Below are 70795 nucleotides of genomic sequence, written 5' to 3'. Positions count from 1 at the left end.
GGGTGGTAAACATCAAACGGACCATTGTGATTCACCTGCATTCAAGAACAGAGTAGGAACTCTGTAAATGCTTGTTGAAAGAAAGGGTGGAAAGATGTGAATGAATGAGTGGAGGTCCTGGTTTCCAGGAGGGATCTCGCCAGGTTGACCTTAAAAGGAGTTAAGGTGAGGCTCCTGTGCTTAGACCTAGGGAAAGTCTCCCCAGGCTTGAGCCCTCCAACTGCAGAAGAAACCCAGGGGTCAGAAGCCCTGGAAGCCACAAGGACATTTTTGGCCATACCATGGTGGGAAAACAAAAACAAAAACAAAAACGCAACATGCTTCCAGCCAGCACTCCCCAAGTGGGCAAGCAAGTGTTAACATGAGCAGGAAGTGAGAAACGAACATATGGAATGCCAATAGAACGCAGAACATGGGAGCAAACGACTCCATGGCACAGGGGCAGCCACACTCCAGTTACAATGCTCCACTGGGCTGCTTCCTTCTCTCTCTGCTTGCACTGGGACTTACTGCAGGTTCCAGTTTTAGAAAACAAGCTTCCAGGTGGTGAGTATAGCTCAATGACCTAGTGTGTGCTTAGCCTGTGTGAGGCCCTGGGTTCACTCCCCAGCACCAAAACATAAAAATAAATAAATAAAAACAGCTTCTAACCAAGGTCCAAGGGTGAGGCCACCTGTTGGTGACCAGGACCAGGTAGATCCATGTTTGAATCCTGGCATATCACCTTCCCTCTGAAAGATCATGGCAAGACATGTCACCTCTCTGAACTTGGAGTCCTTCTTTGTCAAGTGGGGATGATTCCCTAATGGAGTTGTTATTATTCCCAGTCCCCAGCTGACGGACTGGGAAACCCAGGCCCAAAGTGACAACAGAACTTGCCCATTGCTGGGGAGGAGTTGAGCTCACATCTGACCTGTGTCCCTCTGACACCAGCACACATACTTTTTCCACTCTGCCGTTAGAAGATCCTTGGCTCCTACTGCCTCCACTTCAAATACCTCTAAATCTGGGAAGACATGGGGTGGGGGGAAGGGAAGAAACCCAATTTTAAAAACCAATTTGAATAATTAAATTTGGCAGCAAAAAGCTCAGTACCGGAAACACATTTCACCACCCCATTGCTGAATCTGTTTAATGTATTTTGAACCAGCTTAGCTCAGCTAGTTAGGGAATAGAGCAGGAGTTTAAATTTTAAAACTAGCAGCAAGGAGTCACATGTCTCTGTGTTGTTCAAGGAAGTCTGCGCTAAGCCTTTGCTTCCCACAAGAGTCGCCGGGAGGTCACCCTCACCTCTGAACTCATCCGGGGTCCTTGGAAGTCAAGAACAGCAGAGAGAAGGCAGGAAGGCAGAGAAGGTTTGAAGAAAGCTTTGCGTCTCTAGCCATTTATTTCCATAACAAGCACTTTTCATCTTCAAAGCCCTTTACAAGCCATAATTAATCTTCACAACACCTTAGCGAGCTGGGTGCACAGCATTACCCATGTTTTATAGGCTGAGGTGGCCCAGGGAAGGCTTTTGGACGATGAGTGACCCTGGACACCCACCTTAAAGGGAACAATTAGGCCTCCCCACCTCGGCCTTGTGGGCCAGTCTCATTTTTCCCAATCCCAAGCATTGCTTCAGAAAGCATTTCCTGAAACGAAGGAAGGCAGGTAGAGGGAGAAAGACTTGGTGCACATGCAGATTGCAAGCCCTGGAATTATTGTCATTTAAATACATTTGACTGTTGAAATTATAAATTGTTAAATTTTATTTAAATAATGGCAAATAAGGACAACTCACATTTGTATCTACATATTTAGCATTTCCAAGTCTCTCTTCTATGCAGAATCTCAAATGATCCTTAAAATAGTTGTTTTGTTCCTCACATATTTATTGAGCACCTACTTTGTGCCAGCCTGGGGACAGAATAGCAAAGAAAGCAGATATGGGTCTACTCTCGCTGGACTGCAATGTAGCAAGAAGTCCCTGCTGAGAAGAAAAAGTTGTTATTATTCCCCATACCCTATCTTTTTTTAAACAGATGTTGGAGCAGAGGTTTAAGACCACAGAGAGAACAGGTGGCAGAAATGGAACTCAATTCCACATTCCCTTGATGGTGCACCTTATGTTCCGGCCAAGTACAAGATGTTTGCTGCAGCATTGTTTAAAATGACAAGAACTGGAAGCAGACCTGTATGTTCATCGGTAGGGAAATGGATAAGTAAAATATGGGGAAATGCATGAGATGAAATAGTGCACCAATCAAAGGGAATGACTTCCTTCTACTTCTAACATCAAAGGTAAGAAGAATTAGATGTAGAACATGACATCACTTCCACAAATGTTTAAAAGCACACTCAAAGTGACGCTAATGCTGTATTTACATATTGCGAATTAAGATATAGACGATGGATTGGAAGGCCACGCGTTTGATAGACACAGTAGATACCTTGGGGGTAGGGTCGAGTTATGGATTATGTGGGAGACCAAAAGCCCTGGGGGAGCCACGCAGGCTGGAGACAGTGCGGTGCCACAAGCCATAAACCAAGGACCTGGTTGATAGACTCAATTCACGGATGTGCCTTCCCAGGGCCTCTCTAAAACGAACAACACCACAACACACACACATCCTCTGCTCTTTTACAGGCTGTGTTCTCTCCCTTCAATCTCAGTGTTGAAATTGCCTGTCGAACTTGAACCAGCCAAAAAATCTAAATGAAAAACAGGAATAAAAAGAGCAAAATTTGAAACCAACTCGAGAAGTGAACAGTGTCTGTTTGGGCTGCACATGGGTGCTGTCGAATGCGTGTGACAGCCGTCGTGGAGCGGAGACCAGGAGCAGCTGAGCCGTGAGCCCTTCCGCGGCCAGGCCCGACTCTTGGGCCAGCTCAGCCATGATGCCACAGGAGCCGAGGGACAGCAGCAGGAATTGTGGTTGGAGGTTGCCCACAGAACCTTGTTTACCGACTCCTCAAAGCCATACTTGCCTGCTTCCTTGTTGGTTTCCTGCCACGACATGATCGATTCTTACAGATACATTTTTCTAGAAGTTGAGTTGTGCCAGGCAAACCATGCCAAAGCAGCCTCATTTCCATGTGTGGTCTGGGTGGATTGGGGGGAGGCTGTAGGCAGAGCGATTCCGGATTTCAGCAAGGCACTTGGAAGAGTACCTAGCCCACCTGGGCCTCCCTAAAACACACCTGACCTTGTCTTTCCCCTGCTAGAACTTACGGCTCCGTATTGCCTGCAGGATGGACTGGCAACTCCTCAGCTGTACATGTAAGGCCTCAGTGATCCAGTCTCTGTAAAACCTCCCAGCCTTCTCGCTCCTCCAGCTATACAACTCTGAAATTCAGTCCTTGGTTTCCTCCTCCCCCTCCCCCCCTCCTTCTTCTTCCTCTTCTTCCTCTTCTCTTCCTTTCCTCCTTTTGTAGTGCTAGGGATTAAACCCACACCCTCAAGCACCCTAAGCAAGTACTCTGCCATTCCCTGTCCTTTTTCTTTTCGTTTTTCTTTATCTCCCCCCACCATTTTTATTCTCTTAAATTCTGCACAGTCTGTTGCAGCCAACCAAAATGCTCCTACCTGTCAGGTTCAAGACTCAGTCGGACTACCTCCTCCACCCAGAACTTTCCCTCCTCCTGCCCCCCAACCAGGAAGAAAAGACACACAGACTGAATGATTCCTATGGACAAGTGCTGAAGACAGTAGCTTAGGGCTAGATTTGCCCTGAAATTCAGAATTTTTCAGAGTTTATAAAAGATATAAATTTTATAGACCATATTTTATAAAAGAGCTTGAGCAGAACATGAAGCAGTTCCTCACAATTAAACTCACTAATGATTCTCCAGGAAAGGTATGATTAGTCACACACTGAATGAAGATTATAAATAGTTTCACATCAGGTCAGGTGAGGTTTTGCCTCTGAACAAAATGTTGGTGTTGTTTTTATAAGGAGTTTAGGTTTTTGATTTGTTTTTTCTTTTTGTGCACACGTGTGGTGCTGGGGATTAAACTCAGGGCCTTGTGCATGCTGGGCAAGTGCCACATCTCCAACCCTAGGGTTCTGAAATTGTAGACCTGTATTATTATTATTATTATTATTAAGTCCATCCTTTGTTCTACTGAGGTCATAATAGCAACAATCCTTAGGACTAATACTACTATCCAGTAGTATTATGCAAAGAATTAGCATAAATGATCCCATTCTTATGCTGCCATAAAGTACAAAGCAGTTCATCAACTTGCCCAGTAAGTGGGAGAGCTGGAACTTGAACATGTAGCTTTTCTGACGCCAAAGTCCACACTGGCAGCCACGAACCCTATTCTATAGTTCCACACTGCAATTTACATATCAAGGAACTTACTTACCTCCTTTGGCTGCAATTCACTCTTCTCTTTTTTGTGGGGGGGGATACTGGGTATTGAACTCAGGGGCACTGGAACACTGAGCCACATCCCCAGCCCTATTTTGTATTTTATTTAAAGACAGGGTCTCACTGAGTTACTTAGGGCCTCACTAAGTTGCTGAGACTGGCTTTGAACTCTCAATCTTCCTGCCTCAGCCTCCCGAGCTGCTGGGGATTACAGGTGTGCGCCACCATGCGGCCTGACTTGCAATTCGTTCTTTATGAATTGAGCTATGAGCTCCCCAACCATGGGGACTGAAGTTGATCCACCTCTGCCTGTGAATGAACAAATGAACTCACGTGCACAGGGTGGTGATAGGACAGTCATGGCTGAATGCATCCCATGTCAATGGGTGTACTGATACCACCACACGCCAGGCGCCAACACTGATTACCAACATGCCTGCCTGCTAAGGGTTCTGGAGTCAGGCAAAGAAATCAATCCAGGTCCCCTGCTCTCAGGGATTCACAGTCTAGGAGAAGAGAGATGATCGGTCTCCATGCCACGATAACACAACATTGAGATAAATGAGAGAATATCTGCATAGTGCTTGGGAACAGGAGGGAGGAGAGTTGATCACCTGGAGATCATAGAGTGTTTTATGGATAAATCCATCAGTCCTTACTGTGGAACACTATCCCAAAATTTAGCAGCTTAAAATAACAGGCAAGTATGTGCCAGTCGGGTGGTTCTGCTGATCCAGGCCTGGTTGGCTGACCTGTTCTAGGCTTGCTGATGTATCTGCAGTCAACTTGTGGATGGGAGGGGGCTGGCTCATTTAGGATGGTGTTGACTGGACAGGCCAGCAGTTCTCCATGTCGATGGCTCCTCCTTCAGCAATGACCAAGGCTATTCATGTGGCAAGGAGTAGGGGAAGAGGGGAATAGAGACTGTGGAAGTATGTAAGCGACTTGAGGCCTGAATTCCCACCTCACAGGTCAGTTGGGCAGACTAACTGAGCTTGTGTTGAAAAGGTCTGAGGCACACAATTGGACCACAGTGGACATAAGGGTCATGATGACCCTTGGCAAGAAGGTTATTTTTATCTTCTTTTTTGGAGAAATATAACAAGTTTATGGATTGGAAGATTCAATATTATAAACATATCAATTTTCTCCACATTAGCCTATTAATTAAATGAAATCACAATCAAAATATAATAGTTTAAGTTATTGATTCTCAAGTGTATATGGAATTGGAAAGGGCAAAGAAATATGAGATCCTTTTTGTTTTTTTAAAATCAGGGTAAAATATATACACATACAAAGTACTATCATCTTTTTTTTTCCACGCTGGAGATGAACGTGAAGCCTCAAATACAGCTTGACTCTACCACTTAGCTATGTCCCCAGCTGCTGGAACCATATATTTTTTTTTGTACTGAGGATTGACTCCAGGGGTGCTTAACCCTGAGCCACATCCCCAGCCCCATTTTGTATTTTATTTAGAGACAGAGTCTCACTGAATTGCTTAGGGCCTTGCTTTTGCTGAGGCTGGCTTTGAACTCGAGATCCTCCTGCCTCAGCCTCCCGGGTCTCTGGGATCTCAGGTGTGCACCACTGCACCCTGCTCCCTATAACCATTTCTAAGTGTATAGTTTGGTGACACTTAAATACGTTCACAATGCTGTGTAACCAATTTCCACAGTCTTTCCATCTTACAAAACTGCAACTCTATACTAATGAAGTAATAGCTCTGCATTTCTCTCCTCCTCCGAACCCTTACCAGCAAGCACAATTCTGCTTTCTGTGTCTCTAAATTTGAGCCCTCTGGAAAGCTTGTGTGAGTAGAATCATATGGTCTTTGTCTTTTTTGTGGCTAGTTATTGCACTGAGCTTGAGGCCCTCAGGTTTCACTCATGTTGAAGCATGTGCTAGAATTTCTTCTTTTTTTTTTTTTTTTTTTTTCCAGTTCTGGGGATTGAACCCAGGGCCTTGGGCTTGTGAGGCAAGTACTCTACCAGCTGAGCTATCTCCCCAGTCCCAAGAATTTCCTTCCTTTTAAGGCTGAATAATATTCTATTGTATGTGTACACCACATTCTGTTTATTCATTCATCTCTCCACCTTTTGATTCTTGTAAATAGTGATGCTGTGAACGTGGGTACACCAATATCTCTTCAGAAGCCTATTTTCAGTTCATTTGATTATGTACCCCAAAGTGGATCACATGGTAATTCTAAAGTTTTTGAGGAACTGCCATACTATTTTGCATACAGCTATACCACTGTGCATTCCTTTTATCAGGGCACCAGGGTTCCAATTTCTCCACATTCTCATTGACACTTTTTATTCTCTGTTTTTCGATAGCTGCCATTGTAATGGGTGGGAGGCGCTGTCTCATTATGGTTTTGATTTGCATTTCCCTAATGATTAGTGATGTTGAGCATCTTTTCATGTGTTTGTTGGCCACTTGTATATCTTCTTTGGAGAAATGTTTATTCAATTTCTTTGCTCAATTTTAAATCAGGTTGACTTTTTTTTTTCTAAACTATTGATATATAACATATAGATGGGGAAATGCGCAAATCACAAGAAATAAGACCAATAACAGAGTGAGTACATTTGTGTCACCAAGCCCACATCAAAAATAATCAAACATCCCAGCACATGGAAATCCCTCATTGTTCCCTACCTCTTCCCCCAAGGCAAACACTTTTCTGGCTTCTAGCATCATTGATTCATTTTGCTTGTTTTTGAATCTTTTATAAATGGGAGCATTGTGTCTGGCTTCTTTCACTCAGCATTGTACTTGTAAGGTTTACTATGTTGCTGCTTACAGTGATGATTTATTACTCCTCATTGCAATATAACAGTCCATTATATGAATTTAACATAGCTTATTGATCCATTCTAGCATTTTCATCACCTCAAACATTTACCATTTCTTTGTGTTGGGAACATTACAAAACTTCTCTTTAGCTACTTTGAAATACGCAGCGAACTTGTTGTCACTCTCCTGTGCTACAGAATGTGGGACTTCCTCTTCCAATCTGACTGTATTTTGGTACCCATCCTCCATCGTCTATCCCTCCCAACCTTCCAGCCTCCGGTGACTGATTCTACTCTACTACAAGATCAGTTATTTTAGCTTCCGCATATGAGCGAGAACAGGTCCTATTTGTCTTTCGGCACCTGGATTATTTTACTTAACATAATGTCCTCCAAGCTCATCCATGTTAACCATTTTTAGGTATACAGTTGGGTGACATTAAATCCCTTTGTACTGTGCTACCATCACCATGATCCACCTCTAGACAGATTCATCATCCCAAACCAAAATTCTGTACTCATTAAATAATAACTCTCCATTGCCACCTGCTTCTAACCCCTGGTAACCACCCTTCTACTTTCTAACTCTATGAACCTAGGGATGTTCTCGTGCATATCTTTTGGCACAATAATGCCAAGCATTTTTCTAACATGACTGTACTAATTTACTCATGCACAGCAAAATGTAAGTGATCCGTTGCTCCACAACCTCACCAAGACGCAGATCAGTAGATTTTTAAATCTGTGCCACCCAAGTGGGTGTGAGGTGCATCTCACTGTGGGTGTGACTTCCATCTTCATGTTCCCTATTGGTGTTGGGTACCTTTTCACTTGCTTATTTGCCATTTAGATTTTTGATTTTGTCAAGTGCTGGGTCCAGGTTTTGGCACGGTTTTTGATTGGATTGTCTGTCTTTTTCTTACTGATTTGTAGAATTCTTCGCATATTGGGTATAAGCCCTTTGTTGGATAAATGCATTCCCAAAACTCCCTTGGTGGCTTACTATTTTACTTTCTTCATGAGATCTTCTGATGAGTGAAAAGTTCTTAATTTAAATGAAGTTGAATTTGTCAAAACTTTTTTCATTGTGCTTAAAGTTTTTGTACTCTGTTTAAGAAATCTTTGCTTATCACAGGTCACTTTTTCTTCTAGCAGCTTCAATATTTTATCTTTCACATTTAGATCTGGTTAAGACCTCCTGCCCTGTGAATTTACTAACACCCCTGAGCCTAGCTCCCCTCCCTTTTCTCCCAGGTACAAAGCAAAATGGCGCCCCATCCCTTTTCTTCCTTATATTACCCAGCTGATGAGGAGCAAGATCCATCTTCCTCTCAGAATTTGGGTTGCTGGGCAAGGTGGTGAGGGAGACATTAGTGGGCTCACAGCCATTAAGGCTGCACCTACAGTCCACTTGTCCATGGAGAGGCCAAGTCTGTTTTACCTCAGAGACATCCCTTCCCCACTTCAGCCTGGTTTATCTGAAGCTGTGGTCAGGGCTCCCTGTGGACTATGCAGGGTCCTGGGTAGGTATTTTTGCAGGCTTCCTGTTCGTGTAAACAATTTGAGTCACCCAACATTAGCAATTCAGCAGCATTCTGGCAGGGCAATCTCACAAAATTCTGCAAAAGAAATGCCACTTTGGCCAACAAACCTTCTTGGAGCTGGAGTCCATCTGGTCCACATTAACACAAGTCTTCAAGTTCCTGAGTGCACCCGGTTACGGGAGAAATAAGGTTCTATGGAGGTCAATCTGAGCTCTCCACACAGCCAGCCTAGCCACCAGAAGGGGCCTTAGAAATGTGCAGAACCTCCAAATCATGGAAGTCATTGGCAATCAGGGTCTAAGGGCAGATCTGGGTTCAGTTACCAGAGTGTGATCAGAGTTCCCTGGGAAGCCCTCTCAGATCAAGCCTCATGCTCCAGTTTTCTAGCCAGTTCCTTTCCCTGCTCTCTCTTCTTTGGGTGCTGTGGCTCCTGGAAGTGCCATGGTCTTACTGAACTCGAGGTCTCTGGGCTTTCCAACTCATAGCTGTGCTGGAAATCACAGCCCCATTTCCACGTCTCCTCCAGTAATTGGCACATCCGGTCCTCTCTTCCTCTCTCCTCTCCCTTCAACTCAGTCCCTCCCTTTCTCTGCCTTCTTTTTCTTTCATTCTCCATCACACTCTCTCTCCTCCCTTCTTCCCCTTCTCCCTGATCTCTCTTGCTTTTCTTCTTCTCCTCCCCCGCTGCCCCACCAGACATGCACACACACATACACACACACACTCACACACACACCCTTTGAGCTCTGCAGCCCCCGAGTTCTCTCAGCTCAGCCCTTCTCCCAGCCAGGCAGGCGGGCGTGCAGACCATATGTGGTGCCAAGAACAAGCAGGAGCCTGGCGGATGTGGTGTGGCAGCCCGGGAACCATTTGTTTTCACCTGGTCCTCACGCTGCTAACATGTTGGAGCATCTCCATGATTTAACCCTCTTGCTGCCAGTTGCACAATTTTGAGGAGAGTAGAGAATGCTTGGGATTCCCTAGTTCATTCATCCATTATTCAGCAACCTGTGACTGGGCCCTGACCTGCCCTCATCCTCGAGGCCTGGCTGTTCCCAGGGGAGGCAGAGCTAAGGCAGGTGTGGTACAGCCTGAGGAACAAGCTCAAAGTCCGAGGAGGGAGACACAGAGCAAGACAGCTCCAATCCAGCCGGATGTCTGCAGTGATGGGGGTGGAAGCAGAGCCATAAGTAGGGCACCTAACCCAGTCTTGGGGTCAGATAAGCCTTGGCCAGGAGGTGTTGCCAGAGCTGGGTTGTGAAGGTCAGCATGAAGGTCAGGTAGGGGCAGGCTGGGCAAAGAAGGGGGATAGAACAGTCTAGGGAAAGGGAACGACAGGTGGAAAGATAAAGATGCTAAGAGAGTCTAGTGTAGCCAGGAAACTATTCAAAATGGCTGTGAAACTGTGTGTGTGTGTGTGTGTGTGTGTGTGTGTGTGTGTGTGTATTGGGGATGGAAGATACGGTAGGAAATGAGCCTAGAGAGAAGACAAGTGCCATATCACACTCAGGACCTCGAGTGCCAGGTAGACAGTCAGCGCTTTATCCTGCCTGTGTGAGGAGTCGTTAGCTAGAGTGGAGAGTCTGATTTGTGCTTTAGAAAGACTCCCGTGGCTTCAGGGTAGAAAAGGAATACAAAGGGGAGAAGTGGGTGGCAGGGGGACCACAAGGCATGACTGCTTCTGTCTCTAGTGCCCCTGCCTCTTCCAGTGGGAAAATGGCCCCCTTCCCATTAGCCTCTGCCTCCCATTCAGGGTCGGTGAGCAAAGGCTAGTCAGTCACTGGGTATTTACAATCCCTGCCCTGTGAAAGCTTTCAGGTCTGGGTGAGGAGGGCAGCACTAAGCTGGCTTTCCTGGCCCCTCCCTGCAGCCTCAGCTTCCAGGTGTCTGGCCCTGTCCTGACCAGGGTGGGGAGGTAGGGGTGGGCAAATGGGCCCCAGGAATAGTCTTTCCATCACCCATCTGGTACCCATGTGTCCAAGGGGTGGTTCTGAGGCCCCAGGCAGCCTCTGTGCTCAGGTTTTGAGCTGCTGAGAGTCACCTTGGTAGGAAGCTTCAACACCTGCATTCTGACTGACAGCAGGACCTGGGCTCCTGTCCTGCACCATCAACGTCTGGCTGTGTGCTTGGGCACACCACTCACCCCTGGGCCACTTTCCTCACCTGTAAGATGAGATTCTGACATGTACCCAGGATGCCTGGGAGTTTCACATGAAGATTTCAGCATTTAACAAAGTCAGACACTGGTGAGCACTGAGTGAACAGAGCTGTGATTGTCATCTTCATATTCTCTGATGGGCCTGACTGGAGTCCTTATTGGTTGTGTGACTTTGGGCAAGTTTCCTCACTTGTTAGATGGGAATCATGCCAGCACATGTCGTGGGGAATTGTAGGTTAATCCAGGTAAAGGGCTTGCAATTGTGCATTGGTGTGGGAATATAAACACATAGTAGTATCTTCCTACTTGAATATCTCACAAGAACTCTATTTTTACTCTGCTTTTGAGCTCATTACTAATAGTACCCTGGGGACCAGGTCCAAGCAGACCCCAGCCTCCATATAGTACACTAATCTTAGTAATAACGAATGCTGGCATCCATTGGTTGAAGACTTGTTATGTGCCAGATCCTGAGCTGTATAGACTGCTGGGCTTCTTCTATGGGTAAAATGACCACTTTGCTTCCTATCTCCATGGCTGGCTAGGCTTCCATTAATGTTGCTCCCTTCCCCTGTTCCAATTGATGCCAGTTAAAATCAAGTTGAAGCTCATGATACCATTTTGGGCATGGGGCATTGTGCCTCAGGACAGCCCTGGGATGTCGCAGTTCTCTTGCCTTTCCACTGTCCCTTTCCTGAGATACCAGCATGCTTTGACCCAAGCCCCAATGTGTCTTGGAAAGAGCCTGAGGACTGAGGACATCTATGCCCACTTAATGGTCCCATCTCTGCACCTCAAAGCCAGAGATTTCTCCAGCTTTCATTTTCTGCCCTGTTCCTCGAGTCCCAGCTCTGGACATCATCTCAACCAGTTTTAACTGGTCTGAGCTTGAGCCAACCTCCCTGCCTTTCCCCTTAGCACAAGGCCTTAGCTGAGGGAGTGTGCCGGCTGGCATTTCAGTCTGTTCCAACAAGTCTGTTGAGGAGTGAGATAAGGATTTTGTTCAGTGAATTACTCAGCTGAGCTTTACACCTGGTGACAGCCATAGGTCACTGTGGGTTGGAGTAGGCCATTAATTTATTCAGTCAACAAACGCAGAATACCTTCTTTGTGCCAGAGGGGGCTGCTAAGGGAAGTGTGCCGAAATCGCAGCTGCTTATCGACAAGCAGACGTGTTACTGAGTTTTCTTAGGTAGATGATGTCAGCAAACTCTTCTCTGCAAGAAGAGCCAAGAGTGAAATTATTTCTCCTCTTCCAGCAATTCCATATGATGCTTCCAGGTCTGGCAAAAGCATTCCCTCTGTTTAGAACCACCGAGCAGTAGCTTTCCAAGAGAATTCGAATGTAGCATTTCAGTTAATCTGCAAACAACCTCCTGAGGAAGAGAATATTATATCCTCTCTACAGGCAGGGAAATGGAGGCCTGTTGACCTGCTCAGATCACCGGCTGGATCAGCCCACCCTCCCCACCGATTCACACACTGTACCAAGCTGATTTCTCCAAAAGCCTTCATCCCCTAATTACTGTGATTCTTTCTCTCTTATGATTCTAGTCCCTGGTGGAAAGATCCCCTTGCTGAGTGGTGCACACCTGTAGTCCCAGCGACTTGGAGGTTGAAAAATTGCAAATTTGAGGACCGCCTAGGCAACTTGGCAAGACCCTGTCTCAGGATAAAATTTAAAATAATAAAAAAAAAAAGAAGATCCCACTCTTGACCACTCCTTATTCAGGTGGCTGGATAGCCTCCAGACTGATCCACCCAGGGCTGAGGAGGTGGCTCAGTGGTAGAGGACTTGCCTACCATGTGAGAGGCCCAGGGTTTGATCCTCAGCACCGCACATGCACACGCACACACAAGATTGGCATTCATTTTCCCCCCAAACCTTTTATTTTTTCTTTTTACCAAGGTAGTGCAGGTCTATTTTTAACAATTCAAACATTATTGGAATGTTTAAAAAATAAAAGTCACAGGTATTGCCCTCCCCCCCAAATAACAGCTGTTAACAATATGGGACATATTCTTCCAGTCTTTTCCTATGCAAATATTAATAACACACACACAAACCAGATACTTGTTAGTATTCAAGCATGCCATACACCTTTTTAAAAAATTTAACACTATATTGAGGATATCTTTTACTGCAGATTCATATGCCCTGCCTCGTTTTTTCTAGCAGGTACGTGGTTGTGGGTGTGCTACAGTCCACAGTCCTTCCTGTCACACCCCTTTGAATGGATATTTGAACTGCTGCTTTTTTCTCCTGGCAACAAACAAACAAACAATAAATAAAACATTGCTAGAAGGATTCCTAACCCTTGTCTTCCACACTGCCTGCTTCTCTCTTGAAATCCTCGACTGAGGATTTCCATAAATGGAATCAATATCTCTCTCCCCTACTAAGTTCTGTGGTTCTAAGGGAACCCAGGAGATACATCTGGGTGTTCATGAGACTATCTCAGAGCCTGATTCAGTGCCTGGCACTCACTAGATCTCAATAAGTCACTTTCCATGCACAACCAAAGGAACTGAATGGATCTATGCATACTCGGGATCTATGGATATTCATTTTCCTGTCTGCAGGGCATGTTCCTCAAAGGAGAAATGTCATGTCAAAGGATGTGTGTATTGGAGGTGTTTATAAGAGCCTGCAAAGTTGCCCTTTGAAAACAGTTAACCAATGTGAAGAGATAAAAGGACTGATTTCCTCACATTGCAAGAAAGACACTTTTGGAGGACATGAGAGCCCAGAGTTCTATTTCATTTTAGTCCCATCTAAGGTGCTGGGAACCCAGGACCCTGCCCTTGAGGACCTATTGCCAGCCACAGAGAGAAAAAGGGGAGATGAATCTGCTTTGCCCCAATTGGTGAAACAGCCCCTCCACAAATCCAGCACATGCAGCCTCTTGGCCTCCCAACTGCCTGGCAACCAGCAGATAAAGACAAAATCTTTGAAGTCTATATCTTCCCTGATAGCTCGATATGGCTGCTCGTACCCTCTTCAAAGGCAGGACAGGAGCAATGTCCAGACTAGTTTGTATGGCTGTGATAATACAGGGCTGGTGCTTGGGCTGTGAGCAGAGTCAGGTAAGCAAGGAGATGGCCCTGCAGGTCCTCTCTGCTTTCTTACTTAAAGGATGGCTCCATGGGATTTATTATGAATGTGTGCATTGAGGATGGGAATGTTCTAGATGCACAAGTATCTTGTAGCCTGCTTTGCAGGCATTCAACTGCAATGGATGGATGTGTGCTGGGCACTATTCAGAGTTCCAGCAAGAGAGCTGTGAACAGGCCAGCAAAGATCTGAATCTAAAGCTCTCCTGAACTTTATATTTTAGAAGGGATTGGCAGACTACAGGCATATAAGCAAATAAATAAGTTAAATAGCATCTTATGGAAAGTGTTTGAACATAACGAAACAGGCAATGGGCTAGTGAGGGCAATGGGAGTTCCTTGAGATGGAGTGGGCCATCCGCAGGAGATAGCTTTTGAACTGAGGCTGGAGTGAGAAGAGGGAGCCAGCCCAGCAGTGAGTGGTTCAGGAGGAGGCATAACAGCCACACAGGTCCTGACGCAAGAATGAGCTGGGTGCACTTGGTGAGCTAAAGGACCAACAGACCTGGAGAGGGGCCAGTGGGGGCAGGGATGCAGGCTGGGGAAGGGTCTGGACTTCCCCCCCTCATGTTGCCCACCTCGTGTGCAAGTCATTTTTGAGCTGTCACTCATTCATTCACTCGGTCACTCAGGTGGCCAGTCAGTTAATGCTTCTTTTCAACAGATGAAAGAGACACAGTCCCCACCTCACAAGGTTCATAGCCTAGTGGCCAAAATCAGTGTATATGGACTACAGTAAAACCAAAGTGATTAGCAGAGGGGTGTTCAAGGTGCTGGGGATCCAAAGCAGTGTGGTTTTTTATTTTTTCCTCTAAGTGGGAGGACCAGGAAAGATCTTCAAAATGTATGGTGTTTAAACTGATCTTGAAGCCAAGCATAGTGCTGGCACATGGAGATGCTTACTTTATGGTATTGAATAAAGAAAGAAGGGAAAGAGGAAGAGAAGGACAAAGGAAGGATGGGAATTTGCCAAATGCTAAAGGAAGAGGCCATTTGAAGCAGAAGGAGCAGTAAGTGCAGAGATCTATCCACCTGAAGCAGTGGGAAGAGCTGACTGGACCTGCCAGGAGTCACAGGAGGCTTCCCAGAGGTTACATGTAAGTGCAAGACATCCACCTCCCATCCATAGTAGATGCACAGTCAATGCTGAATTGATGGATGTGGTGGTACTGAATGACATTTGCTGATTACTTCAGTCTATGTGCTTTCCAGGCACAAGCTAGATTGCACTTCTCTGTCACCTTTTAAAGTAAGGTGTGGTCATGTGACGCCTTGGCCAGTGTCATATAAGCAAACATAATGTGAGTCACCTGTGAACAAAAGTTTTAAGAGCTAATGAGTGATTTTACCATTTCCCCTTTTCTCTGCCTCAGCATCATAGAAGTATAAAGAAGGAGCCTCCTTCAGCTGGGATTCCTGAGGGAGAATGACATAATGTTGGGATCTCCAGCCACCCATCACTGAGCACAAAGAAAGAGTCACTGGGTTCTGGGACGGTTGTTATTGCAGCAGCATATGTCCTATCCTGACTTATAGAAGAAGTGAGTGAATGTCCCCCAGGGAGGATTTCTGAGTTAAGGCGCCTTTACAAGTCGCAGGTATGGCGAGGCTGTCAAGGAATGAGTCATCCTGAAGCTCATTAAAAAATATTTCTTGAGAAAAGAATATTGGGGCATGTTCTTAATTCAGCTGGTCATGAGGAGCTGGTGTATTCCTCCAGCACACTGGGTTCTTCCACTGGCTCGTGCTCCACTTCTTTCGCAGGGACCGCACTTGGAGCTCCCTGTTACCACATCTCTAGCCTTTGTTCATGCCACTGGGTCATTCATTCATTTCCAAACATATCTTGTGATCTACTCTGTACTGGATCTTGAGCTCAAGGCAGGGGATATTAAGATGCGTGAGACTTAGTACCTGGTCTCAGAAATTTCAGAGCCTAAAGAATAACAGACATATGGCCGGGTGCGGTGGCACATAACTGTAATTGGGAGGCTGAGGCAGGAGAATCTCAAGTTCAAAGCCAGCCTCAGCAACTCAGTGAGGGTCTAAGCAACTCAACCAGACCCTGTCTCTAAATAAAATTTTAAAAAAGGGCTGGGGTTGTGGCTCAGTGGTCAAGGGCCCTGGGTTTAATCCCTGTACCAAAACAAAACAAAACAACAACAAAAACAAAAAACCCAGACATGAACGAAAACAAAAACAAAGAATAACAGACATGTAAATAAATGCAAACACACACACACACACACACACACACACACACACACACACGACACCAGAGTCCCAAGTAGGAGATATTGAGCTGGCATTACTGATGCTTGAGCTAGGAGCTGAAGAGTGCGCAAAAGTTCATCAAGTGGAAGAGGAAGGAAGAGTACTGCACGTGGCAGGATCAACCCGCCACAAGGTTATGGCAGAGAAGGGAAGCTCTCCCATGGGCAGAGTGGCAGGGGTGGGACTAGAGCATTAGGCATGGAGAGCTGGCAAAGGGCCTGCAGTGCCACACTGAAGGAGCTGGGCTTTGTTCTAATGTCCACAGAAAGTCATCAAAAGTGTTTGGGTAGAGGGATTGAGAGCTGAGTTTTGCCTGCATGAAGTACCAGGTCCCCAGTTTCCAGCTGGATGACTGTAGCAAGTGATGTAACCTCTATGAACCTCAGTTTCTTCATCTGTAAAATGGGACTGATAATTAAGTACACTTCATAATGTCCTAAAGAGAAATATTCTAAGGAAAGCCCTTAGCAAGGCTGGCACACAGTAAGTCTCAGCAAATGATGGATATGATCTTTAGTCACAAAATGTGACTATATAAGGAACGAGAATGATGTGTGTACTGCCCTGGAAAGGAGGGAGGAATGTTACATTTTCCTAGCCACATTGCAAACTCTTTGAATTCTCAGAGCTTGTGCCCAGTGGGTCTTGAATCTTCTCAAAGACCTTCATCTCCCTGGGTGCCAGAGGCTGGACCAGCCGGGTGGATGGCAGGTTTGCAGCAGGCATGCCTCCCTGAGCACAGGTCTCAGCTTTGCCTCACTCTGGTCATAAACCCCGGGACCAGGGATGGGCAGCTTTGATGTATAGCTACAAAGGTCTGGCTGCCCCTGTCTGGATAGGCCAGGTCTATGCAGGTGATGACACTCCAGCCATTTCCAAGGGTGTCTTTAATAAAGGATAATGGAGATGCCTGATTGAAAAGTCTCAAAAGTCACTTCTGGGATAAGCCTGGTTAACGTGGCCACAAAACAGACAAAACTCTGGTCACACCAAGTCAGGGAAGGCTTTTCAGAAGCAAGGACATTTAAGCTGAGACCTGAGGCATGCGTAGTGGTTACGTCAGCTGGTGGGGCTTGAGGAGGGGGCAGCAGAGGTGAAGGCTGAGTGAGAGCATGTGGGGAGGAGGAGCTAGAGGAGGTGGAGCACAGAGGATGGAGAGCCAGGAGGCTGGAGAGGAGTCGGGGGTCCGGTCTTAGAATTTTTTTATTGGAGCATTATAATTATTCATAATCTTTGGGCTCCTTTGGACAAGATTATACATAGAAGGAATTTGATTTTAGCCCCCTTTCCCCCTCTCCTTTGCTCCCCTCCTCCCTCCTGCTTTCCTCCCTCCTCCACTGACCTTCCTTTTATTTATTTATTTATTTATTTATTTATTTATTTATTTATTTATTTATTTTTGCAGTGCTGGGGATTGAACCCAGGGGCTTGTGCTTGCAAGACAAGCACTCTACCAACTGAGCTATCTCCCCAGCCCCCTTTATTTATTTTTGATCAGTACTTTCTACATATACATAATGGAGCTATTCCCTTTAGTACATTCCTACATGTAAAGAACATGATTCTGCTAGATTCCTTCTGTATTTCTTTTCCCCCCTCCCTCCCTCCCGTTCTCCTCTTCTACGCCACTGATCTCCCCTCTAGCTTGAGGATGTCTGATCCCCTCCACCACTGCCTTCTCCCTCTTATTTTGCTTTAGCTTCCTCATGTGAGAGAAAACGTACTACACTTGATTTTCTGAGTCTGGCATATTTCTCTTAGCATGATCCCAACTACATTTTTCAATGACTCATCGACCCAATGTCTTTCAGGGCAGGGAAGACAATTTCTGTAGATCTAATGTCATAGGGATTTCTGTGGCCCCAGCACTTCTGTGTAGTTTACCATTAGACGACCAGAAAAGGTGGACCCTGAGGCTGGGAAGGAGGTAGCCCCAGCTCTTAGAAAGTTCCAGAGTGAAGCCAGATATGGTTGCATGTGTCTGTAATCTCAGATACGTAGGTGACTGGGGCAGGAGGATTGCAAGTTTGAGCCTAACCTTAACAATTTAGTGAGACCCTGTCTCTAAATAAATACATAAAAAGGGCTGGGGGTGTAGCTCTGTGGTAGAGTGCCCCTAAGTTCAATCTCCAGTGTCATAGAAAAGAAAAAGAAAAAGAAAGCAAAGGAGAAAGTAAGCTCCAGAGTGAAGTGGAGTATCTGCTGGGTTCTGAGCTGGAAGCCAGGGCTGTTTGGGTCTGGACAACATTCTTTACCTCTCTGAGTCAAAGGTTGTTTTGTGTGAATAAAAAACTTCATGTGTAAGTGCCCTAGAAATTGTTACCCTTTTATTTTCTCCTGGAAAAAGGAGCTTATTTTGCCCAAAAGGGCCCACTCATGGTGGAATAAAACATTGATTGGACATGCTCAGATTCCACACAACTCCCAGCAGGCAGTTAAATGCAGGGCGGAGAAGCTGTCCCAGGGACTTTCCGAGATGAAAGGGCGTCCTCAGTGAGGATGGCTCCCTACTGGTGCACCCTCCCTGCCTGCCTCTGGCCCCCTCTCCACTCTGCCCAGAGGTCAAGCATGCCAAGGGCTTCAGCTTTCCCCCGTTCTCCACTCCATCTCTACACCAAGGGGAGTTTGAGAAGCCAGGTGCTGTCACCCTTGGGCTGAGTGTTCCTAGGCACATTCACTTCCCCATCTAAATATGGCAGTTCGGGGCCTGGGTTTGAGCTACTTCCTAGCTGGATAGCCTGGGGAAGGCTGAGTTTCCTTACCTGGAAATTGGAAGAAATGACTCCACTGTGACTGTTGCACAGGACCCCACGATGACAAGTGGACCTCGTTCTGCAAGTTGCCTGAGGCCCCGTGAAGATGGTGGACCATGGTTTTTCATTTTTGTTCTTCAGTCTAGGAAGAATTTTAATCAGAATTAGGCAAAAATGTCAGCTTGGTTTTTTTGTGATAAAATACATATAACTTAAAATTTACCTTTAACCCCTTTTAAATGCACAGTTCAGCGCTTCTTCCCACTCCCAGGGTACTCCTGTCGCTGCCATCCCACGCTGGTTTTTATCCTCCTAGATGGAAACTCTGCATCCATTGAACATGGCTCCTCATTCCTCCCTCCCTGGGGCCCTTGGCAACCTCCACTCTGCTTTCCCTATGACTTTGACTCCTCTCTGTACCCCACATAAGTGGAATCAGAGCGTTTGTATTCCATGACAAGTTTATTTCACTTAGCATAAGGTCAAGATTAGCCCATATTATAATGGGAATATGTCAGAATTTCCTTCCTATTTCAGGTTGAAAAATATTCCATTGTATGCATAAATCACGTTTTGTTTATCCATTCATCCATCAGTGGACACTGCGTTGCTTCCATCTCTGGCTCTTAAGAATAATCCTGCTTGGGACACAGATAAGCAAATACCTGTTTGAGTCTCTGCTTTCAATTATTTTGTATATATATCTAAGAACGGAATTGCCGAATCACATGGTAGGTCTATGTTTAACTTTTGTACAATAAATTTTAAAGTTTCCATTTCTTCAGCTTAAACAGGAGCACCTTGGGCAGATGATGGAGCTCTTCTTTTACCCTTCCTCCCTCACCCAGACTCCGCCCATTGCCTTCTTGGCCACCCAACCTAAGGCTCCTCTGAGGAGCACTGTCCTCCATTGTGGGAGTCCTCGTTGGTGTGCTCCTGGCCCTTCAAGGACACAGGCAACCATTTGTCCCTAGTAGGACAGCTCTTGCTTCTGGCTCTCACTTCAGAGAGGAATTTAGAGGCCACCTCCTGTTTCCTGGAGGTCCCTGGATGAAGTTGAAGCAATGGCACCTTGGAGTAGCACCATTAGGGAGGACACTGCTAGCCCTGAAGACTCCAGCCCAAGGGTATCTTCCCAGCTCCATCCCCAAGGGTCTGCATCCAGGCAGGCTGGTATCCTGGTTAAGAGCATGAGCTTTGAGGTCAGATAGATGTGGGCTTGAGTCCTGGTGGTGGCAGTTATCATCTGTGTGTGTTTCGGAAGGACATTCCTCTCCTCTGAGCCTCAGTTTCCTCATTTATGAAAGAAGATAGTAATAGACTCTGTTAATAGAGGAATTGAGCTACCACGTGAAATCCCTGAGCCCTCTGCTGGCACAGAGCCATGGTCACCCAATGAAGCTGTCATGACCATGGTCATCACCTGACTGGCACAGGACTGAGGGAAATGGTAATTCCACATCCGAGGGTGGAGGAGCAGTGAGGTACTTATGAGCAAAGTCCTCAGGGTCCCAGGTGAAGACACTTGGGAAGAGATCCCAGGCTGGCCAAACCAAAGTCTTCCCTTCCTCATGGGCCTATCATCATTTAAATTTCCTTTCTTTATTATGAGTCCCAGGTAGGAAAAATAGCACGTATTTATGGAATACCATTGCACTGGTCTTTTTGGTCTGGAGGTCATTTTCCTTGCAAGTTGTGGTGGATTGAATGGTGGTGACCACTCTAAAAGAATTATCCATGTCCTGGAACTTGTGAATGAGACCTCATTAGGAATAAGGATTGTTGCATACATAATTGAGGATCTTGAGATGGAATTTCACAGGTGGGTCCTAAATCCTTATAAGACACAGGTGAGGAGATGATGGAGACACAAAGGAGAACCTGGAAGCTGATATTGGAGTTGTGTGGCTACAAAGCAAGGAGCACCTGGACTCACCTGAAGAAGAAGGATTCTTTAAGAACTCTCCCTGGGGGCTGGAGAGGTAACTCAGTGGCAGAGCACTTATCTAGCATGTGCAAGACCCTGGATTCCATCCACAGCATGGGGAGGGGAAAGAATTTACCCTTAAATCTTTCAGAGGGAATGCAGCCCAGCTGACATCCTGATATTGGACTCTTGGCCTCCAGAACTGTGATAGAATTAACTTTTGTTGTTTTAAGCTCCTAACTTTATGGTGATATTTTATGGCAGCCTTAGGAATTCAATATTCAGGTAAAGACCAAGGCCCTCAGCTCTGGCTGATCTTCATCATCAACCCTCTTAAGGACGGCCATACTAGCCTGCCCACTGGCCTCACTGCCTTGGACTTCACTCCCTCCACCCCCTCTGCTATACCATGACTGCCAGAGTGATGTTACTAAAGTGTATCACAGTGTCACATTCCTGTTTGAAGCCTCTACCAGTTAGAACTCTTTCCAAGTAATAGAAAACCCAACTCAAACTGGCTTAAACAAAAAGGAATTTATTGGCTCATGAAATCGAAAAGGCCAGGGGCTAGGGCTGGCTCCATCTTGGCTGGATTTGGGGCTCAAATGATGTCATTGGAACTCATTTTGCTCCATTGGGCTGCCTTCTGCTACGTTGGCTTTGGTCTCCGAATCCCCACGGTAGGGAGATGGTGACAGAAGCCCCAGTTCCCACATCCTGTCAGATTAGAGACCAGCAGAAAGGAGGAGTAAAGACCTTTCCCTGGTCCTCAAGCGGAAGCCTTGGACTGGCTGCCATTGGGCAGGATTGTCCATCCCTCAACCAATCACTTGGCCACAGGAGTGAAAAGCATTGATTGGCTTAGGAATGGGTCATGTGCTCCAGCCCCTGGAGTCATCCGGGAGAAGCCCCTACCAGAATCACGTGATCAGTCAGAAAGGGAAGACTAAAGGAAAAGTGGTAAGACACAATCCAAAAAGAAAAGTCTCACCTCCCCAATTCCCCAAGCATAGCAAATGCATTGGGAGCAGCAAAGTAATAGTAATAATAATTTTAAAAACGTAATAATAATATATCATATTATTAAATATAATTTAAAAATCAATGTGCTTACTCAAATGTTCTCCAAAGGGCCTAAATGTAAGTGTGTGAACTTCAGCCTCACCTTGACCCCAACTCACTTGATATCCCCAGGTATATACTGCCAGTTTTTGCCAATGTACCTTTGCTTGTGGTGGTCTACTCTGCCCCGAGCATTCTTTTCTGCTCCCCTTCCCCCTTATGTCACTAATTTCCATTTCTCCTTCAGGGCTGGGGATGTAGCATAGTGGTAGAGCACTTGCTTAACAAGTGAGTACCCAGGTTCTAAGCTCCAGCACTACAAACTGAAAAAAAAAAAAAAAAAAATCAAAAACTTTGCTCAGTGGGAAGTTTTGGATTTGTCTCCACTCTGGGTCCCAAAGCATCCTCGAGTGCATTATCATGGCCCTTTAACCCCTTGGACTGAACTTGATTCATGCATGCTGGTGAACACTCTACCACTGAGCCACAACCCCAACCCCTGAACTTGATCGTTAATGAGTCTGTCTCCTCTACTGAACTCTGCACATCGTAAGAACGGGGATTTGGTTTTGTTTTACTTAACAAACACATATAGCCTTTTCCAAGGTCCGACCACCATTCTAAGCTCTTTATAAATATTAACTCATTAATCCTCACAATAAACATGTGGTTTGTTATATTATTAACCCTACTTTAAAGATGGATCTTTGTACTGGGGTACAAAGATGTCAGATCTAATTCAACCACATATTTGCCAGGCCACGCCCAGGCCTAAGCACAGGGTGGGTGTTCAAAATATGTGTGTCTTAGGGCTGGGGGTCAGTGGTAGAGTGTTTGCCTAGCATGTGCAAGGTCCTGGGTTCCATCCCCAGCACAACAAAAAACAAAACCAAAAATGTGTCTTGCAGTGTGTTTCTCCTAATCTCTGTTCCTAATCTCACCAAGATGGTCATATCCTCAGACTTTCCCATTTCCCAAAGTGGCCCACATTCTGGGTCTTCCAGGTTGAAAGTGGGTGTGCTGAGGCAGCTGCTGCCAGAGCAACCTGAGCTGACCTCTCTTTGGTTGTGCAGTTGTTGTCCAGGGTGCCACGAAGGGGTCCCAATCTGGACCCTTTAAGCCTATGAAATCCTCGTGGATGGAGGATGAGCCAGGGAGACTCCAGGTGGCCCTCCTTATCAGCCCTTTGTTCCCAGAGCCCAGTCTTCATGGTCATCTACCTGCCCAGCTCCTGAGGAGCCCAGAATAATCCTAACCTGAAACTTCCTGGTTTTTAAAATATGTGCAGTCGGTCCTCACAGGAGAGACTAGTTCACTAAGACTGACCAGGCTCCACTTCTGTGGCTCCGCCTGATTTTCCTGTCTGCCTCCCTCCTTCCTCCATGGCCTTGCCAGGGCTGCCTCACTTTCTCTTCCTCAGAGACTCTCACCCCATCTAACCCCATCTGACCATCCATCTCTGCCTCAGTTGGTTTCCTTTTTCTTGGTCTTTTTCTCTGTCTCTTTCTGCTTGACTCTTCTCTATTGTATCCCCTGGGGTGTGTCTACCTGTTCATGTCCCCTGGATAGCCGTCTGTCTTCCAGCTTATTCCACCCCATCCTTGGTTACCCGAGCTGTCCAGAAATAGGCCTGGGACCTCTTGTTTTCTAATCACCTTGAGAGAAGCCCTGTGTAGCGGGGCAGCCTCAGCATCCTGCCCCCATGACTCTTCCCATCCTCTGAGCCTCCCATTGGCTCTTCTTGCTCCTGAGGGCTCCTCTATCCAGCCCAGGGGGCAGGAACCCTCAGGGCCACACAGGCAGGGTGGCTGCCTGCTGCCCCAAGGATCAGGTCTCTGTAGCTTCTCTTAATGAGTGTGCCTTCAATGATACATTCATTATTCCTGTTTGGTCGCTTCTAGTCAAAACTGATTAGTTACACTTACCACTGCAAAGATGTAATGATTTTATTGTTTATCTTCAATTTATTTTGATTAACATCTCCGTTCTTTTCATTGCAAGTGCAATTAGGTGCAATCTAACAGCGACTACTTTAATTTTGTTGAAATTAAGATGAATAAGTGACGGCTTATGGTGCTTTGTTTAACAAATAAATCATAGTTAAGAGGAGTGTATTAGTAATAAATGAAAAAAGACAGCTTAATTAAAATGCATGGAGCCAGCCTCTTGGTGTACATCCAAAATCCAAATCTGAATTCCAAAAATCAGGGAGAGCTGAGGGTTAGAAAGACCCTTTCTGTCTCTCGAAATGGTGATCAGAGAATGATAGAAAGTGTGGTTTGGTTTCGAGGATGCTCTGTAGACAAGAACAAGGAGCATGTTATGATCCTTGTAAGATGGTCACACCTTGTCAGCAAAAGCCACCACCAGGGGAACCCAGGTAGAAACAGATGTAGGTGAATACAGGCAGAGAGGCCTCATTCCCTCAGGAGGATGCCTGTACCCTAAATTCACCTTGGGAACCACTGAGAGCAGGGGACAGGTTCCTCCACCCCTGAATCTGGAGAGGAGCAGATTGCCCTGCTGGGGAGCTCCTCACCAAGCCTGGGACCCCAGGGCAAGTGTCTCAGTGAGATCTCCTCCCCGCTGGGCTGAGAGGGACTTCCCCATCTCTTGATTTGGAAACAAAGTGCAAGAAGTCAGCCCTGGAAAGTTTCCCGTGTGAAGTTTAAAAGCGCCTGTGCTGGAGAGGCTGGCTTTGAAGCGGCTCGCTGGGCCCCTCGGCAGGCTCCTGCGAGTCAGAAGGCTGGCCTCTCCTCAGATCCACCGCGCCTGCCTCCGCAGGGCTGGGAAATGGGAATTGTTTTTAAGTTGAAAAACTACTCGTGGAGCTCACAGAGCTGGCTCCTTTGGCTCCTTTGCCACTGCACTCCTTTTGTTCTCAGCCATCTCCTTCCTCTGCCTTCACCTCCCCTTTCACTTCCTCCTTCTGCCTGGTGAAGAACAGGCAGACCAGAGTTCAAATCTGAGTTCAGGCTCTTACTGGCTGTGTGACCTCAGGCCAGTGACTTAACCTACTGGCCTTTCTCAGAAAAGGGCGGGTAATGGTGCTCACGAGGCTTGGTGCTGCGAAGGTTGACTGAGGCAACTGCACCAAAGTGCTGGGCACCATCCTGACTAGAGAAGGGGCTCAGGAAACATTTGGTCCACCCTCACTACAGACCTCTCCTGCCTCTTCCTGGTAGATCCTCTTAGAGCTCCTCCTTAGCTTACTGCTCTCCTACTTAGCTTTCAGCCTTCTGCACTTAAACTTCACTTTTCTTTTCCATCCTCTCAGTGTGTGTTACTGAGTATCCGCCTTGGGCCAGGCACTGTGTCACAACCAAGGGACTGCCACACTAGGTAAGTGAACTCAGGTGGGCCTGCCCTTCAAGTGTTCAGTCTCATGCCTCAAGTCCCCTGTGGGTGACTCCCTCATAATGGTCATCTTCATCCTATGTGTTCTACAGTGTCCTCCCCACAAACTGAGTGCTTTGTGACAGCAGGGGTGTGTAATGCCACTTCAGGGTGGACAGTTCTGGACCAGAGAAGGGGGAGAGGGACAAGAGATGGCACCCCCGAAGTTAGACCAAAAGGAAATGATAAGTCTAGGGGCTGGAACCTGGTTGCTTCTGTCCAGTTCAGAAAAGGAGAAATCAGGTCTCATGTGGTTGAGGGTTAATAAGAGCTGTTCCCATGACTGAGGCTCAGACTCCTCCACTTGGTCTAAAAGGCCCAACCCCTCCGTTTTTGGCCCCACCCACCTTTCCAGTCTCTCCCACTTCCCCAGTCACATTGGCCTTCCTACTGGCCAAGCTCCCCCTTTCCTCTGTCAGGAACACTCTATCCACCACCCTTTTTAGCAGTCCCTTCTACTTCCTGCAAACTGCAGCCCTGTCCCCACAGCTGGCTTCAGCTTTGATGATAATACACCTTGAGAAAAGACCTTCTTAGGGCAACTTCGCTGGATGTTTGATCTCATCGTGGTACTAATCCTTCATGGCACTTGTACACAACCGTCATGAAGTAATACTTCATTGTAGTTTAGTTTGCCACCCCAACTACAATGTACATTGCATGAAGGCAGAGAGCAGGCATGCCTGCCTCATGAATTGCTCTCCTCCTCAATGCCAAGCAAAGAACCTTAATAGAAGCTAGACAGAATGAACAGCCTTCTACAGGCTGGGCACATTATGCATACCAAAGATGATCCAAACCACAGTCCTTAAAAGGAAGGTGGTTATTGTTTCCATTTCACAGATGAGGAAACTAAAGCTTAGAATGGTGTGACTCACCCAAGTAAGTGGTCTTGAATTCACAGTTTTGACTCTGAAGCCACACTCCATCCAGGAGCTTAAAAGTCAATCCTAGTGTGGTGGGGGGAGGAGGAACAGGATTTCTCCTGCCTGGGTCTAAGGACAGAGAGAGCATTGCCCCTCTGCTTAGTATCAGCCAGGAAGGAAACAGCAAGCGACAGGGTCTGAGGTGTTAGATCCAGTTCTGGGGTGTGGCCAATCACAACCCGGAGAGAGGTCAACCACAGTCACTTCTCAGGAGGGGGTTTGGGGCCCCCAGAGGAAATCAAACTGATTTCCCTTGCAGAGCTGGCCTTTTTGGTCCTTGCTTTCTGGGCTGAAGACAGGGTCTTGTGGTGGACCCATGGCACTCAGTGTGCCCTGGTCGCCAGGCAGCTGCCACAGTTGACTGCTGCATTTGAGTAATGTGCAAGCTTCAAGAAGGGGGACCAGAGTCACTGAGCGCCTCCTGAGCCCCCCTCCTCCGCGCTCCTTACAACCATCCCACGAAGAGCTGCTTATTAGCTCTTCTTAAAGATAAGGAAACTGCAGCCGGGAGGGAAGATGTGACTCGTCCGAGGTCCCAGATCAAGGAAATGACTTAAGCTGAATTCTGGGGACCACTGTTCAGAATAGGGACGGAGGAAGCGATAGCGAGTCCTCCTGAGCAAAGAGAGAAAAAGGGTGGCAAGTGAGGAGAGATAGAAAGAAATGAGAGGAGGGAGAAAATGGTGAGAGCGAGGAGCCGGGGGTAAGAGAATCCGCCCCACAGAGAGAAAGAAGCGCAGTGAGAAGAGCTGGGATCCCGGGAGAGACCGAGGCGGGAGAGCAGACCGAGCGCCACAGAGACAGGGGATGAAGAGGCACCGAGGGAGGCGGGCAGAGCCGGACCGAGAGCCCCGTGGCCGGAGCCAGTGACAGTCACAGGCGGGGGCGGGGGGCGGCGAAGAGCGCAGAGCGGGCGCGGGACGGCGGCGGGCGGGCGGGGCGGGGAGGCCGAGGGACGCGGCGCCGCGCGGCCGCCTCCTCCCGGCTCCGCCGCCGCCGCCCCCGCCCCGGCCGCCCGCGCCCGCAGCCTAATGACCGCCGCGCAGCCTGCGCCCCGGCCCGCGCCCACTCTAGGCGGCCGTCAGCTGGCAGCGCCGGGCGAGCAGGGACTGCGCGCCGCAGCCGGGGTGGCAGCTCCCCCGGCTCGGCGGGCCCTGATTGATTTGTCAGCCGAGGCGAGAAAACAGCCCCTCTGATCGGCGCGCCTCTCCGGCTCCCGGGCCGGCCCTGCAGGCTGGAGCGCCCCGCCGGCCCCGGGAGGGAGCCCCCTGTCCCCCGGCCCGGGCCCCGGCGACTCTCCCCGGCCCCCCACAGCCCGCGCATCCGCCGGCTCGGCCCGGCCCGCCCGCAGGCCCTGGGGCTGCCAACTGCCCCGTCGCCCCCCCTGGGCACCGTGCCAGCGCCCCCGGCCCTCACCCTGCCGCTCCCCCCGAGCCCAGCGCCCCCGCCCCCCGCCCCCCGGCCCTGGCCCGGGGCCGCCCGCAGAGCCGGCCACACCCGCTTCAGAGGGCTCGGAAAGGTAAGCAGGCGCCTCGCGCGCCCCGGGGCCGCGAGGGCTGCGCGGGGGACGCGGGCAGGGCCACGGCGGGCACCCGCGGACCCGCACCGGGATCTGCCGCTGCCACAGAGCCGGGAACCCGCGAGGGCCCCGCCGGGGCCGGGAGGGCTTCGGGCGAGTTGGGATTGTGTAGCGAGTACTGGTGGGAATAGGGTGATAGTTACCAGTCTTCCTGCCCTGGGAGTGGGGGATTTCGCTCTTGGGTACAGAGATCTGTCCGTATCTTTTATCTTTTAAGGAAATCTCTTCCTCTCGCCATCCCCTGTCTCTGAAGGCATCATTTTCCTGTCTCTTTGCTTTTCTTTTCCCTCAAGCAGGGAGTCTCTTTGCATTGCTCTCCCCAGTTAACTATATTCTCTCTCTCCCCCATTTCGAAGGATTTTCTCCCTCTTTCTCATTCCCCAATATAGAAGGAAATTCTCTCCCCACGATTTACAACCATCTTCTTCTGGCTCCCTCTCCCACGCTGAAGGCTAGACCCACTTCTCTGTTGCCCTTTTACCCCACTTAATCCTAGGTGTGCAGGTTCAATTTGAGTCTTGCACTGGGGAGGGGGACCTAGTGTTTTTCTGGTGCAGGGGCCGGCTAGAGGGGAGGGGGGTCCTCAGCCAAAGCAAGGTACCAGCAATCCATCTCTGCCTCTGGGAAGAGAACACCTGCTCAGTCTCAGCCCAGGTGTGGGGGGCATCTGTTTTCAAGGGGCAAGAAAGGAAGACTTTACCCTGAAACAAAGAATTAAAGCCTACTGAGACTGCCCCAGCCTCTTCCAAGGGAGAAGAATCCCAGTTTCTGGGCTGAGGGGCCACATCTAGCCCCCCTTCCCGACCCCTTTAACTTTAAAATAGTTTAATGAACACATAGAGAGAAATCATTTTTTTTTTTTTTCCCTGTGTGGTGAGCAGTCTACAAAGAGAAATGGGAAAGGAGGGAGAGAGCTTTAACTCTGATCCCCGCAATTAGTTCCCTGGGATGGGGTGGGGGACCAGGAGCCTCAGTTCTTCAGATACAAAAGCATTTAGATCGCTTTAGACCGGTTAATCCTGAGTCTGGCTCGGGTCTCTTTTGTTTCCCAACTCCATTGTGGGTTTTGTGCAGTTTCTCTCTGTTCGCGTGATTGACTAGCCAATGGATGGTAATTATCCAAATGTCCCCTCTGTCCTTTGACTGACTTCTCTGTATTATGGGCAACTGTCATGCATTCTGTCATTCCATATCATATTACACATATTATCATATGAAGTCCCCCCTTAAAAGGAGGGAGCTTCAGCCCAGATGCTGCTGCTTTTAGAAGGAAGGGCCCCCGAATAATTTGTGTGGCCACAGTTGGGAATACAGAACAGGGGACGCCCAAGATGGGAGGTTCTGCAGGTAATTTGTTTTTCTGACTGGGGTGGGGGTGGTCTCTGAGGTTGGGGTTATAAGGATGTCTGTGAGGAGCTTGGTGTGGGTTTGTCATTTGTTTTCTGGCCAGACCTTTGGAGTGGTTCTGAATAGATCTGGGGTACCTTATGGAGAAAGTTGAATTGGCTTTTTGACCTCAGCATATCAGAAAAAAATTGCAGGACTGGTGTCTTTTTGGGGTACCAGGTCTTAGTGGCACATGCTCAGTATACCAGTTCTTGGGACCCCAAAATACACCTCTTCTACCTGTGGCCCTTCACAGCATGGGTCCTTTGAACCCTTGCCCCAGTTTGCTGCCAAGTAGACTGGGGATGGAAACGCCAGCTGTGTCTATTTCAACCCCCCCATGCTGATACTAAAGCTCTGAGAAGGGACAAGCTTTTCCGATGACGATTTTGCACAGATAAACTTAGTGCCCCTTGGTGCAATTGTGCGTGCCATCACTTAAGAGGGAGGCAGGATTTATAACAAGGAGGCTTTGCAGACAGAGACTCTGGGGTCCTCTGAATCTGTGGGTAGGACTAGCCTTTCTTCTGCTAAAATGTGAAAAAAGTGTTTTATTATTGCAATGGATATGAAGTGCCACCCAGATGTATAGCCTCGCAGTTAATTACCTTGTTCTTCATCAAATATATGAGCAATAAATTCTCCAGGAAGGGAGGTGTGTGGTGTGTGTGTGTGTGTGTGTGTGTGTGTGTGTAGATAAATGGATGGATAGATGAATGCAGAGAGAGAAATTCACTCTTTTTAAGACCACAGAAAAAGACAGACTATTTTATGAAAAGCTTGATATACTGCTGCAAGATGCTTTGAATTTTTCAATGATCAAATATACATGATCAAGCTGAGCATGTTAGGGTGTGAGGTGCGCTGACGGTCAATGGCTATTGATCAGACTGTTAAGTATTTCTACTCAGTTTTATAAATATAGATAGATCCCAGATGATTTAAAGAATTAGATAACTAAAAATCTAGCATTCTGTGTTTCTTTGGAGAAGGGGAAATGGCTTGTCAGTTATAAAACACCCCAACCATTGTTTACCCCCATTACTCTCCCTCCAAAATATCTTGTAAAATGTGAATTTCATTAGCAGGAGTGTTCAAGAATAAAAATATTCCAGACGTTTTGCTTGGGGTTTACCCAGAACAATCACTTTACCCGAGTCTAACCTTGTTGATGGAGAGTTTGCTCCTGTCTTTCTTACACATTTGCACACACACACACACACACACACACACACACACAGAATTTTGTAATCACAAATTTGACCCAGACTGACATGCTGCTGCAGAGACGGGGAGAAAGCATTTATGGGAGTGGGATCTAAGGTTCTTAAAACCCTCTGGTTAGGAACCGGGTGAACCGGCCACATGGCTTTACCCAATTAACTAATTTCTCACTAATCTAAAGATCTATTTAGAAAGGTGTGGAAGGGGTGGAGGATGGAGATTTAAAGATAACCTCTAATTGGTCTAGAGAAATTCCATCGATGACACCTAGAAAACCTTTTCCTCTTTCATTCTCTCTCTTCTTCCCCTACCCCCTTCTCCATCTCTTTCTTTCATTTTGCCTTATAGAAATTAAAAGTGGACTCGAAAGGAAGAAGCCCTGAGAAACACTTGGGAGAGAGAAGGAGTAAAAGTGAACTTTCATAGCAATCTTATTTTTAATCATCCAATTAGCTATTTTGTGAAAGAATCATATTCAAGAAGATCAGCCTTCACCCAGATTGGGAAAACTTAAGCACACAGACAATTGATAGTTATGATTTCTTTTCACAGCTTGAAAATACAAGAGCGCAGATTTTTAGATGTTTTTATCTGCAGAAGAAAATTTTCTAGCTAAGTGTTCCTTACTGAAGGGGCTCAGGCAGGCATCCCTATTGATAAATCCCCCTCGAAATGGAACCAAAATTGGCATCCCTCAAAAAAGTTGATCTACCTAGAAATGGATGGATCAGCCCTGATTGGGTGGACTTGCCCTTTCACCTCATTGTGTCTGACCTATCACTTAATTAATCTCTCCCAGATGCAAAGCTGTTGACAATGCCAAAGATAAGCAGTATTTTGAACAAAGCAGGGAGCTTTTAAAAGAACAAGCCACAGTGAGGGTTTAGGCTCTTAAAAATTTGTAAATCATCAGCATTTGGATGCACAGGCTTTGCTATAACACAGCTGAGTCCAAGAGATGGTCCCATCTTTTCTAGAAACTTTCTATGCCTTTCTTTAACCAATGATATCTATGTACATTCATTTTCTGCGTCTCGCCTCCTTGTCTCTGGTTCCCTTTCTTCTGCCTCTCCCTCTTTCCAAATTCAGACTATCCATGGCCGGTTTCCTGAAAATTGTCCTCTGCTTTCTAGTCTTGTCTTTGGCTCTTGAGACCCTTTTTATAGTATTAGGGCTATCGAGGTGGTCAGTTCGAAGGCTTTGGGTGACAAAATATTGACTGCATTCGCTACCTATGGAGGAGGACGTTTGTGCTGGAGGCATCTTGGTGACATACAGGGAATAGTTCATTAATTAAAAGGCTTGCTAATTGCTGCTTGAATTACTGTACAGAGCACATGAAACAGACAGTTTATAAAAGATGACAATTTGAAGAATGAATTTTTTTCTTAAAACATTTTTATAAACAGGTCTAGAAAATGTGTTCCCTTTACTCATGCCTCTATCGTCAACTATTCAATTGAGCTTCAATTAATGATAATATATGGTCTGGGATCCTTAGCTGGGCCTGACTGATGGAAGAGCTTTGTTGAATTTGGTGCAGGTGGCACTGTTTAATAAGCACAGGAAAGAGTGAATAATGTAGTGGTTGCAAAGAGAAGTAAATGCAAAATAGATCGCTCTAATTATGGCAGCCCCCAGAAATGAAGACGCAAGCTGAAATGGCCAACTAACTGGGAAATTCCAAATAGAACTGATTGTCCGCTGCCTTTTTTATTTTCAAGGGCTGACACCGTAGCTTAGAAGTAAATGTGGATGAGCTCATCTGACTCAACACAAGCACAAATTCAAAACCTGAGTCTGATGACCTATCAGTGTTTGCCTTAACAGTCTAGAATCCTTTAGAGACTGTCAAATGCAGTTCTAGCATAGGGCTATCCGAACATCTCTACAAGAGATCGGCACAAGCTCATTACAACTAGTCTTCATGTTTTATTGCAAAGTGTCAGGAGATTTTGGTTTTGTTTTGTTTGAATTTCTTCATGCTTGAGAAAATGAGTCTATAGGAAATCAAAGTGTGAATACTTAAGCAAACAGAATTTCCCATATACCTGCAAGGCCTCATAATGATTTTCATTCATGCAAAGATAATCGATGGGACATTAGTTGTTTTAATTAATGGAAGAATAAAAATGCTGAGGGAGGGGGTGCCAAGAGGTTGGGTTTGGTTAAAGCCTATATGGGAAAACTGTTCCACACCTGAAGAACAAAGCCAACTTCCCAAAGACCAGTAGATTTGCTAATCCGCTCAGTGGAAAGTTGGGCCAGGCTATGGGAGGGTCTTACAGAAAGCACAGGTGGACAGATGGTAGCTGTGCTGGGCACTTCCCTTCTCTGCAACCTCACTGTTCCCCTAGGGAAAGTACCAAGTCCTACATCACCTTATAGACTACTTTCAAGGAAGGTACACTTTGTTCTAGGAGCCTAGTATGCTTTGTGTCAATGGCTGGGAAGGCAAAATTAGCTTGGATTATGGGAAGGCTGGGGCTGAACGGGTGTGCTAGATATGGGATGATCTGTATGGCAATGGCTCTAGCAAGTGGGTACAGACTCTTGTCCACTGACCGGGGACCCAGGGAGGAACCAAGTGTAGTATCTTTAGGCAAAACCCCCTTTATGTTCTGTGGAAATGTCTACCAAGCCCACCTCTAATCTAGTGAGCATTGGCTGGGCACCTGAGTTCATTAGTGCCAGTGTATGTGAAGCTCATAAAAAATTTATGAGGAAACTTGTGTTTCATAATGGAGTTTAGGGGTGTCCTGCAGTCAGAAAGGGATAGCAGAGATGTCTTTGAAAGAAGAAAGACTGGAAGGAAAATTTTCTAGTGTCAAATGTGTGGAGGTATCAGAACTGTTAGCTAGTCAATCTCCCTCCTCCACCCCATCCCCACTTTTTCCTACAAAATCTTCCTGGTTCTTTTTAAGGCAACATGGCCTCCTTCGGAAAGAAATTTATTGCTGTGTGTGTGTGTGTGTGTGTGTGTGTGTGTGTGTGAGTTTCAACCTGAAAAACTTGCAGAGCAGAGGCTACCAAAATGACCTTTCCAGGACTGGCTCTAATTCTAGGCTAGATTAAAAAGAAATTATATTTCAGGTACAAGGTATAGCTATAGTTATACCACTTGGAAAAAATGACTTCTCGTTGCAATATTTCCTTTTTTTCTTCCAAGACAGTTTATATCTTTTTGTGAAAATTAGCTGTGGGGAGATGCAGTTACCTATTGTGTATTTTGTTGCAATAGTTCTTTGAGAATAATCTGATCTGATTGATTTATATTGTTGCCAGTGTGATTTGAGCAAAGGGCCCAGATACAAACTTTCTGCACCCTAATTGATAATGGTAAATCCTTTTGCTGAAGTGAACAATCTCTGACCTGGTATTCATATTTCTTTTACCAATTCCCTGTAATAAAATTGAACATTTTGTCACCACTTTGAGAAACACTGCCAAACACCTTAAAACACATGTCACATGCCAGCAGCCCCTCATTTCTCTCCTCCGGGAGCTTCTACATCTGGAATCATAATCACAGATAAAAACCTTGACAAAATTGCATCTGAGCACATTCTCTCTGCAGCCCTTACTTTCTCATAACATTTAATACAATATTAATACCTGCTACCGAAAGACAGGAGGGAGGAAAAGGGCTGCCAACCTCTACGTTTCCTGATGCATCATGTTCAAACCTGAAATTCACATTTCGTGTTTCATTTTAAGTTCAGTGCATTTAACAGGGCCCTAGAGAGAGAGCCCTGGTTAGTTCCCCAATCTGCTCAGCTGACGCCCAGGGAGTCGGTTTCAGAATTGTTCAGATCGCTGCAGGGAGAAGAGGAGGAGGAATTGGGCTACCCTCTGCCAGCAATGGGGCAAGCCATATCTCAATTCTAGTGTCACAGGCATGGGGATCCCCTTGGAAATAACTAAGACCCCACCGATTTTTACTGTCAATAGTGGTGATCAGCAGATTTTCTGTACGATGTGACCAAGGTAGTGAGTTAATTTCATAAAGAAGGATAGCCATGCCTGAGCAGACTTGCTGCTGACTGACGACCTCTCACATCAGTATAAAACAATTCCCCCTTTGCTGAATGAAGCCCATAAGCCTGTGAAAAGGGGTCGTTGTTGAAAATATGGGACTTTTCTGCCACCCCTATGACTAACCCTCACCCCACCTTTTCTTGGAGAAGCCTACAACCCCACATTCCTGCACAGTGGCAAGGAATCACCAACCCTCTGCTGTACAAACTGGAGACAGAGGTTAGAGAGAAGGGAAAAGTGCAGGAAGCATACCCATCTGGGGGTGTTTCCTGGGGGCACAGGTGATATCCTGGAAATGGACTTTGAAATGTCAGTAGCTTTGTTTAATCAGTGCCTTCTCTAACCAGAATTAGGGTCAAAACAGGCGAGGTGTGGGCCCTCCCTTTTTTAAAAAATTAAGCTCAGGTTTCTGGAATGAATAACCAGCATCCCTAACAGCAACCTCAGTGTAGAGGGGGAAACACACACACAGAGACACACACTCACATGCACACTCACATTTCCCTGAGCAAGACCCACTTTTGTAAGCAAGGAGTGTAATTTGCTGAATAGTGCAAGCAAGCTCCAGGCACAGGAGACATTATACTTTACTCAGGGAATCAAGGCGGGCAACTAGCCCTGTGACTGCAGCCAACAGCTTCTAGAACACAGTCCTTTCTGCTTCAAGGCGGGGAGGAAACGTTGATTTTGCCTCTTTCTTCTTTGCAGTTGTTATTCAAGAGGTTACCCTGTCCCCAAACCCCAGCAACCATCCTCAGAGTTTGAGGTCATCCATTGGCAGTACCCAAAGGGGGGCCCCAGGCAGGAGAGTCTGGGGCCAAAGAGGGCGGCTCCCCTGCGTGGAACCCTTCCCTGGTGGCTCCCAAATCCGGCATTTTCTCTGCCTGCCTATCCCTCGGGGGAGACTCAGGAAGGCTGCAGAAATCTGGGCGCCCGCTCGCTCGCTTGTCAAGAAGCAAACTGTCTTCACATTCTCCAAGAGCAACATCCCTGCCTAGGAAGAGGAAGGAAGAGGCAAAATAAATAAAACCAGTTAATGTTGTAGTTAACTTGCAAATCAAGTAAATCTGTTGGTGCCGTATTTGAGAAATAAACCATCAGAGCGTCACAGCAAACACACACTTCTGAACGTCTTCATTTTGATTTAATGGTGTATCAGCGTCAACTATCGCTTCCTCTGCTGGTACACACGGCCTGATGCCGCGGGAGGAGGGTGCCCATGTTTATCACCGAGTGAGATGACTAATTACACCTTGTCAATCACCGGCTATGAAGACATAAAACCAGCGCGCACAATGAAGTAGTTGCCTGCAGCGTCAATTAGTTGGCGATTCCGAGGTTATTGCGTGGCCCTGCTTTGGCCGCCTCTAATAACGGGACAGAGCGCCGGGAACAGCGCGCTGATCAATCACCCTCCTTCCGCGGCTCCCCCGCGCCCTCCCCCGCTCCCCCCGCCCGGCCTGGCCTCACTTTCTCCGGGCGGCTTACGCTTCCTCCCTCCGCGGCCCCGGCTCGGTGGCGCCGGCAGCCCCGGGAGCCCCGAGAAGTTTGCGCGCGGCAGCTCCGCAGCCGGCAGCCGGGAGACCCGCAGCCTTCGGGGAGCGCCGGGGCTGGTGGCCCCTTTGTTGGAGGAGGCGTGGAGGGAGCGCTTTTGTTCTGAGTTAGTCACGGTGGCCGGCTGGAGGCTGCTACCTCATTATGCGCCGGGTCTGCTTCTCTGCGAGGAAGCAGATGGTAGGGAGGTAGGCAGCGGCAACAGTGGCCAGACCTGAATTCCGTTCACCTGTCACCTCCCACAAAAGGCAGGTTCGGGGGACTTAGGGATTCTTTCCCCCTGTCAGGGGGGAGGGGACGAGGGCCGAGGTTTCCCGTGCCTGCGAATGTTCCATTTACCTGTCGGTGCCCGCTCCTCCCCACCCCCTGCTTTTCCTTGGCTGCGGCTTCTCGCACGGTATAAATGTCATTAACGTGTCAGGATATGTGTTTACAGCCTGTTCCTCTCCTCATTTAGTCTCTGAGGACAGGGTTCAGCGGTTGCGCGACGCCCCCCTGCCACTGGGGGAGATTAGCAAAGTTAAGGGTCTCTGAACCCGGGAGCGAGGGTGCCCAGCGGCGGGAGAGGAGCTGGAGCTTCTTACGGGCCCCGAGCGCGTCCCAGACTGTAGCAGAGGGACAGAGGAGCGCACGGGCCGGGAATCTTGACGGCCCGGGAATTTAGGGTCAATCCAGGGATGGAAGGGGGTAGCTCGTCGGAGAGGTGGCGACGGAATCTTGTATGGGGGGAAGCGAAGAGCTGCAAAGTGTGTTTCCACGTTTCTTGTGAAGCCCTCGGCAAGAGTTACTGTGGACAACCCCTCCAGCTCCTAAGGCAGCCCCTGGAGCTCTCGAAAACGTATTGTATCCAGCCAGCACCAAGGACAAAAACTCCAGCATCGTTATAATTTTTTTCTCCTTGCGCGACCTCCAGATGAACCCTGGCGACTTCCAGATTAGATTTTCCTTCCCCACTTTCTTTGAAAGAAATTGTCCCAGATGCCTCAGTACAACATGTCTGTGTATTCGTGTAGGCGTCCGCGTGCCTGGGCGCGGGCCGTGTGCAGGCGCTGAAGCACACGTTTGTGTGAACTCGCGCGCACGCGCGCCTTTGAATTTATGGTCCTTCCCTCTCGTTAGGGCATCTGTGCATGTGCAGCCTGTACACATATACTTGTAACTTCAAGAGTTTTTGCAATACGCAAACATAGCCTCCTGGGAGGACACTGAGGGACTTAAGTGAGATTGCCCAAGCAGGCAAGTGTAGTTTTAACACGCCGCCTTCCAGATGCTTCCTCCTGGCCGGCGCTGGACACTTACATGATAAGCATGTGTAGACCTTAGCTCTACATTAGTGCTGGCCATGGTTTTGTTAACAAAGACAAATTCATGCTGACTGGATTTTGTCAAAAGAGATGATCATGTACATTTGCACACATGTGCATGTGCTTGGGCGTTACAAGCACACGTGTATTTATGTGTGAAAGTTTTGTATGTAAAAAGTATGATTTCGGTGCTACTTCAACTCTGCACCTTGTAAGATAAACTCAGAGATCCTGGCTTTTCCTTTACTTTCCTGGCAAGCAGGTCACCTCAGACTGAAACCCCTAACCTCCAAAACAAACGGACCCAGGAGATAGGACTCAGTAACTGACTTGCATATTTGGTGTTTCTCTACAGTCACTTTGTATTTCCTAATTCCCACTTCACTGGATACTTGGGTGTTACCCTCAATTCCTTAAGAGACTTTAGGTTGAGCCCGAGTCTAGAGGCTGAAGTCGGCAGTTAGGATTTATCCCAAAGCCTAAGTAGTTAGTCCGTGGTGAAGTGGTGCAGCCAGGTGACTGGGTGGACTCTTATGTCACCAGGGTGGGTGGCATGGTGTACCCAAGGGGCAGAGCATGGGCCTGTCGTCTTTAAGAACCTCACTGATGCCAAATGTATCTTGGAGTGAGAAAGTATTTAATAGGAGAAGGGAAAGAGGGATTGAATGATTAAAGAATTTGCGGACTGATTGCCTACTACGCTCCAGACATTTTATATCCATGATCTCTTTCCTTCACCACATCCAGTGGAGGGATCTTCTTGTGTTTCGTTGAAAAGGTCAGAAACAAGCTAAGGGAAGTTAAGTCTCTCGCCTAAGATTACACTGCATGTAAATGGCAGAGGTAGGATTCGAACTCCTTGCTTCTCTGAGTTCTTAAAGCCATGCTCGCCCCACTCTTCCGGGCTGGAGAGAGACCCGGAAGAGCGAGAAAGAAATACACGCTTGACCGTAAATTGGGCCCTAGCTCACTTGGAGCAAGAATATGCTGGCTGGCCCCCTCCCCGGGAGTCACAGCTCCCTGCTGCTGTGGCCTTTAGGGCTCAGCTGGGTCCCCCGGAGGCCTGCACCGCCGACCGCCCGCGGCAGGGAGCCCGGGACGAAGGCCGAGCTCGGCGGGAAGCGGCTGAAGGCTCTCGCAACTCTGCCTCAGGCCGGCCTTCTCCAACCTCCCCAGACGGTGCCTGAGGCCAAGGGGAGATCGGAGTGAGAACTCCTCGAGCATCCTCTGGCTGCGCCTTCTTAGGATGGAGACGGCGAAGGGAGAGGGTTTAATTTTCCTTCCCGCAGAAATCGCAGGAAACTGTTCGTAGCTTAAAAATTCCAAACCCCGCGCTCTCCCTCCTCCCTCCCTCCCTCCCGCCTCCTCCTCCAGCCTCGCCCACCAGCTCCCACCATCTAGGCTCTGCTCTCCTCCTCTCGCCTCACCCCTCCCTCTCGGGTCTCCCGCCTTCCCGGAGCACGCGCTGCCAAGGCCTGGGGCGCCCAGCGGCCAATGGCACGGCAGCAGGACGTGATGTCAGGCGCGGCTGTAGAAAAGGCGCGGAGGCTTGCGCTGGCGCGGACTGCAGAGCCGGGGCTGGGCTCGGCGCGCGCTTGGAGAGCATTGCGCGCGGCTGGGCCCGCGGCCGGCGGCTCCTCCTCCCACTCTGCTCCTCCTCCTTTTTCTCCTCCTCCACCTCCTCCTCCGCCTCCTCCTCCTCCTCTTCCTCCTCCTCCTCTTCAATTCTCCCGGTGGCTCGGCTCGGCTCGCTGGCTTCGGAGAAACCCTTACTCCAGTCGCCGACTCAGCGCCCAAGAGGGTCGCCTTGGGCAGGGGGCACACCCCAGGGAGAGAAGGGGTTCAGGCAGCTTGGCCGCCGCGAGCACCTAGCTGTTCCTGGGTAAACCCCGACTGCAGCCGTCGCCACCTGGAGCAGAGTTTGCGCCCCTGTTTTGCGCCCTGGGCGCGGAAGCTGGGCGGGCGATGCCCGCGGCGTGAAAGCGCCCGGGGCGGGCGCCGACCTCTGCCCTCGTCTCCCGCCCCACCTCGACCCGTGCCCTTGTGACCCTGGCTTTGGCGCCGCCGCCCAGGCGCCCCGCGATGTAGCTGCCCCCACGCCTCGGCGGGAGGCGTCCTGGCCCGCGGGCGCCCGGGACCCGGAGCCCGGCCTGGGGGCGCAGCCGAGCTCGGGCGGGGCCGGGGCCGCGGTGGCGATGCATAGGGCCCGTTAGCGCCCGGAGCGCCAGGCAGCTGAGGTAGGGGGCAAGCCCTTCCTCTGAGGAGCCGCGCCCCCGGCCCCGCCGGTCCCGCCGCGATGCTGTTCCACAGTTTGTCGGGCCCCGAGGTGCACGGGGTCATCGACGAGATGGACCGCAGGGCTAAGAGTGAGGCTCCCGCCATCAGCTCCGCCATCGACCGCGGCGACACGGAGACGGTAGGCGCGCGGCTGTGGAATCGGGGCTGAGAGCTGGGACCCGGCCGGGCCGGTCAGCGCCTCTGCTCCCCGAAGTTTGGGGAGAGTCCTTCGTGCCGCACGGGACTGAGCGCTGGGGATCCTCGGACAGGATGCAAGGCCGGTAGCTCCAGAATCGGGGGAAACCCGGCTGCTGGGGCGGAGGAGGGAAACAAAATCTCGGAACCGGAGGGTAGAGGAGAGTGTTTCTCCCGAAGTGAAGCGAGGTCCTTCCAGCGTCCGGGGCGGCTCCCTTCTCCCCTCGCGGGGTGCTCCGGCTCTCTTCTACCACTCCGCTCAGGCTGCTGGCGCTGCTGCCCGCGCCTCCCGAGAAGGGCGAATCAGCCGGGAGGGAGCCCTGGGGTTCCAGCCGTTTTGAGTCACTTCTAGTCTCCCGGCAGCTGGGGCTCCCTTCCTAGCACAGTTTCAGGGGCTGAAGTCTTCTGGGCCAGGACTTTTCGTTGATGGTGTCCCCACGTCCCTGGCCGGCCCGTCTTGCCCAGGCCAGGGCTCGGGAGTTCAGGCTCTGGCCTGGCTGTCGCGGAAGGAGACTACATTTGGATCTCTACACCTGGCTCCGCCAGCTCAGCCCCAAATAGCCAGTCCCTGGCCTCAGACCTCCCCGGGGGCAGTCGACCAGACGCTGCCCAAGCAGCCGGCCCAGAAGTGACCTTTAGAGGCCGAGGAGGTGGGGAGCATTGGCGAAGCTTTTCTGCTCCGAGATTAATAGCGGCAGCCAGTGGCCTCCCGGTCTCTGAGCCCTTTTTCCCCCGGTTAAACCTTCCCACCTCTTCAGTACGGCTAGAATGAGTTTGATTTGGGCCTGTCCTGCACCCAGGGACTTTGAGGACCCCCTTGAACCCCACTCACCATCTCCCAAGACTCAAGAGGGTCCAGCTGGTGTGGCAAAGGAGACAGAAGTTAGTTGCCCGACCTGCCCTGACTTTGGTCTGAGGATCCAGAGATCACCGGGGCTGGAGGCCAGAAATTCTGCCGCCTTTCTGAAGTGAAGTCTGTGTGAAGGGTGACTTTTAATGGTCACCTTACTCCATTTCTGGGGCCCAGACAGTGGCTTCTTTAAGAAAGTTTGTGGAAAGCTCTTGGAGGGCTTGAGTGGAATAGCTACGACTGTCCCACTTTCTAACCAGCGGGAATTTTTCTGGGGAAAGGGCAGAGGGACAGGATGCAGGAGACATAAGGCCGGAGAATCACCTAGACCAGGAGTCCAGGGCTTGGGTCCGTGGCAGCCGAGAGCTGGGCCGTTGGGCCTGACTCTTAGCCACAGGGATTTGGGCCTTTGGGCTGGAGGAAGCAGCTGCACAGCCCAGGCAGCCCTCTATGCGTTCAGGGCCGGCTGGGGCCACCGAGGGAGCGGCGGGTGCTTGATTTTTGGTGGCGGCCTGGCCACAGGCTGACGCAGGCGCGGCGGTCTCCCGCCTTCCTCCCTTCGCAGACCATGCCGTCCATCAGCAGTGACCGCGCCGCGCTGTGCGCGGGCTGCGGGGGCAAGATCTCTGACCGCTACTACCTGCTGGCGGTGGACAAGCAGTGGCACATGCGCTGCCTCAAGTGCTGTGAGTGCAAACTCAACCTGGAGTCGGAGCTCACCTGTTTCAGCAAGGACGGAAGCATCTACTGCAAGGAAGACTACTACAGGTAGCCCCCCACCAGGAACCGCCGGCCTTCAAGCCCCTCCCGATCTGAGGCCCAATCTTGTCCCTCTCTTCTCCCTCCAGTCCCAGCAGAGGTTACCCTTCTCAGGACCTCCCATCTCCAAACCAGCATGAACCTGGTGACATTTTAAAGCAGCAATTTGGGAGGCTCTTGGGAAGATTCATGAAGTGTAGAGGCCAGAAAAAATCAGAAACTGCCCTCCCCTCTGCGCTTAGATCATAAATAAGCTTGGGTGGGGGTCCTTCTATCCCTCTCCACTTGAAGTTTCTTGGGCCTGCCCGAGGGAATAGAAATAGACACCCTCAAACCCAGGCAGCCTTGGTTGGCTGGAATAAAGTTGGAGGAAGAGCTTGGGGAGTGAGTGTGCTTCTTGATCTTTTGGAGAGATGGGAGCTAAGACTGACCAGTGAGCCATAATCATGAAGAGGCTCCAAGGTCCAAGAGGCTCCACGGTTCCTGCTTCTCCTCTCCTAGCTTAGGGTTAAGGTCTGTTTATATTCCCTCTATGTGTCTTTGTCTCTCTTTCCTTGTCTCTGTATTTCTTCCAAATTACAAAGGTCTGTAGGATTCCCAGGAGCTGGTCTGGAGGGCAGGGACAAAGGTTGAGGAAGAGGTAGGTGGGGTAGTTTCTCCCAACTTGCAAGTGAAGAAGGCTTTCTTGGGCTTGCTCAGACTTTGGGTAAAGTAGAAGCTCTGGCAGGCTGAAAATGGTTAAGGGAAACTATTTCAGGATAGGATTAGGCCTGGGTCAAAATCTAGTTCCCTCTTCCCCCATCCTCCAAATGAAGGCCGGAATGTCCATCTTGAGGAGGGGATTTTCCCCAGCAGCACAGCGGCACCTGGAGGAGGGATGTGGGGGGGTTACCCAACCATTTGTCCCCACAACCCCTCCTTCCATGGTCCCTACAGGCGGTTCTCTGTGCAGCGCTGCGCCCGCTGCCACCTGGGCATCTCGGCCTCGGAAATGGTGATGCGTGCTCGGGACTTGGTTTACCATCTCAACTGCTTCACGTGCACCACGTGTAACAAGATGTTGACCACCGGCGACCACTTCGGCATGAAGGACAGCCTGGTCTACTGCCGCTTGCACTTCGAGGCGCTGCTGCAGGGCGAGTACCCCGCGCACTTCAACCACGCCGACGTGGCGGCGGCAGCGGCTGCAGCAGCCGCTGCCAAGAGTGCTGGGCTGGGCGCCGCAGGGGCCAACCCTTTGGGTCTTCCTTACTACAATGGCGTGGGCACCGTGCAGAAGGGGCGACCTAGGAAGCGCAAGAGCCCTGGTCCTGGGGCGGATCTGGCAGCCTACAATGCTGGTGAGTGCAAGGCGCACGGAGCGCCCCCGTCGGGTTGGGGAAAGTGCGTGGCGACAACAGTCAGGAGCTGGAGTGAATCTCTGTGTGTCAGGCATACAGAATGTACCCTGGCCCTTAGCTTCCCAGGCCTTAAGCACCAGACGTCCTGAGAAGGGATATTAGCTCCCCTGGGCTTCAGCCGGTGCGTCCTGGGCTGGAGCGGTAGGAGAGGGTGCGTTAGTACCTTGCTGCCCCAAGTGCAGGACCTCATCGCGGAGAAATTGGTTTTTGGAGGCGGCTTTTTTATTTGGACTTTCTCCAGCCTTGCTGGGCAGAAAGTGTAGGAATAGAGAAAGCAAGGCGGCGCCGACACCAAACAGGCTCTGGGTTGACGCGGCCAAGGGCGGGGAGCTGGGGCAGCTGGAAAGCGAGGCAGTGCAGCTAGGGTCCCAAGAGAAAGGGTAGGCGGTGGCTGGGGGCGCCAAGCCGGGGCCTGGCGTGCGGTCGGATCGCGTGAAATGTCCCGAGTGCAGCAGGCTTGGGAACTCCGGCTCTGAGGTCTTTATTAAGGGCCGCGGGTCCTTGTGCCGGGCAGATCCTTCTGCATGGCCAGGTCTCAGAGGTCTTCCCGAACTCTTGCTCCGAGTTCCCGGCGCCTGCTGGGGTGAGGGCGCCGACCCTTGGAAGCCGGCGCCGGGGATGAGACCCGAGGCAGGCCTGGCCTCGCGCGGGGGTGGGGTGCGGGGCTCATTTCGCATTTCCGGCATCTTTGAACCTTGGGCCTTTCCGGGAGGAGCTCTGCCCCCTCCCGCGTCCTTCCAGCTCTGGACAGCTGCGGACGTTCTGAGACCCGACAAATTGAACGGCCAACATCTGCGCAAAGTCTGCAGGGCCGCAAAGGTTTATGACTCTCCGGGCTTCCGAACTAGAGTTTATTTGCAATTATTTTCTTTCTTTCGTTTGCGACAGAATCGGATTCGGAGATTTTTGTTTTCTTCCTCCTTTTCCCCTTAATGTAATACACAGGTGTGTGTGTGTTGGGGTGCAAAACCAAAACAAACCCAAGACTGTGTGGAGGGCCGCGGTGGGGAAGGAGTCAGAGTTATTTTGATTGTAAAGAGTCTGAACCGGCTAGGGAGAAAATGAGGGGCAAGTGGAGTGAGTCTCTTTTCGCTCCAACGAAATTGCTTGTTAGAGAATCGTGGAGCCGAGCTGGGGGTAGGGAATGCAGCCTCCGATTTGGTAAATGGTGAAGAGGTGGTAGGTTCAGCGGGTTTAATATTTGTTGAAGGCACTACTTCAGATGCCATTCCCTAGAACTTTCATCCCTCATCTCCCACCATCCGGAAAATAAAGACCAAATCCAGTCCAGGCCATGTCTCCTAAAACCAAGGTGCCTCTAGTCATCAGGTGGGATCAGCATCCTTGGGAAGTAACCTCGGGAACCGGCTTCAGGGCACCTGGTGGGTGGGAAGTGGTTTAATGTTTTTCTGGGCATGCAGGTTTGGCACCCTGCATGGAATTGTGCAGAAACAGGGTAGAGGTTTAGAGATTTATTTTTGCTTTTTGCTGCTCAGTCTTTGCCTTCCCCCGGGAGGCTACAGGGAGATGCGGCTGAAGGCTGAATTTCAGGAGAGCTGACGCCTTTCTATAAGAGACCTCTCACTCAGCCATCGCATTTTCTCTTTGGCTTCCCTCTTCCTTCTGTTCTCTCAGTCCCCTTTCTCTCCGTGTCTCTCTCGGTGTCTGTCTGCCTCTCTCTCCTAGTCTTCTGTTCCCTTGCGCGGGTCTCTGGCCTTGGCTTGGGCTCCCAGTTCTGGGAGGAACGGCATTATGCGCTGCAGCGGTGCGGTGCGGCTGGCTTATTTGGGGCTCCCGGAACAAGGTTGGGGATAAAGGGTGACTCCTGGTCCTCTCGGGACCCAGCTAGGCCTCCTCAGGTCTTGCTTCCGCCCCCTCTCCTTCTTCCCGGTGCTGGCAGAAGAGAAATGGCCGCAGTCTGGGCCTGGGGCAGCTGGGATTGGCAAGCGGGGACCCTGGAGGGTGCGGCAAGTGTCTGCGTGCGTGTGAGTGCATGCTTCTGACTGTGAGGACACCAGCTTGTTTGTGTAAGTGTCCCACATCCAGGGGCCCAGCCACAACGATTCCTTGCAAAGCCCGTAGTTCTGAGGGACGGTCCCGCCGAGGGCGGTGAGCTGGGGGCCTAGTGGGGAAGGGGCGCCGTAAGTGCGCCCGGCCTTCGGCTTAGGGAAGGGCAGCTGGGGCCGCGGCCACGGGGTCCCGGAAAGTCCTTCCGGGGCGGGGGCCACGACCGCCCTCCTCCCGCGGCCCCTCAGGTCGGAGCTCGCTGCCCCTGCCGCCCAGGCGGAACTGAAACCTCCCCCAGGCCTGAGCGGGGGTGCCGGACGAGGCCGAGCCGGCTGGCCTGGCGAGCACTTTGCGCCGGGGTTCGCAAGCAGGGCGGCGGGAGTCCGGTGCGGACCGGCCGGACGCCGGCCTCCCCCGGCCCCAGCTTTTTGTGTGTGTGTGCCTGGCGGCGTAATTACTGATTCGATTCCAATCCATTATTTAGACAATTGAACCTACAATCTCGTCTTTAGTAAAATGAGGCGAAGTCAGATTTGATTACAGGTTCAGTCCCAGCGACAAGAGCTCGAAACCCGATGGGTTAATAACAGATCACGAGTAAATTATTCATGATTTTACGAGCTCTTTAGCTCCATTGAATCGGCCTAATTGAGAGGAAAAAAAAAAAAAAAAAAAAAAAAAAAAAGGAGAGCGAAAGCCTGGGTCCTCCCCCTCCCCGCGGCCCCTCGCTCCTCCCCGATCCGATCTTGGGGAATCTCAAGCTGGCTCTGGGCACTGGGGACGGCAGTGAGGGTTCAGGGACTCCGGCCAAACCTGGCCCCACAGCCGCCTCCCTGGTCACCCTTCCTTCCCCAGCGCAGCTCCCTGTCCCCACCGCTGGCCGGCCTCCGCCTGGCTACCTGGGGCCACTCCTTCCCTCCCCTCCTCTCTTCTCTCCCGTCCCTTTGCTCACTCCCCGCTTCGCAAAAGTCCTTCCTCGCAGGACCCGTCTCTTTGAGTCCTGGGATTGAATTCGGCCACCCCCATCCTGCACCACACATTTTCCCTTATTTCCGGAACTCTTTCCCCTCCGGCTCTGACAGTGTCTTTCTTTTTTCTTTTCCTTCTTTTCTTCTTTTCTAGCTGTCCCTTTTGGGTTCTCCCATCTACATCGCTTTTCCCTCTTTCCTCTCTGCCCATCTCCCTCCCTACCCCCTCTTCTTTTCTTTCTCTCCATTCTGTCTTTCCGCTTGTTTTCTTCTCACTCTGCTCTTTCTGTTTCCCTCCCCCGAACCACCTTCCCCCACATAGGCCGCACTCAGGGCACATCCCTTGGGCCCACAGGGCGCCGGGGTCCCCACGGAGCTCATTAACAGCAGAGAGGCCCAGGTGGGGGCTGGGCGGTGGGATGGGCCCAGAGATCCCCCGTGGGGAGGCCTAGCTCACCCCAGGGGAGCTGGGGACTGGGAGAAAGAGAAGGGTTGATCCCCTTAGCAGGTTCAACGTGCGGTTCCCCAAGATGGGATTCAGAGTCATGCTCTGATCCCCTTTAAATTCTTCACTCTGGGTGCCACTGGCGGGAACACAGGACTCTTGGGTGGATGGAGGACCTCGATGCCTAGATTCATATGGAAAGGGACCCTGAGATGGTGTCCCCCCTAGCAGACAACTCCAACATTAGGGGCGAGATCTTTATTCTGCAAATTCTTTCTGCAAGAGGCTATCCCCCACCTGCTATGGGGAGGGGGAGGTCACCAAGGGTGCAAGAGTACTTCCTAGGTAGTGTTGCCTGATGAAACACAGGACATCCAGTTAAATTGGAATTTTGGGTAAACAGTGGATACATTTTTTAATGTAAGTATATCCCATGCAATATTTGAATTTTAGATAACAATTTTTATTATATGTGTATCCCATGTAACATTTGCATTTTGAGCACAGATGTGTCCTGTGCAGTATTTGAACTTTAGATAAACAGCAAATAAAATTCTAGTGTAGGTATGTCCCACACATTTGGGTCATTTTTCAGTAAATTTATATCTGAAGTTCAAATTAACTAGGCAATTTGTACTTTTACTTGCTAAATTTGACCCTTCTATTATGGGCATATAATAGATACTATAATGGATAGGGCGCAAGATATCTTCCTAGATCCCTACTTTAGTAGGACTGAATTTGAACCTCCTAGGAGACTTTCCCCAAAACAAGACCCTAAGGGTGGGATGACTCGATACGTGATGAGAGAATCTTGAGACAGATTCCAGTGTCCCCATCAGCTGCTAGGTTGCTGAGTAACTTTGTGAGGTTCAAGATTCTACTCAGGCCCCTCACCCTAGGTAGGACCCTGCCTAGAGAGTCAAGGTTCATTCTGTCTCTCTTTGTGGTGTGGTGGAAGGAAGCAGGGAGGACACAGTGTTGAATCTGGGCTCAGTCATTACCAGTGTAAGTGGTTTCATTTCCTTTGTGGTTGGTTTCTTCATCTCTGAAATGGGAACAGTAGTAGCTACCTCTCTTAACAGTGGTGATGGTACAATGACGTATGTAAAGCAAAGCACAAGGTAGGTGTCTGACACAGGTTAATTTCTTCCTTCATCATCTTTTCCTTTTCAGTAAGAACCCTACCACTCTCTCTGTGAGACGGCTGTGGATCCCTTAACTTTCCTGAGCCTCGTTTGCTCCATTTGTAACACTAGGAAATAACCACTTCATCGGGCAGTAGTGAAGATTAAACTATAAAATGCAATTTCCAATCTTAGGCCCAGTGCCCAAGGCCCAGGGTGGCTCTGTACTTTGGGGTGTGTGAACTGATGAAAGCAAAATGAAAGTGAGTCTGTCAGTAGTGACTCCTGGGTGCCAGTGCCAGACACTGTAGGGGGAGACTGGTGATAGCCTTTTTTTTTTTTCCCCCTTTCCTTGAAAAGTACCAGGGAAACAGGAAGAGTGTGGGCCCATGATCTGTGCTGCTGTGTCCACAGTCAGGTGACTTCCCTTTCTGAGCCTCAGTTTCAACATCTGTAAAAAGTGAAAAATACTACCTATGGCTCATAGGATTGTTTTAAGGATACAATGGAAATATTCATGCAAAGCTCTTTAGCACATCATCTGGAGTCCAATAAGCCATCAACAAGTGGTAGCTGCTGCTGCTGCTGCTGCTATTACTGTAACACGATGGCTCAGAATGGTTTTTGGATTCTCCCAGAGTTGGGATTGAATCCTGCGTTTCTTAGCACAGTGATCCTGGACAGGTTACGCTCTCAGAACTTCATTGTCTCCATCTGTAAAATGGGGTTCATATCCCGATCTCAGCGTGGTGTGTGCACACAGGGCGGTTTCCAGGATAGAAACATTTGGCAGTGGGTCTGGAGGGTGTGGACTTGGCATTGGCCATGTGAGCAGGGTCAGGAAATTCACCTGCCACCTCTGCGTCCCTTCCCCAGCGCTGAGCTGCAATGAGAACGACGCCGAGCACCTGGACCGCGACCAGCCATACCCGAGCAGCCAGAAGACAAAGCGCATGCGCACCTCCTTCAAGCACCACCAGCTTCGGACCATGAAGTCTTACTTTGCCATTAACCACAACCCCGACGCCAAGGACTTGAAGCAGCTCGCGCAAAAGACCGGCCTCACCAAGCGGGTCCTCCAGGTCAGCCTGGGTAGGGGTGAGGGCGTCTGTAGCCGTCACAGCCTTGGGTGGAAACTCACAGGGACCGTGAACCTTGAGCCTTCCACCCCTTTGTCCGCCTTTCTCTTTCTCTTTCTTCATCTCTTCAGTCTGACTCTGAATTTTAATATTTTTTTTCTAACTTTACCGTCTCTCTGTTTTCACCTCTCAGTTCTGTGTGTGACCCTCTGTCCCGTCTCCATACTTGTTCTCTTTTCTTTCTTGTAAACAATTTGTAGTTACATTTATTACTCAAGGAACACTCAGATATGCTCACCTTATAAAAGGCTCACATTTCAGATCAATCCGGAGCCTCCTTTGCTGCTTCTCCCAGGACATCCATCCCAGGAGATAGCTGCTAGCTCTCTCCCACCAGCCTTTCCTCTCTTTGTTTTTGCCTCTGTCTCACTCCCCTCTTCCTCTTTTTTCTTCTGGCATCTCTCTTAGCTTATCTCCTTCCCTTTCATTGCTGACTCCCAGACTCTCCCAAAAGGTTTCATATTATCCTGGTATATGGGTAGATCGCCTAGGTGAGCGGGGGACTTGCCTGGTGGGGTCTGTCCCTAGGGGATTGGAGGAAGTGGCTGGGTGTGGTGAGAGGAGCCCAGTTGCATTTGTATGTGAAGATGCTTTCTTGATAGACAGGATCTAGATCTTTCACCAAAGAATACTAGTCTGGGGATGGGAGCGGATGCTCTCAGGCTCCTGGGTGACCCAAACTTGTGACAGCTTTGGCTCACCAATTCTCAATTCTTCTGCTCCTCTGCTCACTCATTTCATGGTCCTGAGCAGGTTGCTTAACTCTTATGAGCCTCAGTTTCCTCATATGTGAAATGGACGCAAGAGATCATGCTACAGGGTTATTGGAGGAGCCAAGGAGATCATGTCAGTGCCCACAGCAATGCCTGACACTGCCACTCAGTAGATGGTAGCTAATAATCACATTAAGTAATTAATTGATATTAACTTATAAGAATGATCCTTCTGGTTGCTAGACTTCAGTATCCACATCTAGAAGGAAAGAGAATACCTCCTTTTCTACAAGTTTAACAGATTCATTCTTTAGGAAATGTGTTTGTAGTGCTAGCTATGCAAGAGACATGGTGAGCTGACCACTGTCCTAAAAGGAGAGGCACTGGGATTCCAGTTCTGCCAGTCTGACCCACCTTTCAACTCCTGGTCTTGGGCTTGAGGGCTTGAAGTGACACTGAGGGGGTGACAGTGACTGATAAATCTGCCGGACTGCACAGCAACCCTAAGAAAGTTCCTGCGAGTCTGTCAGCAAACAAAACAAAACTTTCGTGGGATGATGGCCTGGTGGGTTGAAATCTGAACCGGGAGTCCGGACGCGGGGGCCCTGTTCCCCAAGAGGGTCGGAGGCGGCTGGGCTGGTGGGACTGGGCGAGGTAGCCAGGGATGCAAGGGCCAGCCAATGGGAGGCTGATGCGCCTCTCTGGGCCCGCCCCTCGCGCTGGGTGCGTTTTGCCCCTAGTTCCACTGCCCGGGCTCTCCAGCGGGTGGCGGGCACTGCTTCGCTGGTGCGGTCTTGGGTCCCCACCTCGTGCATTTCCTTTGGACTTTACCTTCTTGGGGTTAGGTCAGAGACCCTCGTTGGCGCCCCTGCCCTTCAGCCCTGGGCGAGTTTGGACTGAAGACCGGGGGTTGCCGCCTTTTCCCAGGTTAGTAGGATACTTCTTTCCTCCTGTTTCTAGATGTCCTGTGAAGTGTTTGGCGGGGTTGGGGGTGGAGGTGGGAGGGACTAGGACTCAAGCAGAGCTGGACTCAGGAAGATGTGGACTCAGTTCACTGGCTGTGTGTCTTGAATAAATGAATTACCCTCTCTGAGCCATAATTGTCTCATCTGTAAAAAGACCAGCAGTAGGGCTCCAACCTTTGCCCAGCTATCCAGATTAAGTGAAATAGACAGAACCTATAGTTGAGTCTGTGCTGGTCTTGGGGAGGCAAGAGACTTGGTTCCCCTGGACTACAAACAAATGAAATTTTTAGCATAGTTATTTCATTCTTCCATCTGAATAAACATCTATTGGCACTGGGCTCTGGGAATGAACTTTTCCTGGCTCTGAATAAATTCACATATTAAGCATAGAGAGACTCTCATAAATCAGTTTCCTCTTAGTGTGATTGGTTGTGTGTGTGTGTGTTGGGGGGTGGCAGCAGTTTCTGGGGGAGGGCAGAGGAGAGACTATCCACCTACCTGTCAAGAATCATGATCCCTCTTCTCCCACCGCACAGATGAGAACATTGAGGTCAGACCAATTTCTATTTGCTCAGTCATACTTTGCTAGTGTAAGTAGCTGAGCTGGATTCAGGCTTGTCTGACCAATGGTCATAGTTCTTCTCTGAATATTGAACTAGTATCATTGGGGCCTGTATCCTGCACAAATCCTTAGTGTTCCCTAACAGCATAACTGCTTGGGGTTATGCATCCGTTTGCAAAGCATCTTTCTAGCCACGCACCTGCCTCACCTTAACGTTTTCCTGCCTGTTTTACAGCTGAGAAGCTTAAGACCTAGCAGCGTGAAGTGACTTTCTCTAGGTTATAGGAGCAGGCGTTGGCAGGGTGGGACTTGTTCCCAGTTGTCCTGATTGCTTACTGGGACATCTGGGGGATCTGGGATAGAAGCAGTTTGGGGTGAGGCACTTGACAGCATGGCTGTGGAAGGTAAAGGACTGATTCAAATCCTCTCTGATGACCAGCAATGTAATTTGGGTACTTCAGTTCTTCTCTGAACCTGATTGCTTATCCGTGAAATTAGTTTCTACCTGGAGGAGTCTGACAGTGAGGAGGGAAGACTCCAGCGTGGTGCTGGCTGGCACACACTAGGTGTTCTTTCACAGGGTGGGGGTGGTTCTAGACAATTACTGAATCTAATGCATGAGCCCCATCAAGATGGTGGACTATGGCTTGGTGGGAAGAAGGAACAGGTGGAAAAGTTCTCACTGCATGAAGAGTGCTCAAATTTGTCATTAGCAGCAGCATGACTGCCATAACCCTCACTCTCCATCAGTGGACAGGTGATGGGGAGACAGAATGGCCCCTGGACAGAGTTCTGTTATGAAGTTAAACCTTGCAAATGTGTAGACACTGTTTCTCAGCACACAGCTGCCTCTCTCCCTGGGGAAGAGGAAGGCAGGACATTCAGATGCCTTTGGCTTGGCAAGGGGGTGATGAGCTCATTGATTCAGGTGGGTAGGGTCTCTTTAGAGATTCCTGGTGTGACTTGGAAATATATTTTTACCAAGGACAGTTCTTCATGCTGGCTATAATCCCATGCCTGTGCATGCCTGTAATCCCAGCTACTGCAGAGGCTGAGACAAAAGGATTGCAAGTTCAAGACCAGTCTTAGAAACTTAGGAGACCCTCTCTCAAAAACAAATAAACAAAAATCTTGTTTAGAATTCTGGGGTTCAATCCCCAGAACACAAAAATAAAACAAAAAAAATTCTTCAGGGGCTGGAGGTGTAGCTCGTGGTAGAGTATGTAGTTAGTACTTGTGGGCCCTGGGTTCCACTCCAGCACCAAAAAGCTTACATATATACATAAATAAAATTCTTCAGATGACTGCTTCGTCATCATTAACTTGTGAGAAAACGCAGGAGCTGAGAACACTAGTTCTCTCTTCACTAGCGTGTGACCCGGATAGACTGACTTTCCTGCCACATGCCAGGTGGGGTGTGAGGCACTGAGAATTCAGCCGTGACCAGGACAGTGAACAAGTCCCTGCTGGAACCTACGTCTGGAGGGGGATGTGTAGCAAGGAATGTAAATAATTGAAATGGTGACCAGACTAAACTCTTTATTTTGGAATATCTTATAATAAAAGCATCTTTTAAATTATTCCGGGATGAAATAAGTCTGAGAAGTGCTAAAAACTGTTTTTCTTTTGGAGCATGTTAGCATTAACGCAGGCATTGAGAAATCTTTTTTTTTTTTTGGGTATTGGGGAGTGAATACCCCCCACTGAGCTACATCCCCAGTCCTTTTTTGTATTTTATTTAGAGATAGGGGCTCACTGAGTTGCTTAGGCCCTCACTAAGTTGCTGAGGCTGTCTTTGAATTTGCGATCCTCCTGCCTCAGCCTCCTGAGTGGCTGGGGAGAAATCTTGAATAGACTCAATTTTGATATTAGGAATTGAACCCATGGGCACTTTACCACTGAGCTATAGCCCTAGTTTTTTTTTTTTTTAATTTCTTATTTTAAGGCAGGGTCTTTCTAAGTTGCTGAAGGAGGGTTTTGCTGAGTGACTGGCCTCCAACTTGTGATCCTCCTGCTTCAGCCTTCTGAGTTGCTGGGAATACAGGCATATGCCACTGTACCTGGCAAGACTTGATTTTGTCTAATCTAGTATTTCCCAAAATTTATTTGACTACAGAACTCTTTATTTTATATTACTTATTATTTATTTCATAATACTTATTATTTATATTATTTATTAAATATTGTGGGACTGAATATTTAATTCTTGGGAAAAAGAATTGAAGTGCTAGAGAAAAAAATGCAGTTGCAGCGAGAGTGTGTAACACAGGCCCTGAGCCAGCGAAGGCGATAGGGAAGGCTTCCTTGAGGAGGAGGTGAGGTTTTAACTAGGGCCAGTTACCTCATCTCTTTGAGCCTCAGTTTTCCCACCTGTAAAATGTTCATTGTCTTGCCTGCCAATTTTACAGGACAGTGAGGAGTGGCAGATGCAGTCATGGCTGGCTGGCATTTCATGGATGATTTGACCTGAACCTCTCATTTTAAAGGAGAAAAAACCAAGACCCAGAGAGGTGGCGTGACTTGCCCAAGGCCTCACAGCAAAGTAGTTAAAAACCTGGGGCTGGAACTGAGGACTCCCGATTTCTAGTTCAGTGTACATACTTTGGTTCCTTAAAGAAAACTTTTTTAAAAAGTTTACAAAATGACAGAACTGCCATACAGACAGGTCAGAAAATAGGGGGAAAGTGTCCAATTATTCAAGTGTGTAATTTAGAGGTTAAGCGGGGGTCAAGGGCAAGAACCCAGCCACCCGTCCGTGTCTCAGTTCTGCCTCTTACTGACCATGCCTGAGTCACCACATATGTAAACTGGCAATAACATGTGAACCTCCTTCATAGGATTGTTATAAAGATGAAGAAGCCATACGAGTAAAAGGCTTAGAACTTTGTTAAGATAGTGCCTGGCAGTTAGCAAGTAAATGGTATTGGCCATCATGATTTTCTTTAGAATCACTGTAGCAGAGGACGTGATTTTTTTGTCCTTTTTTCCTTACATAACAGTCACCACATTCACCCCGTGGTTTCCTGGAGCAGCTGTGTCATGACTTCTCTTTGCCCCAAATGGTCGGACACTTCAGCTGTGGCCATCAGTCGAATGTGATTTAAAAATGCCATGGTGGACATTGTGGGGCAGGGAACTTTCATCTTTGGCTGGTTTCCTGAGTGTCACGGGAGGTGCTTTTCTGGGTGCCCTGGATGTCCCCCTGGCCTTCTTGATGAAAGAACTCTGGGGAAGGAGGTTTGTGAGGCAAAATATTTTGCAGCAGTTCCTAGGCACTGCTTCATCCACTCAGGACTTCTTGGGGGCCCCTCTCCGTGCCAGGTGGACACACTCTGCCTGGCCTTAGTAGTGTCCTGATGATTTTGTGCCTGAACTTGGCCTTGTTGGTAGCAGAGTGTGAGGAAAACGTATAGAGAGAGCTGTCAGTTTAAGAAGAGGGGGTGGGGATGGGGGGATGGAGTAGATCATCCTTGTTGCTTGCAGCTACCCCTGGAAGCCATAGAAATCATGTGGTGTGGCCCAGCCTTCTTTCTGTATGAGCAGGGAAACTGAGGCAGAACCGGAGGTAAGGGGGCCAGCCCACGCTCATGTCCTAGTCGGTGGCCGAGCCAGGAATGGAAGCTACACCCAGGGCTCTTTCCACTGCCCGTGGTTGCCTCTCAGAAGTTCACTCATTTACTTGCTGGCTTCCTCAGGGTCACAAGGCAGAGAGGATGGGTACTTTTTATGGCAAACAGTACTGGAGTCCAAGCTCAGCTTAACCTCTCTGTGGCCTTTGGCAAGTGACTTCACCTCTCTGAACCTGTCTGGATTTTAAATCTTTAAATTGAGAATAATAGAACCCACCTACTTGGTTTATCACAGGGGTAAGCTGTGATGTGCACGGTAGCACAGTGCCTCATGCAGCGTAAAAGGCACACACGTTAGCAGCACCATTCACTTAACCCCTAGTACTGATTCTTAATCATGATAACTCTGCCATATCCCTGGGGTCATGAAGACGATTTGAACAGGGTCGCTGAACCAACCACCTCTTGGGAAGGGACTTTCTGTGGGTGTGTCACTGGGGATTGGACCCAGCAGCCCTCTGCCACTGAGCCACACACACACACACACTTTTTTTTATTTCGAGACAGGGTCTGGCTAAGTTGCTGAGGCTGGCCTTGAACTTGCAGTTCTCCCGTCTCAGCCTCCTAAATTGCTGGGATTATAGGCATGTGTTGCTACACCCAACTGGGAGGGGATAATCTGAAATTTATCTAGGAGAGAAACTAGCAAAGCTCTGCTTAAGGAGGAAAAAAAAAGCCCAACACAAAACCCCAGTGCAACCTGACTTTTAGTTGAGTCGCTGGATTTTCTTCTACGGGATTTCCACACCTCGGATCCTGTAAGCGGAGCAGGCAGTTGTGGAGGATGGTGACATTGTTTACAGATGCATTGTTACAGGCAATGCCTGAGAAAGAGCCAACAGCTGGCAGCTAACTGGTTCCAGACCTTCCCAGGGTCTTAGAGCCCCTGAAGGATGAGCTCTGTACCACCCCAGCCCCAGCTTGCCTGCTCCTTCTCATGGGTCACTGGTACACAGGCCAAGAAGATGGCCAGGGTGATACCAAGACTTCGGCCTTTCTCACGGCAGACCTGCGTGTGTCTTTGGGGAAATCGTGTCCTCTCTCTGAAGCCTCTGGCGGCTTTCTCTATTCGTTTTCTCCATCAGCCAGTCCCTGGGTCAGAAAGATAGAGTGTCTCATCCCTGCAGATTCTACAGCTTGCCAGGGAAGGACCTCTCTACCCCAAGAAGAGTATATGGAGGGTGGTCTTAGACACACTGAGCTCATCTGCAAGTCCCTGGAGGGGGTGATGGGTTTCCTTTGGACAGAGAGCCAGGGAAAAGGTGCTTTTCCCTGGGAAGACCCAGCCTGCTGGGGCAGGAGCTTTCTCCCTCACTTCACAGGGTCCACATCTCTCTCTTTACTTAAAGACTGTGACTCTGCTTCTAAATTGAGCCCAAATTGTGTCAGAGGACCAGAAAGGGAAGCTTGAGGCCACAGGCCCCTGCAGCGGGGGTGGTCCCAAAGGAAGCGGGGAGCTAGGAGTCAGCCCATCCCATCCCTGCCTGAGACACTGGGAAGACAGACAGATGCAGACACATCTGGAAATATGCAACTGGACACCCTAGAGTCTGTAGAATTCCCCAAGGCCCTTTGTTTTATGGGGAGGCTCCTGGCGGGGTTTCCTCATTCGAGGAAGTTCAGGGGCCCTGCCTTTCAGGCTGTTTTTCTTTGGGAGGCACAACCCCCACCCCACAGCAGCCTGGATTTCCTGGGCTTACAACCAAAGCACTGCATGGTCCTCAGGGTATAGCGGGGCTCTGTGTGTGTGCATCCAGGTGATTTGAGGGGCCTGTGTATGTCTTCATGAGTGTGCAAGGTGGTACCCAAGGAGAAATTCAAGTATACCCTGCTCTGTCTCTCTGCTGTCCACAGCACTCTCCCTGAGTTCTCACTCTGCACCCTTCCCACATCCCTCACAAACGGATCCCAGGATGTGACAGGATGGGAGGGGCGATCGGCACCTTACAACCTCCTTGGTTTTGCTTTAATCCGGCAACCATCCTGACTCTGCCCCAGGGATCCACCTCCACCTGAGGTGGGGAGTAGGGTGGGTGCCTCTTTTCTTCCTCTTAGTGACCACTCATTCTTATTGGCTTATTTCCACATATTTTTGTCTCATTCCCAGACTGACTGACCACGAGGCACTTAAAACATTGTACCCATAAGAACCCGTGGGATCTATTGTCTGTTTAAAAGAGGCTGCCAAAAAAAAAGAAAGAAAAATTGATTTGTTTGGTGTTCAATAGAAATGCAACATAAACCACATATTTAAAGTTGCTAGCAGTTACACTGAAGAAAAAAGAAATTGGTAAAATTAATTTTAATACTATATGTTGTTTAACCCATTATGTCCAAAATATTATCGCTTTTGACATGAAATCAATAAATTATTTCTGAGATATTCCACCTTTTCTTTCTTTCTTTCTTTTTTTTTTTTTTTTTCCATTCTAAATCTTCCAATCTGTGGTACTTCTCACCTACAAACCGGCCACATTTGGCTAGTGACGTTTCAAGGTCAGTATCAGCATTGTGGCCAGCAGCTCAGTTCTGGAATCTTCTAATAGAAACAGAAAGTCAGTAAAAGCCCAGGGAGAAAATGAAAATTTTTCTTTGATCAAGGACAGAATATGGCCATGCCTGACTTTCTCGACCCCCCCCCCCCCGGGCAGAAGGCAGATTAGCGTCTCCGGAAGCAGGAGAGCTGGGCGGCGCGGACCCGGAGCGCGTCCGCCTGCCCCTAACCGGCTCTTCCCTGTCGCCCCACGCAGGTCTGGTTTCAGAACGCCCGGGCCAAGTTCAGGCGCAACCTCTTACGGCAGGAAAACACGGGCGTGGACAAGAGCGCGGACGCGGCGCTGCAGACCGGGACGCCGTCGGGGCCGGCCTCCGAGCTGTCCAACGCCTCGCTCAGCCCCTCCAGCACGCCCACCACCCTCACAGACTTGACTAGCCCCACCCTGCCAACTGTGACGTCCGTCTTAACTTCTGTGCCTGGCAACCTGGAGGGCCACGAGCCTCACAGCCCCTCACAAACGACTCTTACCAACCTTTTCTAATGACTCGAGGCCCCCAGCCCCACGATTTCTTTAAAAAAGAAATTATCTTTAGTTGAATTCCAAGTGTATTTTAAAATAGAGGCTTTGAGCAACTAACTAACCACATTTTAGGATCTCGCCTGGAAACAGAGGAAAAAAAAATTGCGTCTGGCTAAAGCAGTGGTGTGCACTGAGGAATTACTTGGAAGATCTATCCGCAACACAACATTTGTGTCCCTGTACAGTTTTGTGGACTGAGCGAGGAAAAACAACAAATAATTTAAGTTGGCTAGAGCTTCTGTATTTTCAAAGACTGCCACGTGCCTTAGGAATACTGTTTTATCTCCATACTTTGAATGACTTGTTCATTTTTCTCTCCCTCTTTTTCTCTCTGTATATTTATGACCAGAGCAAACATGTAAAAAACAAAAAGCAAAAAAAAACAAAACAAAAAACAAAAAAAAAAGTTTGTTACTTTGAATAGTCCTGAAAAGAAAAAAAAGGAAAAAAAAAAAAAAGGAAAAAATCAAATCCCCTCCAACGGTCGCTTTGTTGTTTTAGAATTTTAAGGTGGAAGTCTGTTCGAATATCAGAATTTGTAAAATCTAACCAGTAATAAAACCACTTATCGAAACTATTTGGTACTGCCGCCATTGAGTGGGTGACATTCACAGGACTGAAGAGTTTTACTGAAGCCTAAAGATAAATTCTGGGTCTTACTTATCAAATATGCTTGATCCCCTTCTCTCTGCCAGGCTTTGGACTGGTTGTCACTCTCAAGGAATTCAGAGCAGAGACAGACAAGAGATAATATTGATGCTTTTTAAAATATATTTATTTTTAGTTGTTCATGGATACAATAGCTTTATTTTACTTATTTTTATGTGGTGCCAAGACTCGAACCCAGTGCCTCACACTTCCCTAGGCGAGTGCTATACCACTGAGCCACAACCCAGCCCAGTCTTGACACTCTGTGATTTGTGCTCAGGTGGAGGGTGTGTAAACAAAGTGCCATTCATTCATTCATTCATTTGTTCTTTCAAACATTCAGTGAGCACCTGGATGCTTTCCCTGTGGAGGTCAGAGGCCCTCACGGCTCCTGGCTGGTGGGAAGGTGTGGCCGGCCATTGTAGAGGCCTTCTGAAAAAATGTGCCGCCTTTTCCCCAAGGAGGGAAGGCCGTCACCCAAGGGTAGCTGAAGCCCCACTTTTCCTATTGACCCAGAATTTTAAAACTTCCCAAGAAGGCAAAAGCAAATGGATTTTGTACCTTTACTAGGGCCTCCAAGGGAACCAAAGAGGAGACAGGACGGCAGCTTAGAACCAGGCAGAGGAGGCTGCGAGTTCTGTTGTTGAGCAGTGTGAGCGGAGGGCAGTCATTTCCCCTCTTTGGGCCTCAGTTTCCTCAGCTTGAAGATGAAGATGGCGACCCTTACTGGCAGTGAGGGCAAAGTGAGGTATGTTACAGGGCATAGCCGAGGGGTGGCATATGATAGGGGCTCTGCATTTTATTGAATGACAGGTGACAGGAACGAGGACTTTGCAGGTGGAGCGCAGGCATGTGTGCATCCAGGCATTGCCTGGCACTGCTGCATGCCCTAACCAGGTGGGTGGGGTGTCAGGACATCTTCCACCCCTCGTTTCCTACTCTGAGTTCTTCTGCAGAGGACTCATTGGATGCCAGCAGTTACCCACCGACTTGCCTCAGTGGCCCACCAAAATCCAGAGGAAAAATCATGACCACCTTGAGGGAGGAAAGAGGCAGGCAAGATTGGGGAGGGGGACAATCCAGCCCAGGACTGGGGTCTCTCTCCCTCCTCCCTTTGCCATCATGGCTGGGACAAGTTGGAAGGAGGGAATGGGGCACAGATGGGCCAAGGATGCTAAAAGCCTAGACTGAATCACTTTTTGAAATGCTCTTTTAAAAGTGCACACACACACACACACACACACGCTCACAAAATTATTGCTATTTAATGTCTGGCAAATAGTAAAAACCTAGTAAGTTTTTGGTAAACTTATATACTGACATACACACATCCAAAATACACAGTCTAGTTAATGTTTTCCTAAGTAACACATTCATGAACCTATCACCCAAATCAAGATATAGGTCATACATTACCGCACCTGGAAGTTTCCCTTGGTCCCCCTCCCCGTCAATCCTTTCCAAGGTAGCTCCTATTCTGACTTCTCACACTAGAGATTAGTTTTATCTAGTTCTGATCAAAATGTTTTTGCTGAATGAATTCAGGAGACTTGGCAAGATTAGCTAACTTGCCTGGAGTCCCACAGTTAGCTACCCAGACCCCAGATGGCAACCTCCAGTGGACACTTAGGTCTGTGGTCATACATTCAAGCAAAGGGGATAAGAGCCTCAACTTTGCAACCCGTCCAATGGGGCAGTGGGATCCTATCTCAGTCATGACTACAGGAGGGTGTCAGCAGATGGCCTGGCCCGTGGACAGTCCACAGACGCACAGTGACTTCAGTTATGCCCAGGGACTCATTCGTGTGCCCCCCACCTGTGCATTCTCAAGGAACCCACAAGAGAGAGACCACAGGCCAAGGTGCTCACACCCAGACAGCACCTCCCAAAGACACACAGGCCAGATGCTGCAGACAGACGTAAACAGGCTCAGACGCTCGCGTAGAGACCCAGACACACACCCAGACCACCCCACAGGGGAAGGCCTGCGCACAAACCCAGACGTGCAGCCTGCAAACGTTGCAGGCACCCAGACGCCCCCGCGTAGCCTGACTGTGCCCCTTGCTCAGGCCCAGACAGAGCTGAGCCTGATCGCTATCTCATCTGTCAGCACTGCCACCCAGATGGAGAGGGCCCGGAATGATGCCCGGGGGTCCCCCGCCCCTGCTGTTTAGAAGGCAGGCCTGTTGTTGGACCAGAGATGGGGACACCACACGGGAGGTGGTGCTCTCCCCAGGTCCAGAAACAGACACAGAGACTCAGGAAGACGGAGACAGGGAGAGGGGGAGAGAAAAGGAGACAGAACTTGGGAGACACGGAAAGAAAGCACAGTGACAGAGATACAGAGACAGAGACGCAGAGACAGACAGTCGGCAGAGAGACACGGAGAGGAAGGGACACCATCAAACACATCGGGAGGGAGACAGTGAGGCAGAGAGAGATTGAGAAGGGAAGACCCAGAGATCCTGGATGGGCTCAGAGGCTGAGAGAGGTCAAGACCAAGGGACAGAGCAGGACAGATGGAGCCCCCTGGAGCTGGCAGAGATCCAGCAAGGGAAAAGAGGAAACCGGGGACCAAGGACGAGACTGGAAAGGCATGCTGTCCACCCTGGTGAGAGGGAGGGAGACACTGCCGTCATCTTGTCCTCTGCAGCTCTGGGGACCTAGCTGAGGCCCCCTGCACACAACTACAAGCTCTGTGGACCTGGGGATCCTCCTTGTTCTTGGGACCCACTGCCAGGCTGAGTGTTAGGCAGTCAAGAGGGGCTGGGGTCTCGACCATGGCCCTACCTCACCATGCCAGGTGTCCCTTTTGGGGGGATCTGAAGCACATGGAAGAGACCTTCCAGTCTTCTCCACCCTGAATGGTTTGGGAAAGGTACTTAGCTATTCTGAACCTCAGTATCTTAATCTGTAAAATGGGGCTGAAGGGTATTGTTAGGATTCCACAGGAACATGTGCCTGCTTTATTTGTGGTTTGACTAGACGCTAGGTGAGCCACAAGGGAGGTTTGAAGAGTTGTCTGGAGAAGTCGAGAGAGACTCAAAGGAGTTACTTGGGCTCACAAATGAACAAAAGGTGACTGGGTGGAGAAGGGCAGCCAGGAGAGTTTCCCAGAAGAGGAAAGACATCGACAGGCAAGAGGTGCCCAGAGGCTGCAGAGCAAGCAGCGGCTGTGAGTATGGGGTGCCCCTGCAGGGGCAGGTGTCCAGCTCATGGGGGCACTAATGGGGGGACCTTGGGGAAATTCCTCAGACCAGTTGGGGTAGGGAGAGAGGGAGCAGGGAGACCCCTTAGAGGCTGGGGAGGCCATCAGGGCAGGTGATGAGACCAGGGGTGGTCCAGCAGGACTTCCCTGCTCTTTCCCGGGCCTCTGGCCCAGGACACTGCCAAGCAGGCCCCTGCTCCATCCCTGCATGCATGCTGGAGTCCTGACTGTGGCCTGTGTGTCCTGCTGGCAAGAATGGACACCTCTAGGCTGCATCTGCCAGCTAAGGCCCCAGGGAAGCCCTGTCTGGGCTCTCCAGGCCCTGGGGACCCCAGGAGCACCAGCAGGTCCTTCAGATCTTTACGTCTGCCCCATCCACCTTCCCTCCCCTTAGCCCAATGCTGGGCCCTGGGGACTGGGGATGTGGAGGTGACATGGCCAATAGCATCTTCCTCCCACTCCTGAGCTCTCTGGGAGATAGATGCAGTAGTAGCCAATAGCTGTCCAGCATGAGGGAAGCTGGGGGTTATGGGAGCCCCAAGGAAGAGGGTCTGGCTCTGCATGGGGTAAAATCTTGCATGACACTCCACAACTTGCAGTGCCTTTAAAAATTTGTGGTCTTCTTCAGTACTTCCCAGACCTGGGAGGTGGGGATTATCACTTCCATTCAAAGAAGGAAGCCAAGGAGAAGCCACCTGCCCAGCATCACACACCTGCGGGCCACCAAAATATTTGCATGGTGATTCAGTTGGATGCAGCTTGCATGGATTAGTCCCCCATCGGGCCAGGCACTGTGACTGGCGGTGCCCACTCTGGGGTCCTGCAGAGCAGACCAGGTGGGAGGCAGTGGGGGCTGGGCACTTGACAAGTGGGGACCCCGGAAGAGGCTGATGACCCCAAGTGGTGTTGGGGGGACTTGAGTTGGAAGATCAGGCGATTGACATGAAGTACTTGAGGGGCAGAGGCACATGGTCAGGGTGTGACATTTTTCACCAGTGAATGGCACCCACGTGGACAGCAGTGAATTGCTGCTGGCTCCAGAGCTGGCCGCAGCCTGGAGATCTCCCCAACGGCTGCTCCCGACAACCACCCCAGTGGCTTTCCCACCCCGTCCTGGCTCTCCATCACTGCCCGGGGTGGAGCCCCACCCGGGGCATCTTAGCAAACACTGTTACCATGGAAAAGTTTAAGCATATACAAAGCGAACCAAAGACATAATGAAGCCCCAGGTACGCGGTGGTCGGGCTCCACGGATGTCCACGTCCTCACTCTTGTGTCTATACCTCTACCCACTCCCCACCCAGATGCAGTGACGACGATGGTGATCTGCACACTTAAAAAGTCCCTCTGGGATTCTGATACAAAGCCTGGGGTGGGGATTGCCTCCAGCCCCTTCATTTCTCGGAGAGCTGAGTAAACTCAAAGAGGGGAAGGGACATGCCAGGCACCCCACCAGGAAGTAGCAGAGCTGGGGTCATTTGACCTGAGGACACTTACTAAGTGCCAGGTGCTGTGCTGGGCACAGCGGGTACCAGGGAATAGGATGATCTCTATCTTCATGGAGTGCAGCATCTAGCAGGGAAGACAAATGTCAAACAGTCTCCAAAGTCACTATTAAACAATGTCTGGATGATGTCATGAAGCCTATGCAGGACCACAACACAGACACAGGGGAGGGAAAGGACAGTTTTCTAAAGAGGATATAATTCAAAGTGAGTGGGAATTAATTCTGCAAGTGGAAGGGAGGTGAGATTAAAAGAGTAAACTGCATGTGCAAAGGCCCTGAGGCCCAAGATCCAAGGCACTAAAAGGTGGCAGTGTGGCTGGAGCTCTCAGAGCAAGGGTCAGCATGGTGGGAGGTGCAGCGGGGGACCTGACCGCATGCCTGGGTCTTAATTCCAAGAGCAGCAGGAAGCTAGGGATGATGAGTCATGGCAAGAGGACAAAGGTGGGTATGCGGGAACTTTTCAAGTCAACCAAGTAATAGGACCTCCGTCGGGGTGGAGGCAGAGAGGTCAGACTGTCTGTGGAAGGAGGGAGAGCTAGAAGAGGGCAGGACAGCTGGATGGGTGGTGGGACACTTCACTGCAAAAGGAAAGGCGTCAAGAAGAGGAGGAGGGAGACGTCAGGGGGTCTTTGGGGTTGAACTTGTTGAGTTTTCCATGCCCTTATGACATCAAAGTGCTTCCCCTCAAGGGGCTCCCAGGCAGGTGGGGGAGGCGTGAAAGGGACCTGGGACACTGCTGCATTGCTTTTCTTCTTTGCATTTCCCAAGCTAGTTAGTCCTTAATCTGACTTTGAGGCTCAGTCACCCGTTGGTCCCTGTCTACCTCTGGTGCAGATCTTGGGACGTGCACATCTCTGTGCACCTACTCATCAATGCTTTGCATGCTGGGGGGATTCTCTGCCTGGGGGTGGGTGTCCTACCCTTCCTTTTTCCTTCAGAAACTCCTCCCAAATGCCCCCTGCTCCCTGAAGACTTCCCCCTCCTGTAGTGTCTGCCGTGCTCAAAACACAGGGCTGAAATCGTTTATCCCACCCCACCTGGTGCTCCAGTAGGGCAGCCCGGGGCTGTGCCTGCCGGCTTCATATGCCAACACAGTGCTGGGCACACCGTTCCTAGTAACATCTTCAGAAGAGAGCAGATTAAGGGTGACTCCGTGGGAGCGTGTTTTAACAGTATTTTACCCCCTTTCCTGCTGCTGTGAGCCCGTGACTCACTGTCTTTGTCTTCACCTTACACCCAGCATAGTGCCTGTGTCACGTGGCAGGTCCTTAATAAATATTTCCTAAGTCCTGGAGGGAATAAATGTTAGCATGGGCGTTTGCTATAGTTGAGACTCTAGTCCTAGGAGCTTTGGCACGAGACTGTCCTGCCACTTACTGCTGAGGACTCCTGGGCAAATTACTCAACCTCTCTGAGCTTCTAGTGTTTGTGATGTGTAGAACCGGAGTAATAATAGTTACTTCATAGAATTTTCTCGACTTTGAATGGTTTAACTCAAGCATTTAGTGCCTGGACATAGAAGGGCTCTGTTCCCGAGTGCTGTTGCTGTTTATTCATCTTTCAATTCGGCCACCTTTATTAGGCTTTGCTTCAAGAAAAGAGGAGAGGGAGGGGGCCCGCTCTGGGATGGCCTTGCTGGTTCTCAGAGTCTGGGCGGGGGGGAGCTTTGGGGCGGTTCCGGGCAGAGGGGGCGGCTGCGGGCCTGGAGCGGTCCAGGAGGCCGGGCCCTGGGGACTGGGGAGGGGGCGGCAGCCGGAGCCGAAGTAGGATCCGGCAGTGTGCGGAGACATCCTGCGGGGGCGCCTGCCGCCGGACCTCAGCAAGCTCCCGGGGCAGCCGGCCAGTGCATCGCGGGCATTGGAGGGGCCGTCGGGTCGGAGCTGCTGAGCCCCCGCTGGCCGGGCGGAGGGCGCCCCCTGGCGGTGCACCGCAGCATTGCCCCGGGCCTCCCACTCCACCCTCTGGGGTCTGCGATGAAAGTTCTTGGGGGACATCAGAGGGATCTCTTCCGGGCTCTGGACGCTATCCTCAGGAAAATCGGGAGTGACGATCTGGAGTAGCTAGCGTGTGCCAGCTACTGCGTTAGGACGAGGGCGACTGCGCAGGATGAACGTGCACCCACTGCACAGGGCTGGTACCCAGGAGGCCCGCACGTTCCTTCCTTTGATTTAGGCTCATTCCTCGGGCCTCCGGGCAGAGGTGCTGGGCTCAAACCTGAGGGGCTCCCCAAGAGCTTCAGGTCCAGGCTCCCAACCCGGGCACTCCCTCTGCCCCCCAGTGGCCTCCCCGAGGATTGGAGTCTGGGGGCGCGTGATGGTGGCCGGTGGTTGTGACTTATGTAGGTGGTGAGGGTAGGTCCCTGTGTGTGGATGTGGTCGTGTTGGTGTGTGTGTGTGTGTGTGTGTGTGTGTTTAGGGCGTCGTGTCCATGTTTGTGTTGTCTGTCCACACAACAGGAGAGTTAGGCATGCGTGGGTCTCAGTGATCCCTGTTCATGTGATACAGCCCAGCGTGTCCCTTGAGACCAAGGGTGGTTTGGCCTGTCCAAAGAATCAGTGACAACAGTAATCCCCTTTCTTTTTTATTTATTTTACATTTTTTGGCACTGGGGATTGAACCCAGGGGCATTCTGCCACTGAGCTACATCCCCAGTTTTTTTGTTCGTTCTGTTTTGTTTTTTGAGATAGGGTATTGCTAAGTTTCTGAGGCTGGCCTTGAATTTGCCATCCTCTTGTCTCAGTCCCCTGAGTTGCTGGGTTTACAGGTGTGGTCACAATGGCTGACTCCCTAATCATCTTTTCACCCAACAGAGGGCTGGCTGAGCCCCTGTCTTGTCCCTTAGTCCAGTCCCCTTAGTACCAATATTTTCCTTCCTGTCCCTCCCCTATCCCCTAACTGCTCCCGAGTCTAGCATTCTGCTTCATTTGAGAAATGAGAAAATCCAAGAGGGACTGGCCCAAGGACACTTGGCCGGAAAGCACAGAGAGCTAGGGCACTGGCATGACTCCCGACTCCAGCCAGAATTCCTTCCTCTCCCAGGAGGGCCCTGGGTGCCCTTTGCCCAGCCTGGAGTGAGGGTGGGACAGGTTTCTGGGCTGGGCTGGGCTGTGCGGGGAGCAGGACACAAAGGCCCAGTGTCTGGCCCTGCCTCCCCCTCCTGGCCCTGCCCTGCTCCAGGAGCCGAGGGGGTATCCAGTGCCAGACTAGCCAAAGAGGAGCATGTGACATGACGCACTCAACCAGAGGCCCAGGCCCAGCCCCAGCGGTGGACGCACCTGCCTGCCCCAGCCCATGGGCTGACTTGCAGGGTGGGACAAAGAAGCTCTGCCTGAATTTGGGGCTCCTGGCGCCAGCTCGTACTTGGCACCTGCCCAGGCCCAAAGTGCTTCAGCTTGCCCTGCTGAGAAGGGATTGATGAGTAATTAAGATCATGATGATATCAACACAACGTATTAATAGAAGCATAATAATGGCTACTGTTTGCTAAAGCCTGACTATGTGTGGTTACTACTCTTTTTATTCTGGTTCTGGGGAGGCAGTGAACTGACGTGGTTAGGGCCTTGAGCTGCAGTGCAGCCAGACCATCAGGATTATTTCGTGGCAAGGCTTTCTAGCTGTGTGACCTTGAACAAGTTGCTTAACATCTCTCTGCCTCAGTAGAATGACAGTAGTTGGGTTACACAGAAAACAGTGAAAGCTCCTGCCCGACAATGAGGAAATGTACATCAAGGACCAACTTTTATTTTCATGATCTCCTTGACAAAGAGAGCTGTTTTTTTGTTTTGTTTTGTTTTTTGTCCTCACTTTATGGATGAGGCAATTAACACTGAGCCATTTTTTATAGGTCACAAAATAAGAGAATGTCCACGCTGGGTCCTGACCCCAGGCCTAATACCGAAGCCTGTGTCTCAGGCTGTTTTCCTCCCACTCGCATTACAGATTAGTCCACAGCTGAGAGGCTTAACCCTCTGATAGTCCAGAAAGGGCTTCAACATGAATCAGCTTGGCTCTGACCGGAGCCTTAGGAAGGGTGTCTAAAGCATCTCCTTTGGAGAAACAGGGAAATTGTGGCCCAGAGACAGATAGTTCTTTGCCTGAGGTTATACAGCAAGTAAGTGGCAGAGGCAACATTTGATTTTTTTCTACTAATAAGAAGTATCATTTTACATAATCATGGTTTTGGGGTGTACCTACTGTGTCAGGCTGCCGCTCACACTGTGCCCACATGATCCTTTGTAATTCTGGTAACTGTCACTTCGATTCCAATTCCCAGGGTTTCTTCACAGATCCTTGTTCTGGCTACACATCTATCTCCACCCTCCCAGGCTTGGATCCTTAGAGCACCGGCCCCAGAGTGGTTTGCCTCTGGGTATCCAGGGCCAGCACCAGGTCTGGCCCCCGGTGACTGTACTTCTGGTGGGGAAAACCCGGTTTTGCCAGCGAGGGTAGCTACCAAGAGAAATGGATTGATGGGAACTTGTGAGGAAATATACTGGGCACCTGATTCAAGATGGAAAGGCTGGGAGAAGCCATCCTGAAGGACAGATATCTGTGCCCAGAAAGAAAGGGCGAATGGGAATAATATGTATGCACATATAATTTACATCTATGGTGACATGTTTCGGTGTGCTAGACATCACATTGGCTATGTTTAAGGGTTTTGTATTTTTTTCTTTTAATCCTCAAAAGGTCTCTCTAATTCTCAAAACTTGAATGGGGTGCAAGTATTAGTCCCCTTTTATAGAAGAAGAGGTTTGCAGATAAGGTCCAGAGGATCCGCCGCTGGCTGAGGTGGATCTGAGCCCTGGTCGTCCAGCTCCCTCCAGGCAATGCTGGCGCGAGATCCACTCTCAGTTGTCTCCTTTCGTCCTCCCAACAAGTCCGAAGGTCTGCCCTGGCTCTTCTGTGTTCAAATCAGGAAAGGAGGCTCCGTGGGGAGACTGCCCCCTAATTTCCTCTTGGCATATGTCGGGTGTGCGGTTCTTTCCTGGTTCCCATACCTCCTTCACCCCCGCTCCCCCGAGCAGGGCCGGGCATGCCGCAGCCACTCACCGAGGGGTGCTGATGGATGCCTGGGTCGGGCCCTCCTGCGCTCTGGGCCGGGCCCCGGGCGGGGCCGAGCCAGGGCTGCCGAGAGGGCTGGAGAACCGGCACTCGGCGTCGGCCTCCCGCGCGCTGGGCCCGCCTGCAGGGTGGCCTGGGCTGGGGGTGGGGCGGGTGAGACTCTGGGTGGCCCCCTGAGAGCCGATCTTCCCGCACGTGGGACCCCCAGAGTCAGCCCGAGCCCCGGGAGCTGTCGGGACGCAGCGTCTCCGGGGTGAGCCAGCGTCTGGGGCCCGCGGCTCCCGAGCAGGCCAGGAAACGCCTGCCGGTGCATCTGTTTTTCCATCAACAGGCGGCTTACGTAAACTCCTCGCCGACTCCGCGGCTGCCAGCGCGGGGGAGGCGGCTTATCTGATGGGGGCCGCGCCAGGGCCGGGGTTCCCTGCGTGTCCCGGCACAGGCCCCGCCGAGGGAGCCCGGCGGTGGGTGGGGGGTGGGGCTTGGCACCCGGCTTCGCCCCCCGGTGCAGAACCGCAAGGCTGGGACCTCCCCCCCAAGACGCAACCCCGACCTCAGACCTTTCCTAGCGCCGGGTCCTGTGCGCGCACGCCAGGAAAAGGCCCCCGACCGCGCGCGTGCTATGAGGGACCCGGGTGGCCCTATCCCAAGAGTCCCCAGTGTTGCGCTGGTCCAGCGGTGCTCAGAGCCCGGTGTGCATGGGGAAGAGGTTGGTTCAGAAGCCTCAGCTGGGGTGAGGTCCAGGAACCACCATTTGGAAAAACAACGAAAGTCACATTTTTATTTTGAAAACTTCAAAATCACAGAAAAGTTCAAAAGCAAAATAAACTCCCATATGCCCTTTCTAGATTCACCGGCTGTTAATCTTTTATCACTTTCGCACTCCCCCAACATATTCTTGAAGTGGGCAATGTAATTATTCCCACTTTACAGATAGGAAAAGTAAGGTTTAGGGACAGAACTCGTCCAAGGAGGTAATGGATCGGACATTTAAACTCCGATGTAAGAGGCAAAATTTTAATTTTTTTTTTGGCTTTCTTTGCAATTATTTTTTTTAGTTGTAGATGGACACAATACTTTTATTTTATTTATTTATTTTTATGCGGTGCTGAGGATCAAACCCAGCGCCTCACACATGCTAGGCAAGCGCTCCACCACTGAGCTACAGCCGCAGCCCCTGAAATTTTTTTTTCCCTAAGTTAAACATACCACCTCCCCTTCCCGTTTACAAAGAGTATGTGTGCTATAAAGCACACAAGTTTCCCGACCTGGGCATCCTTACAAAGGAAGTTCCTTGTGTATCTTTCCAGAGACAGTCTATGCCTGTGAAAGCAGGCCCATACGGTATTTTTTACATGAAATGTTTTGTATTGTACACACTGTTTTGCACTTTACTTCCACGCCCTCTGTTCCTTAACTACATATCACAGAGATTTTTCCATGTTGGAAATACAAAAGCGCACCATTCTTTTAAACCAGTGCGTAGTATTCCACTGAACAGATGTTCTGGAATTGATTTCTCTAGTCCCTGCAGATGTGAAATTAGGCTTTTCCAATCTATTGCTATCATAAGCAAAGCTGTGATAAACACACATTCAAGCGTCAATTTGCACATGTGCAAGTGCATTCGAATGGTAAATTCCTAGAAATGAAAATTCTGGGTTAAAGGGTATGCGGATTTTTAATTTACTCAGATATTGCCAAATCACTCCTCAGGGAGGTTATACCAATTTGCCCTCCCACTTGTGATGAATGAGACTGCCTGTTTCCCACACCCTTGCCAACACAGCATGTTATCAAACTTTTTGATCTTTGTCAATCTGTTAGATATAAAATGGTATCTCGTAGCTGTAATTTCATTTCTCCTGCTACAAGGGAGGTTGACCATGTTTTCATATGACTAAGAATCATTTACATTTCCTTTCCTGGGAACTGTTTGTTTATATCCTTTGCCTATCTTTTAATTAGGTTGTTTTGTTTTCTTCCTAATATGTAGGAGCTCTTAAAATAACAAGGATATCAGCCCTTTGTCGATAACATATGTCTATAATATATGTCTTTTGACTTTGTTTATATTATTATTTTTGTGCAGAATTAAAAATAATTTCATGTGGCCAAATTTAGCCATCTTTTACAGATTCAACTTTTAAAAATTTTTACCTTAAAAGACCTTCTTTACTGTCAGGATACTTTTGAAAATACTCTCAGGTTTTCTTTTTTTTTTTTTTTTTTTTTTTTTTTTTCTTTTTTGGTACTGGCGATTGAACCCAGGGGCGCTTAATCGCTGAACCACATTCCCAGCCCCTTTTATTTTTTATTTTGAGACTGGGTCTCTCTATGTTGCTTAGGGACTCCTAAGTTGCTGAGGCTGGTTTTGAATTTGTGATCCTCCTGCCTCAGCCTCCTGAGTCTCTGGGATTACAGGTGTGCGCCAGTGCACCCAGCTACTGTCAGGTCTTCTATCATTCCAGAATTCGTTTTGGTATAAGATGTGAGGTAGGAACCTGGCCATTTCTCAATGGATGTCTGTCTAGTTGTCCCAGCACTATTTCTTAAACAATGAATCTTTTTGTTATTGATTGGCAATGTCGCTTTTGTTTCCTGTGGGCATTCGGTTAATCTCTCAGTTTTCCAGGGCCATCTGAACAAATGAAATTCATCCCCCCATATCCTTGGGAGACATGTTTCAAGACCCTCATGGATGCCTGCAACCATAGATTGTACAGTACATGTAACTGTATTTTTTTCCTATACATGCCAACCTATGATAGTGTTCAATTTAGAAATTAGGCACAGTAAGAGATTAACAATAACTAATAATAAAATTGAACAAGCACAACAATAGACTATAATAAAA

The 70795-nt window shown here is 49.6% G+C and overlaps 1 protein-coding gene across 2 annotated transcripts; it reads left to right on the top strand.

The window, feature by feature from the left end:
• The first annotated feature begins 27266 nt into the window (after positions 1-27266).
• Lhx2 (LIM homeobox 2) lies at positions 27267-58092 on the top strand. 2 transcript variants are annotated; one of them, XM_047525049.1, is made up of 5 exons: positions 27267-27836; positions 41290-41492; positions 42420-42823; positions 48307-48512; positions 57189-58092. In XM_047525049.1, the coding sequence occupies exons 2-5, from the start codon at positions 41293-41295 to the stop codon at positions 57474-57476; spliced, it is 1098 nt and encodes a 365-aa protein (XP_047381005.1). In that variant the 5' UTR covers positions 27267-27836; positions 41290-41292; the 3' UTR covers positions 57477-58092. The 2 variants fall into 2 exon arrangements, with proteins under 2 accessions (XP_047381005.1, XP_047381004.1); XM_047525048.1 differs by lacking the exon at positions 27267-27836 and adding an exon at positions 38996-39818.
• Positions 58093-70795: the final 12703 nt, after the last annotated feature.

This window comes from Sciurus carolinensis, chromosome 14, assembly GCF_902686445.1.
Source record: "Sciurus carolinensis chromosome 14, mSciCar1.2, whole genome shotgun sequence".
Lineage (NCBI taxonomy): Eukaryota > Metazoa > Chordata > Mammalia > Rodentia > Sciuridae > Sciurus > Sciurus carolinensis.
The sequence above is the reverse complement of the archived record's forward strand: the minus strand, read 5'-3'. Positions and strand labels throughout refer to the sequence as shown.

Excerpts from the sequence above, each read along its gene's own strand:
- Lhx2 (XM_047525048.1), top strand. The coding sequence starts at position 39,699 with ATGCTGTTCCACAGTTTGTCGGGCCCCGAGGTGCACGGGGTCATCGAC. Across the intron at positions 39,819-41,289 it reads ACCGCGGCGACACGGAGACG|ACCATGCCGTCCATCAGCAG; the intron begins GTAGGCGCGCGG and ends CTCCCTTCGCAG. Across the intron at positions 48,513-57,188 it reads TCACCAAGCGGGTCCTCCAG|GTCTGGTTTCAGAACGCCCG; the intron begins GTCAGCCTGGGT and ends CGCCCCACGCAG.